Consider the following 72089-nt stretch of genomic DNA (forward strand, 5'->3'; position numbering starts at 1 on the left):
CATACTTTGGGTAAGTAATAGACTTGATAAGAACCAGCTTGCTGTTTGGAAGTGTAGTATCTCATTAGCTATAGACATGAATGTGACAGCTATTTGATGCCATTGTCACGTAGGTACTTTTGCTATCCTCATAGCGTTATCCTGTTCTTGCCATTTTTTTTTTTACTTTAGATCCATATATATGTACTAGTACTGTAATCATCAGTTCGTGGTTTGAGATTTCCAGGACTTAAACTATTGATGACGTTTATTTAGGATAGGTGATTAATATCAGAACTATCACCCCTGCCGATCAGATGATTCAAGGGGTCGCGGCCTCTCTATAGTTTACTAGTTACAGCTACATACTTTTCACATTGGCTGTGCCTGAAATTGCAGCTCATTGTCAAATTTAGAAAGGGACTGTGCTCCTCTGGGGATATTTTTTAACTTAAATGTATGCATTTGAGGTTAAAAATAATTTTTGGACTTTTGTTTCAATAAAGATCTGGCACAGTTTTGCTTTTACAGGCTCCTTGTATCCATGCACATTCAACTTTTATGTGATTTGTGCTCATAAAGAGGAGTTAAAAAAGACATAAAAAAGTAGCAACATTTAAAAAAGTAAATAATTTTTAGTCAAAAATACATGCAGTATGAATAGTGATGAGCGCAAGTGCTCATTACTGGAGTTTGCCGCGGGTGCTGGGGTATGCACTGAGTGTCGCGGGTGCTGGGGTATGCACTGAGTGTCGCGGGTGCTGGGGTATGCACTGAGTGTCGCGGGTGCTGGGGTATGCACTGAGTGTCGCGGGTGCTGGGGTATGCACTGAGTGTCGCGGGTGCTGGGGTATGCACTGAGTGTCGCGGGTGCTGGGGTATGCACTGAGTGTCGCGGGTGCTGGGGTATGCACTGAGTGTCGCGGGTGCTGGGGTATGCACTGAGTGTCGCGGGTGCTGGGGTATGCACTGAGTGTCGCGGGTGCTGGGGTATGCACTGAGTGTCGCGGGTGCTGGGGTATGCACTGAGTGTCGCGGGTGCTGGGGTATGCACTGAGTGTCGCGGGTGCTGGGGTATGCACTGAGTGTCGCGGGTGCTGGGGTATGCACTGAGTGTCGCGGGTGCTGGGGTATGCACTGAGTGTCGCGGGTGCTGGGGTATGCACTGAGTGTCGCGGGTGCTGGGGTATGCACTGAGTGTCGCGGGTGCTGGGGTATGCACTGAGTGTCGCGGGTGCTGGGGTATGCACTGAGTGTTGCGGGTTTCCGAGTAACATGTTCGAGTCTCTGCGGCCACATGTTTTGTGGCAAACTCCAGTAACGAGCACTTGTGCTCATCACTAATTATGAGCTAATAAAAGCAGACTTATTCTTTTAGGACCCTCATATCGAAACCAAGAATAAAGAAGCAAGTTTTTTACTCTCATGGAGGACTCGGCATGCCTGTACATTACATGAATAGCCTATTAATTTTAATAGCCTCTTTGCATGGCCTCATTCTTGTGAACAAGAAATACTTCATGGCGCACAAAATAGACAGGTTGGGTCCTCACATTGTGATTTTTTTTTTATACACGGTATTTTATGCTCCACTAATACTCCGTCCACTTTGTGAATGAGGCTGTGAACTGCTGACGTGAGACTCCCTTTCACTGGGTATACAGCACTATAGGCTTATCAATCATCTCACTTTTTGTGTTGCCCATTGTGACACCAGTACAGATGTATTTCCACTTATCATATAAGATCACTGTGTATGTCACTTATGATAATTGTACAGGCTTGTTTCTTACCCGTTACATAGCTACCGGTATGAACAAGCCTGTCAGGACTTGCAGACATGTGATAAGCCGTTTAATCTCTGGGGCCTTTTGGGCAGGCATGTCAATTTCTAGTGATGCTGAGGGTCACCGTTATTATATACAGGAAGCCACATAACACCTGTCTGTGTTACTTCCTATGACATATTTATTAATTTCTTGGTTCCAGCCCTTTAAACCATTGTGGATAGTTCCCTTTATACTAATGATTTCCAGGACCAACACAAACAGAGCCTCAGAGAAGGGAAGTAAAGGGAAAGTCACACAGAGCCGGACTTGTGAACTTTCTCCCCACAGACTTCCTGCTCATTCCGAGTAGACCTACTGTCAATAAACAGAATGAAAAGCATCTCTTTTTCCCCGGTATTCATTTCTGTGACTGTAGTCTATGTACATTACAGAGAGCTTGAGTGCAGTCACTGTATTAAAGGGGTTGCTTTGATATTGATGACCTATCCAAGGTTATCAATATCAGATCGATGAGGATCTGACACCTGGCACCCCCCACTGATCTTCTACTGCTGGAACAGAATAGCTCATTGACCCCCACAATCTGTTATTGATAAATTATCCCAACTTATTCCAAGAATATCAAAGCACCCTACCATGCCTTTAAAGAGGTTGTCCACTAATTTTACATTGATGGCCTATCCTTAGGAAAGGGCATCAATGTCTGATCGTCTGGGGTCCGACACCCGGCACCCACTGATCAGCTGTCATCGGTGGCGGCGGCCATCGGCTGGAAGTACGTACTTGCGGAGTTTGGCCGTCTACTTGTAGTGGCTAAGGCTTAGTACTTCACTATCACCTCCTATTCTAATCAATAGGAGGCTAATGTGTAGTACCCTGCAGCAGCCACTACAAGTAGACTGCCAAAGTCCGCAAGTATGTACTTCCACCAATAACAGCTCCTCAGCGGGGGTGCCGGATGTCGGACCCCAGACGATCAGACATTGATGCCCTTTCCTAAGGATAGGCCATCAATGTAAAATTAGTGGACAACCTCTTTAAGCCGTGAATAACTAGCAATTCCCCTGTTGCTGAAATTAAACCCTTTACAAGTGGCAAAGATGCAATAATAAACTGGAGAGGACTTTCACACGACAGCTTCTGTTTTTTCGTTCTAACAAAAATGGACCAATTTGGCGTCCATATTTTTTCTCCTTTTTGTTTTTGAAACCTGAAGGATATAAACTGTCTGAACTTTTTTTTTATTGTCACTTAGCAATTAATCCATTTTAAACAGATGAAAACAGAACATTCACTGATGTTTCATGGAACGGATGCATAGATCCGTTAGGAAAATAGGTTTGTTAACAGAGTGTCAGGCCACTTAATGAATTTGGTGCATCTTATCAGTGGTGTGCACCTTCCTCAGAAATGTTACTCCATTCGGAGACTGGAGTTACATTTTTGCCTTTAGAAACACTGCCACTTTTCATGAATTTGGCAAGCAGGTGTCGTCCCGCCATGCATATATCCCAGCTCCCCCCATTTTGGCAGAGCTGCACGAAACTGGCGTGAAAAGTTGCAAAAGTTGCTCAAAAAATTTTCGACTGTGTTTTACTCCTGTGGTTTTTTTTGATGAATTGAGCCCTATGGGTGTAAAAACTGACAGTGTACAGATGATAAAAACTGAAGTTGAACAGAACACTAACTTTGTATAAGGAGTTTTTTCCATCTTTATGTATCCTGCGTATTGGTACAGCACACAGACTGACTGTGAGATAACAATGAATTGTATTCCTGAAATAATACGTAATACAAACACTATAGTAACAAAGCTGAAAATAAGCCATGATAGACAGGTGTTTGTACCTTCTGTTTCACTCTTTAGAAGAACACACATAGGGACGTGGATACAACCGGAAAGGAATTGAGAGGATAGATAAAAGGGAGGGAGGGGAATGAGAGCATGTCATTTTGCTTCACAGCCACTTAGTATTCTACAGATTTTAGAAAGATGGATCAATGAAACCAGGTCTTGGACCACAAAATGTAAATATTGGATGACCGACTTCTTGTAAGATGAGATTGGACTAGTGTAGAGATTACCGAGTAACATGGCTTGTGATGCAAATAAATTTGTAGGATCCTGATCTAGAAGATAGGTCAGTGAAGAATATTGGTGTGGACTCAGCATTGTAGGGAGGTGCTGGTTGAACAGGGTGATGGTCCCAAACAGTAGTAGAAGAGGAAAACAACCGCACTCTCACGAAAACATTGAATATTTCAGTGAAGAAGGAAGGCCTGTAGAAAGCATAGAATATGTAGTGTCAGATATGGGAACATATGTGACAGATTAGAGGACGTTTCGACCTGTCCTGGGCCTTTATCACATAGTTGCTGTGCCCATCAGCGCACGCTGTACTTACCTCAAGAACTCTCCTATCTATCGATGGGCACACCGACTATGTGCTAAAGACCAGGGACTGGTCGACATGTCCTCTAATCTGTCACATATGTTCCCATATCTGACACTACATATTCTATGCTTTCTACAAGCATACAATTCTTCACTGAAATACTCAAAGTTTTCATGAGAGTGCAGTTGTATTTCTCTTCTACTAGAGTTCAGACAGGAGTCCTGCGACTCGCTTCCTACTTTCCGACATCCATGGCTCCACTTTTCATTAGCCGAACTTGAGCAACGTCGTGTGTGCCTCATGCTAATCTTATCAAAGCAGGTGTTTCTCAGGGCTCCTGTCCAGTGGCCACAGAATACTCACCTGACCTCCAGACCAGGGTCCTGTGAATTAATCCCATCACCTCTGGTAAGTAGGCCATGAATTTGTGGGTAAAGTGTCTGACTTTGATGTAGTATGGGACCAAGTTGAGACTTTCCTAGAAAATGTGAATCAATATACATGTTTAGTCTTCACATCTCAAGCTGAGAATTGAGATTGTGGGAATGATCAGAGGAAACCCGATGACATTGTGAAATGTGCTTATACCCTGTTTCCTGTGTCCTGCTACAGATAGATGATCTTTGGAAAATAGGAAACATTTTTTTCATTGGCATTGGTTTTAAGGGATATATGGAGATCTCTTTCCCAGTTAAGAATGTACAATGGATGGGAAGATGAGGATTTCATAAATTTAAGAGAGCGTGCCACACCACTCCTATAGAAACACAGGGAGATCTGGAGAGTTTCCCAGAGAGAGTAAAGAAAGTCTAAAAAGTTGTGCTTATTGGCATGTAGAAAGATGGCATGGCTGTGCACATCCTAATGGTGTAGAGACAGATTTCCAGGATGTACCCCAAGTCATGGTGAATTGGTAGAACAGTATCCATGGATGGAATGGACCTCCATCCATCCTCAAGAGGGAACATGTATACCTACTTTAGTATGCAGTGGTGATGGGTGTGTGGAAATGTCAGTTTCTGATTTATACAATAGGCAAAAGGCATATTTGTATGTGGGGGAGATAGTTGGATGTATCTGTAGTTGGTGTTGGGGTGCGGGCATAAACCATGGTAGTGGTCAAAGTGGGACTGAATTAATGCCAGTTCAGCCTGTATCCATAGGACTTTATTTTTGTATTAGAATTTCGCTAATTTTAACACCAATTACAAAGAAATATTATTATGAGGTTTGGCTCGAGTTAAGATGCTTCTCCCTAGAGTAGAAATACCACCAGCTGCGATGGCTCAGATCTGCAGTTACTTGGCTGGTGACTCACTTGCCCCTTCACTGATCCTACTGGGATGATCTTTGGGGGCAGAGTCACTATAGGAGGTGATCTACTTAAATGTGGGATTAAGTCCAAGCTCTCCATCTACTGATTGTTAATGATGTAATAACTTCTTCACATGTTGACAAAAGTAGTCCCTAATGTTATGAGTGTAACTGAATGTTTTTATTTTTAGAGATATATTAAATTTTTTACGCTGTGGTGAACTACCTCCCCGAACCCGTGTTAAAATGGTATACAAAGAGGCTCAGTACTATTCTATTGGGCCATTGCTTGACCTCTTGGACAAGATGCAACCTCTTACTGGAGAGAAAGTGAGGCAAGCATTCCTGGACTTAATGCCTTATTATAAAGGTAAGGAAATATTTATGTTCTTACTACTGCAGCGTAGCCTGCAACATTTATTGATTATTCTCTCCACATTATCATAAATGGAGAAAAATAAGTACACTAATAAATCCCTGTGAAATATTTCCTAGAATGCTTCTTTATAATAAACAAAAAATCTGTATTTATAATGAAAAAGCTTTGCCATCCCAGGCACTTGAGCACTGTGTTGCTTGAACTCCGCTTTAATTGTGTACCCACCAGAGGAGATTATTATAGACGGCCACCATAGCTCTACAGAACATATATTCATCTTCTTTAGAAACCGTCTTATCATTGCACACGCAGGACTTATCTTCTGGTAAGACTAGTGGCTAGTAATTTTAATCCAATTGGGGTTCTTTTCAGTTGAACTTTTAGGGCCTATTCTAATATCCTGAACCCATTGGAGTATTCGCAATGCCCTGCTGGGATTAAATTACCCCAGTAACCTGGCGCTGCGTAAGAATGTCATTTGTCCTACACCATGCCAGTATGTGTCGGAATAGCGCTTTTTATGCTCGTCTTTTTTGTATGGAATATGTGTTGTGAATACGCCATTTTCTGCAAAGATATACAGTAAAATCAAATCAATCAAAATATAATATTAATCAACCATATTGAAAAACACTGTAAAGAGAAAAAGAATTGAAACGCCAAAATTGTGTTTTTTCAGCTGCTGCAATCACTGCAAAAAATGCAGTAAGAATCAATCAAAATATTGTATCTACCTTTGAATGGTACGAATAAAAACTGCAACTCGCCATGCTAAAAAACAAGCCATTGACCGAAAAATACATAACGTGTCTTGGAAAATGGCGGAACAAACTAATTATTATTTTTATTTACAAATTTTCCAATTTTTTTTACCACCTAAATAAAAAAACCAAACCATATATATTTGCAATCTGCAGAATCATACTGACCTGGATTGTCATATATTTCCATGTCATTTTAACCGCTTATTGAATGCCGTAAAAGCAGAACCCAAAAAACTATTGTGGAATTGCGTTTTTTTCACAATTTCGCCACATTTGCTTTTTTTACCGGTTTTCTGCTAGATCACAAGGTAAAATGAATAGTTTCATTCAAAAGTACTACTTGTTCCACAAAAAAAAACAAGCCCCCCTACAACTATATGGACAGAATAAAAAATGTCAGAAGGGGTTAATGTGGTTTTCCACTGAGTCCTGTTGTTATCATAGCCCAATTGTGTACAACAGCAGGTGGCGGTCTACAGGAGCCAGTTACTGGGCCTGCAATGACAACAAGAGGTGGTGGCACCAGTAACTGGCAGCATGGGAAGAGCTTTGTGGCACATACATGTATAGAATATAGAGGTGCAGGAAAAACGGAAAATCCACATACTAATAATAACAATAATGATGATGATATTATTATTATTTATTTATATAGCACCATTGATTCCATGGTGCTGCTGTACATAAGAAGGGGTTACATACAAAATACAGATATCACTTACAGCAACAAATAAACAATGATAGACTGGTACGGAGGGAAGAGGACCCTGCTCTTGTGGGCTTACATTCTACAGGAATGGGGAAGGAGACTGTAGGTTGGGGGGTTGCAGTAGCTCTGTTGGTGTTGAGGAGATAGCGGGGGTCATGGCAGGCTGTAAGCTTTCTTGAAGAGATGGGTTTTCAGGTTCTGTCTGAAGGATCCGAGTGTAGTGGATAATCGGACGTGTTGAGGCACAGAATTCCAGAGGATGGGGGATATTCAGGAGAAATCTTGGAGGTGATTGGGTAAGGAACAAATAAGTGTGGAGGAGAGAAGGAGGTCTTGGGAGGACCGGAGATTAGGTGAGGGAAATTATCGGAAGATTAGTTCAGAGATGTACGGAGGAGAAAGGTTATGGATGGCTTTGTAGGTCAGTGTTAGTAGTTTGAATTGGATGCGCTGGGGAAATGGGAGCCAGTGAAGAAGGGATTTGCAGCGGGGGAATTAGAGATGAATTAGTCGGGCGGCAGAGTTAAGAACAAATTGGAGGGGTGTGAGAGTGTTAGCAGGTAGGCCACAGAGGAGAATGTGGCAGTTGTCTAGACAGGGGATGAGGGCATGCTTGTGCACATTACATTTTATTCTGACCTGATATGAGCAGTGTTTCAAAATTCTTGATTTTTAATGTTAAGAATCTTCCCAATAATAGAGCACATAATAAAATATATAGGGGAAGCTATGTCCATAGTTGCCTATTTATATAATGTTTCTTTTGAAGATCACTTGGAACGGATCATTGAGATCGGGAAACTTCGAGCTATACAGAGGAAGGCCAGGTTTGCCAAGCTGAAGGTCTGCGTCTTCAAGGAAGAGATGCCCATTACTCCTTACGAATGCCCACAGTTCAACGCGTTACGTTTTGAGAGGAGTGAGAGCGAATCCAAGCACTTTGAGCATCATTGTGATGTGGATGTTTCTTTTGGGCCCTGGGAAGCAGTGGCTGATGTGTATGACCTCCTCCATTGTATAGTCAGTGATCTCTGCGAGAGAGGCATTACTGTGGAGCACCAGTGCATTGGGGTTTGCGATAAGCACCTGGTTAACCACTATTATTGCAAACGTCCTATCTATGAATTCAAAATCACTTGGTGGTGAGAGGTTCACACTATCAGCCAAGGCGCAGGACCAAATATTATTAAACTGGTTGCACGACCAATTAGCTAGCAAGTAGCACTGCAGATGTGGCGCAGACTGTTACTGCCATCTGTGGCATGAGAACAAGGTATAATTATACATTTCTGTAGCTGCAGTATACAATAAGGAACAAACAATAAGCAGATTGCACTTATATCCCACAATTTGGGACATGACTTTGAAAGAACATTGACTGAGCCCCCCATTCTATGGGGTAAACGAGTGCCTGAGTGGTTGTCCCACGCAGCACAGAATAGCTCAGTGTATAGTGTTGTAGAGTAATACAGGGAAATATTAGCGTTAGAAAGTATACAATGTAGGAAAGCAAAATACCCGAATATATGCTTTTCTCCCAATTTCTGACTGTATTTATAGTTGTTTTTTGAGACCCTCCTTCCCATTAATAACTATATTTATAATTATTTTAAATAATGATTTTACATTTAATAGTGTTCTATTTATTTCTTGCATTATATTAATGTCATGACTAATTTTGTCCACAGTAATTGATTACTTATGTGACCGTATAAATATACTGTAATTTGGTAAGTGTCTTATTTTTTGTCTGATTACACTACACTAAATTACTTACTAGGAATACATCAAATGTGAGGCCGATTCTGTATTGATGTGAGCCATTCACATCAATGGGTGCATGAGAAAAAATGGACGGCATATAGTTGATATTCATGTGTTATCCAATTGCTCTCTATATTTTACTGTTTAATAGGAAGGAAATATTGCAATTTTTTTTGCATGCAATAAAGACAGAGGCCACACTGGTAGTAAAAATGGACACACAGACCAAAAATAGATGAAGGTTCGATCTAACACACTGATGAAAAATGGTCTGTTTTTTGTCACATAAAAAGCAAAACAAAAACACAATCTTCTAAAAGAGACCCTTGCAAGGCTGCTTTTCACACTACACTCAATTTTAGAAAGATAACTTTAGAGCCAAGATTCGCGGAACTGGCAGCTACTGCCATCTAGTGGCTGAATGTCATAGGACAGAACAGTTTGTTATATTTGTAATAAATACATATATAATATATACAGTACAGACCAAAAGTTTGGACACACCTCATTTAAAGATTTTTCTGTATTTTCATGACTATGAAAATTGTACATTCACACTGAAGGCATCAAAACTATGAATTAGCACATGTGGAATTATATACTTAACAAAAAAGTGTGAAACAACTGAAAATATGTCTTATATTCTAGGTTCTTCAAAGTAGCCACCTTTTGCTTTGATGACTACTTTGCACACTCTTGGCATTCTCTTGATGAGCTTCAAGAGGTAGTCACCGGAAATGGTTTTCACTTCACAGGTGTGCCCTGTCAGGTTTAATAAGTGGGATTTCTTGCCTTATAAATGGGGTTGGGACCATCAGTTGTGTTGTGCAGAAGTCTGGTGGATACACAGCTGATAGTCCTACTGAATAGACTGTTAGCTGCTTTTTTCTTTCCATAATACAAATTCTAAGTAAAGAAAAACAAGTGGCCATCATTACTTTAAGAAATGAAGGTCAGTCAGTCCGAACAATTGGGCAAACTTTGAAAGTGCCCCCAAGTGCAGTTTGAAAAACCATCAAGCTTTACAAAGAAAATGGCTCACATGAGGACCGCCTCAGTAAAGGAAGACCAAGAGTCACCTCTGCTTCTGAAGATGAGTTTATCTGAGTCACCATCCTCAGAAATCGCAGGTTAACAGCAGCTCAGATTAGAGACCAGGTCAATGCCACACAGAGTTCAAGCAGCAGACACATCTCTTCAACAACTGTTAAGATGAGACTTTGTGCAGCAGGCCTTCATGGTAAAATAGCTGCTAGGAAACCACTGCTAAGGAAAGGCAACAAGCAGAAGAGACTTGTTTGAGCTAAAGAACACAAGGAATGGACATTAGACCAGTGGAAATCTGAGCTTTGGTCTGATGAGTCCAAATTTGAGATCTTTGGTTCCAACCACCGTGTCTTTGTGCGACGCAGAAAAATTGAACGGATGGACTCTACATGCCTGGTTCCCACCATGAAGCATGGAGGAGGAGGTGTGATGTGTGGGGGTGCTTTGCTGGTGACACTGTTGGGGATTTATTCAAAATTGAAGGCATACTGAACCAGCATGGCTACCACAGCATCTTGCAGCGGCATGCTATTCCATCCGGTTTGCGTTTAGTTGGACCATCATTTATTTTTCAACAGGACAATGACCCCAAACACACCTCCAGGCTGTGTAAGGGCTATTTGACCATGAAGGAGAGTGATGGGGTGCTACGCCAGATGACCTGGCCTCCAAAGTCACCAGACCTGAACCCAATCGAGATGGTTTGGGGTGAGCTGGACCTCAGAGTGAAGGCAAAAGGGCCAACAAGTGCTAAGCATCTCTGGGAACTCCTTCAAGATTGTTGGAAGACCATTTCCGGTGACTACCTCTTGAAGCTCATCAAGAGAATGCCAAGAGTGTGCAAAGCAGTCATCAAAGCAAAAGGTGGCTACTTTGAAGAACCTACAATATAAGACATATTTTCAGTTGTTTCACACCTTTTTGTTAAGTATATAATTCCACATGTGTTAATTCATAGTTTTGATGCCTTCAGTGTGAATGTACAATTTTCATAGTCATGAAAATACAGAAAAATCTTTAAATGAGAAAGTGTGTCCAAACTTTTGTTCTGTACTGTATATGTATGTATGTGTGTATATATGTATGTATGTATATATGTATATACAGTACAGACCAAAAGTTTGGACACACCTTCTCATTTAAAGATTTTTCTGTATTTTCATGACTATGAAAATTGTACATTCACACTGAAGACATCAAAACTATGAATTAACACATGTGGAATTATATACTTAACAAAAAGGTGTGAAACAACTGAAAATATGTCTTATATTCTAGGTTCTTCAAAGTCGCCACCTTTTGCTTGGATGACTGCTTTGCACACTCTTGGCATTCTCTTGATGAGCTTCAAGAGGTAGTCTACGGAAATGGTTTTCACTTCACAGGTGTGCCCTGTCAGGTTTAATAAGTGGGATTTCTTGCCTTATAAATGGGGTTGGGACCATCAGTTGTGTTGTGCAGAAGTCTGGTGGATACACAGCTACTGAATAGACTGTTAGAATTTGTATTATGGCAAGAAGAAAGCAGCTAAGTTAAAGAAAAACGAGTGGCCATCATTACTTTAAGAAATGAAGGTCAGTCAGTCCGAAAAGTTGGGAAAACTCTGAAAGTGTCCCCAAGTGCAGTTGCAAAAACCATCAAGCGCTACAAAGAAACTGTCTCACATGAGGACCGCCCCAGGAAAGGGAGACCAAGAGTCACCTCTGCTTCTGAGGATAAGTTTATCCGAGTCACCAGCCTCAGAAATCGCAGGTTAACAGCAGCTCAGATTAGAGACCAGGTCAATGCCACACAGAGTTCTAGCAGCAGACACATCTCTTCAACAACTGTTAAGAGGAGACTTTGTGCAGCAGGCCTCCATGGTAAAATAGCTGCTAGGAAACCACTGCTAAGGAAAGGCAACAAGCAGAAGAGACTTGTTTGGGCTAAAGAACACAAGGAATGGACATTAGACCAGTGGAAATCTGTCCTTTGGTCTGATGAGTCCAAATTTGAGATCTTTGGTTCCAACCACCGTGTCTTTGTGCGACGCAGAAAAATTGAACGGATGGACTCTACATGCCTGGTTCCCACCGTGAAGCATGGAGGAGGAGGTGTGATGGTGTGGGGGTGCTTTGCTGGTGACACTGTTGGGGATTTATTCAAAATTGAAGGCATACTGAACCAGCATGGCTACCACAGCATCTTGCAGCGGCATGCTATTCCATCCGGTTTGCGTTTAGTTGGACCATCATTTATTTTTCAACAGGACAATGACCCCAAACACACCTCCAGGCTGTGTAAGGGCTATTTGACCGAGAAGGAGAGTGATGGGGTGCTACGCCAGATGACCTGGCCTCCACAGTGACCAGACCTGAACCCAATCGAGATGGTTTGGGGTGAGCTGGACTGCAGAGTGAAGGCAAAAGGGCCAACAAGTGCTAAGCATCTCTGGGAACTCCTTCAAGATTGTTGGAAGACCATTTCCAGTGACTACCTCTTGAAGCTAATCAAGAGAATGCCAAGAGTGTGCAAAGCAGTCATCAAAGCAAAAGGTGGCTACTTTGAAGAACCTAGAATATAAGACATATTTTCAGTTGTTTCACACTTTTTTGTTAAGTATATAATTCCACATGTGTTAATTCATAGTTTTGATGCCTTCAGTGTGAATGTACAATTTTCATAATCAGGAAAATGCAGAAAAATCTTTCAATGAGAAGGTGTGTCCAAACTTTTGGTCTGTACTGTATATTAGTTTTAAAAATGAAGAACAGGTACTTTTATTGGAATGTGTGTTCAGGGCTATATGATATTGACCATATGTAAATAATTATAAATGAGTTGGTTCCTAAACACAGGGGCCAATAGGCGTAGATTTCAGAACTTAAAAAATAATTTATTATTAATTCATTCAAAAATGAATTTGCTCTGAGCAACTGTAAAAGTTTGGGGTGTGTAGGAACACTGTTCTTTCCGCTGCCTCGTCCTACATGCGGCAGCTCATAGCAGAAACCACAGAACTCCTGGACTCCTGCACACTGAGATGGGGCAGAAGGCTGCACATCTAGTTCCTTCTGTGTCCCTGACATCTACATGCTGCTCACATAAGATACTAAAGTGTTCTCATACTTCATTCGTATGATACATTATAGACACTTAGAAATATAATGTGCCTAGGGTGGTATATTGATCCAGTGGTTCTCAACCTGCGGTACGCCATAGGGTACATGTCACAGGCTGAGAGATACACTCGGAGGCAGAGAAAAAAACCTAAGTGTGTCAAGGCTGATTAGCTATCTGTAACAAAAACAGCTTAAGACAGGTCTCATAGTGTGCACTGTGTTCAGTACTGAGACCTAAATGTGGGAAGCGTGCGTCTTGTATTCAGCCCGTTGCTATCACAGGCCGGTGGGGGAGAGGAGCATGCTGGCAGGAGATGTCCGCTGTCCTCTAATCAATAAGCAATCCTCTGTGAGCAGTTGGCTGGTAATGCCTGGAAGACATTGGATCACTATGCTGTTTGCTCGGCGTACAGAAGAATTCTGGAATTACACAGAAGATATCAGCTTCCTCCTGACACAAAATAAAAAGAAAATTATATATAGCAAAACAGCAGTGGCATCCTATTCCAGTACTGCAGTCAAAGAATAAAAAATAAAGTCAACTGCATAATAAAAAAAAATATTTACCACCTCTGTTTACCTGAGACGTCGGCTGGGTATACCATTATTATGGGATACTTCGGCATAGAAAGCCTTAGATCATTCTACTTTTGTGTGCAGTAAAAAAACAAAACAACATATATAGGACACAGTAACACCCTTTTTACCTCCATTGAGCGAATGGAGCTCTATGAATACTTTCCACATATCAATATGGAGATTTTTTGGTTTATACAGCAAACAGGGCTCAAATGCAATATGAACAGCACCTCATGTATCTTATTCATGTTCATTATATTTTGATTAAATAAAGGAAACTATCCAGTTGAATTTGCGTGTCAAAAAGAAATCTGAAAGAGTATAAATCACATTACTGCAAATCCAAATTTATTCTAACTTTTATGAATCGTTAAATATGGTAAAGGTTTGAGAATAAGCATGCATACATATTATCAGAACATTTTTTTTTGCTCATTTAGAATAGAAGTTTAAAAAGTTTTTTTTTTAAAATAGGGATTATCACAGTGATCAAAAGGAATCAATAGGAAAAATTCAGGCCAGCAGATCTCTGAGGGTGCACTGTGCATGCGTCCGCCATTTTATTTTCACAGGAAGATGACGGAGGGCCGGGGTATCAGGAGATCCGTGGGATGGCGGAGGTACCGGGTGGGCTTGGGAGGGAATCATTTCTCTCTCCGCTGATATGTATATCATGTCAGAGGAGAGAGAAATCATTGTAACCGCAGGCACACTTTTTTTTTTTTTGTGATCGCCGTTATTCACTGAATAACGGTGATCGGGGACCCAAAAAACTGGCCCTGATCATGTTCTCCAGGGTCTCAGCTACCCCTGGTAATTTCCAACTCTGGGGGGCGCTACAGCCTTATTCCCGATCGCCGTTTTAAAACAGTAATGAGGGAATAAGGCCCCTTAACGGCCCCTGTTTTAATGCATATTGGCGGTCGTTAAGGGGTTGTTCAGTACTTTTATACTCGTGATGGATTCTTAGGGTAGGTTATGAAAGGGTTTTGGTCTAAAAAGCGATACATTGGTTAGATAGTATTATGAAAGGGGCTTGGTCTAATAAAGCGATACATTGCACCAAAAATTGGTGAGTGTGTGACACCCGGTACCCCCACCAATCAGCACAGCTTCATCAACTGTATAGTGGCCGAGTAATACACCTTCTCCCCTATTCAAATGAATAGGGTGGATCTGCAGTAGTAGTACCCGACTGTGGCCACTATACAGTTGACAGACCTGTGATGCTCCGCAACTGATCACATCCAGTTGGCGGAGCACAGTAGATTAATGAAGGTCCAGGGTGCTACACCATCACCAATTTTTGGCACAATGTATGACTTTTTAGACCAAGCTCTTTTCATAACACCAAAGTGGTCATTTCACCTTAAAATGTGTCTAAAATAGGTGATAAATGTGATGGAAGTCATCTAAAACAGTTTTTGCCAGTAAATTAAGTACAAAATGTTCTAACCATATGTTAGTTTAAAGTGTATAGGAAATTTCAAAGCCTGCATTTACCTTGTTAATACCAGTAAAGGCTAAGTAGACAGCTGTGAGCTGATATTAATAGCCTGGGAAGCTCCATGTTTATTATCCCCTTCCCAGACTATAAACATCAGCCCCCAGCTGTTGGCTTTCCCTCAGCTGATTAACAATAATATCGGGGACCCCACGCCATTTTTTTCATTTATATCTATTCTTTTCTGTATATTCACTCTGTGAATTTACTGTTCTCGGCTGATGAAATGTTGGGTTTCCTATGAGATGGGTTCATTAAAATCACAGATTTTTTTCTAGCACCCATTGACGTTCATTGGTGAGTCTCTGCCGACTTTACGTGGCCATACGCAGCATGCTGCAAATTTTTCCTCACCCCAATTCCAGGTGAGGAAAAACTCACAGATGAGCACTGACTCATTGACTAACATTGTAGTGAGTGCAATGCAAGGTTTTCTCACTTTGCACTTGTCAAGTTTAAACGCAGATGTGAACAAACCCTATATCTGGCTTTTTTTTCCTCTGAGCTTGTCTATATGATTTCTAAAATACTCAAAACCTGGAATCACACGTGTTAGTTTTTTTGGTGCAGTTTATGATTTTTCAGGGAGTGGGGGGGAGGTGGTTTGTGCCAAAATTAGAATTTGATTCAAAAGAAATACAAAACATAAAAGGAAAAATCATAGTTGTTCTTCTGTTGAATTCTAAACTAACTTTAGCTCCAAAAAATCCTCTTTTTATATGCAATTCCAGACAAAAAACACATGCACAAAATGTGAAAGAACAAAAGAACAATTAAAACACCATTATAACTCTTGCAATACTTGGCAGTTTTTCATGGTTTTTAAAAAGTACTTCTCACACAGGCGCTCTGGGTGAACACATATGAGATCCTTAAAGGATATTTCCTGATGGTTACTTTGTATCCAGCCGCACTGTAGAAAGGGCCATTCTTACAAATGTACTACAGTTTAATTGTATCCACAGGTAATTGTTTTTTTGGTTTTTTTTTAAAAAGCACCATTATGATATACCAGATTTGCATTACTAAATATTTTAATATGAAGTTAGCAATAGTAAAAATGGAGTGATAAAAATCTAGAATATTTTCTTCTGTACGTTTACTGGAGTTTTCACTGTTCGGTAGCTAAACTATGTTCCTTGAGCTCCCTCTACTGTTCTGCAGGTAACATTTCAGCCTATGACAACCGTGATGAAGTTACCAGATTAAAGGGACTCTGTCAACAGGTTTTTGCTATGTAATCTGAGAACAGCATGAGGTAGGGGTTAAAACACTGATTTAAACGATGTGTATCTTATCAAGCTAAGTGCTGTTGCTTACTTACAATGAAGATTTTCTCCCCTTAGGGCATTATCATTGCCTGGACTACAGCAGTATGTGAGCCCTGGTCTGACCACGCCCCCTCCTGTGATCAACCGCTCGCTGTCAATAGACAATGTACCTAGAAAGCCTGATGTGGGCGGGGTTAACTTTCTCAGCTCTGCTTCTAAAAACCTTGATTGTGTCACAACTGCTGCACCCAGTAAATTAAGTGACACATCATTGGATTCATCATGCTGCTCTCAGATGAGGTAGCAAAAACCTGGTGACTGTTTCCTTTTAAAGTGATGTACCCATCTTGTGTCTTCATGAGGTCACAGCTTCCTGATTGGTTGGTTTGTGGCCAGGCGATCCTACTTGAGTTATAGTTCAAGCCGTTAACTTTGATGCTTCTCTGGCATTAAAGTACATGCTTGCAGATAGCAGGGGTCTGTAAAGGGTGGGGATGAGCAGTAGGGATGGGCAGACCCTTGGAAATTTGGGTTCGTTGAGTTTGACCGAACTTTAGTCCAAAGTTTGGTTTGGGTACCATAACTGTACCTGAAGTTGAACCTGAACCTGAACCCCATAGAAATCAATGGGGACCCAAAGTTTGGTGCTGGAAAATCTCTCTCTCCTCCCCGAACTTCCGAACTGTAAAATGGACTTTCAGGAGAAGTCCGTGTTTGGAGTTCAGCACCGGACACTAGGTTTCATAGACCCTCATGTTGCTCCAGGTTGGCAGTATATGCCAAAAGGAGAAAAATAAATAAAATAAAATAAAAAACATGCTGAGATTTGTCTCGTACAGTATCCATAGATATCTAAGGCCTAATATACACCTGACGTGTGGCAGGCACATTAATCAATGTACACCTTTTTTTGACCATTTAAAAAAAAATATGGGCCACAGAATTTTTTAAAACAACATGACACCATAAAAATCTATTCAAAGGTATGTGCACACGACGTCTTTTAAACTCAGTCGAACTCGCAAAGTTTTTCACGCAGAAGACGATTCATGAAACTCTGGCTTTTTTTTTTTTGAAGCGCCTTTTATGTTATTTTTTTGATAATTTCCTGAGCGTTTTTCCTTGGGTTTTGGCCATTCGCAGCTTGTTGGAGGGCTTTTACCATGGTTTTTGTGACATCTTTTTGTACTATTTTCTGTTTTTTTTTCACTCAAAAAACCCCAAACCAAACATTTTTTTAAGCAGAAATGATAGCAAAACACCCCAAAAGTGGGCGTCTTCCAGATGTCTTTTAACGCTTTCACAACCTGTGACGTATAGATATGTCATAGGTCATGTCCCGGCGCTGAACCCACATCTTTTCTGGCACATGATAGCTGATTTGATAGGGGTAACAGCTGCAGATCATGATCATGACCATGAATCGCGATCATGGTTTTTGCTTACAAATACTAAGGTAAAAACTCGCCAAACACTCAACGTGTGCATGTGGCCTTAGGGTGGTTTAACAAACTGAGCGTAAACTTAAGCCACGTGCAGACGTTGAGTATTTTGTGAGTTTTTTTACCTCAGTATTTGTAAGCCAAAACCAGGAGTGGGTGATAAATACAGAAGTGGTGACGTGTTTCCATTATACTTTTCCTCTGATTGTTCCACTCCTGGTTATGGCTTACAAATACTGAGGTAAAAAAATAACTAATACTGAATGTGTGACCGTGGCCTTAGGCACATTCATTAGTATTTTCAGTATTGGAGCGCAGATTAGTATTTTGCTGTAAGTACAATAAAAATTACTCCCCCTCCCTCAAAAAAAATCCAAATGAAAATCTTAGAATCAAACAGTAGATATATATACTTTATTTTGAGTACAATCAAACAGAAGCATGGACAGGTAAAATAAGTTAAAATCAATCTACAAACAATAAATACCAGTAGAGAAACTGGGCACATTAAACGTGTCAGTTACAAAAAGTGTTATTCTGGGTTTGTCTAGGTTTTTGATCATTTTTTATTATCTACAATCTTTTTTAGCTTACTATACTGTTCTGGAAAGTGTTGCATTTAGTTTTTAGCTTAATTTTTCCTAAATGGAAAATAAGAACAAAATATGCAGTTACACAGGAAGAGGTGCAGCGTAAAATGCTATCCGTCCAGTTGACGTCTTGCTATGGAGACCTCATTCGCATGCCGCTAATTTTTTTCAGTTTTTTGAGGTTTTTTGCTGTCAAATTTCTTAATTGCTGAATAAACATTTTTGGATGCTGCGTTAAAACACCATTTTTCACCCGTCTTCATTTCTACACTAAAAGAAAGTGAAAATGAGGGAGAATATTTAGAAACAAGATCATTATATTAAAAAAACATGCATAGCATTAAAAAGAACCTGTCATTATGACAAAGCTTTTGAAGGCGTTGTGTGATTTAAAAAAAAAAAAAGCTGCAAATGAAATTACAGAAACATTTCTCACCTCTTTAATCCCTAGCACAGACGCGCTGGAGATGCCTGTCGGTCTTTATTGACAACCTGACAGCACTGCAGTCATTCAGTGGCACTGAGTCATGACTTAGTAATCATGCCAGAGATTGGCTGCAGAGGTCATCTGCCGTTCTTACTGGTATCATGGCTTAGTGCTAAGTAGTTATGCCACTAGTATAGTATGTGATCGTTCAGGCGAGTGTTTGGCTGCAGTAATCACATGCCGACAGCTTGTCCACAAGGACTGTCAGGATCAGCTGTAGTGTAAGTGCTGCAATGGTCGGGATTGGCACTGCAAAGTACCAAACAGCTCTGGTAAGGATCATTTAATGTGGACTGTGTCTCTGTCACATAGGGGGGCATCAGATATAGGGGGGGGGGGCTTGTTATAGATTTTGTATTGATCTCCATGAGCTTAACATTACGCCTCTAGATGTAATTTTAGTTCAAGTTACTGGAAATGGTTTTATTCCCAAATTTTGTGGCAATTCTGCAAATATCCTGCAGCAAAATCCACCTGTTGTACTAGAATTCAAAATGGAGTTTCCCTCTAAACACATTTATCGTTTTTCCAGTAGCATAGGGAGTGACTGTAAAATCGCTATGGGTCTAGCTATATGGACCCTCATTCATTTCAAGAAATGGGGTCGCGATGTCAGTGTGTATATGGAGCATTGTACGTATGCTCAACAAACGCTTCATTCACTTCATTTATTGACAGAACCGCTATATCATTCAGGTGATAAATGTATTTAGTAGGAAAAATGCTTTAAAAGAACCCTACTCACAGTTATATTCTGTAAGAAATTAGCAACATTATCAACAGACCAAAACACTTACTAATTTCCATCTCCTGCATTACAGTAATGCTTTATAGGGAACTTGTTAGGTGTTTTTGTCCCCAAACCATCACCACTATCATCCACTGCTGAGCTAGTACTCTCTATATTAATGTTTCCTAGCTCCAGCAGAGGCCTAATTTTCCTAAAACAGACATTTGTATACAGTAAGTTGGTCTCCATGTACAAATTTCTGGTTTGAAGTGAAGGAGTTGGAGACGTGTGCCCCAAGTCAAGTATAGCTTGATTGACATTCCTAAGAACATCATGCACATGCCTAGCGAATCCAGTACTTTCCATCTTTGGGCTAACCTAGTTAGCGCAAGTTAATCATGCTTTAGTGCAAGGCGTGGGATGATGCGCTTGCTGATGGTAGCCGTGGTGGTTTGACAGCCAAAAAAATAGGTTTTCTTTAAAGAAGTTTTTTTGTAATATCCAGGTATAAAATTCTATTTCAATTGATCAAAAGTACAATATGGCCTATTACACATGAGATCTATAACCTCTATCCATCTCTCATTATTTCCCCTCTTTCCGTAATGATGAATGAATTGAACTATTTTGACCAAACCATTTATAATGAATGAAAAACGATTAGCATGAAAAGCTTTTATAGCTATAAGCCATATGAAGATGTATCCTTCTCAATGTACAGAATAGTTATGTGGCACCCCAGGGGTCTGGTTTCCACAGTAACAGCTATGTTATGTCTGAGAGCAGGTGGGAGGTCTCTTGGTCAGGGATCCTATGCATGCCACACCTCCTGCCCAGTCCTGGGAGGGGAAGGACTTCCCCTATATAAACCTAGGGCTGAGGCAGGGTTAGTGAGTAGAGAAGAAGTAGAGACAGAGAAGAGCAGCAGATATAGGAGAAGAACATCAGGAGCTCTGTGGGAGCAGTGCTATAAGGAGTCAGGGGCTGGCAGCTGCAGAGCTCGCCCTGACTGAGAAGCTATCACCGGACCCGGAGTCCGAAGCTGTGGGGACTAATCTTTACCCAGCAGCAGAAACCGCCCGGCAGGGGATTTCAGGTCCTCTGGCCAAGAAACCCGAAGGCACGGTCACACGCGTGGGACCAGCACCGCCGTCGTGGAGCGGACGCCACTAGAAGGCCCCGAGTCACCGGCCATACGGGTGAGCACCACACGGTACACTCAGGGACGTGGGCTACTTATACCCGCCTCTAGCAAGGTAGCCAGAAGAGTACAGTCAGTTTGGGAGGCCTACAACTCCGCCTGGCCAGGGGAGATCCCATCTGCTCAAGGACTGACCAGGCCCCGATCGCTAGCCAGTACTCCGGGAGGGTCTATCTTTATCACCAGTAAAGACCCTGAACTACACCGCATCGTCTCTGAGTGATTCCTGCTACCCCCATCATCCACGTCGGCTGCCCTGAGGCCATACCCCTCCCGTTGGGGGTGATACTACCACGCTGCACAATCCTACCACCGGCCTCAGCGGTCTGCCCTGCAGCGGCAGCTCCTTCGCTGCATTCAACGGGTGGCGTAGTCGTCCAACATCTACCGCTAATACAACGCCACTTAGTCTGACACCCTGGGCACGGACCGGGTCACCGCCACGAGACTACAACCCTCAACAGATCCGGCTCCGGGTAAGCTCCTGCATGCGCAACGCTGTGCGACACAGGCCCAGGGGTGCGTCAACTTTTGGCGTAGTCGGCAGGATCTCGTGCCCGCAACCACCGGGTACTGCGTGCCTGAAAAAGACTGTTCAAACTTACCAGTGGTGAAGATTCCCGCCATCCGTGGAGGTTTCCCGCCATCCGGCGCCATCTTCTACCTTCTTCCTGCCATCCGCGAAGTTTTCCCGCCATCCGGCGCCATCTTCTGCCTTCTTCCCGCCATCCGTGGAGTTTTCCCGCCGTTGGACGCCATCTTGAGGACGCCGCGCGGGAAGAAGAGGGGCGTGGACTCCGAAAGCGCGCGAGAACTGAAGCCCCGCCTCACGTCCGTAAGGTCCTGGAAGGAGCCCAGCAGACGCCGACGTCACAGGAGCGCGACGGAAGGTCCTCAACCCTGACGATCCACTGCGGAGCCGCGGCCTACGGAAGAGGATCATCGCAAGGTAGGCCACGGTCCACTAGGGGGGGAGAAAGATGTCGGATACGGAGGAGAGCTTCACTGCCTCAACCCCCGCCAGCGCCACCGCTGCTGCAGTCATGCCTTTCACCATGCCCTATATCCCGGGAGCAGCCTGGCTACCCCAGTACTCAGGGGAGTCACATACCCTGAATGACTTTAAAGAAAAGCTGGATAGCCTCTTCCAGGTGTACCCCCTCACAGAAGAGCAAAAAGTGAGCATCCTGGTGGCCCAACTAACCGGGGCAGCCCAAAGGGAGGTAAAGTCCTGGCCACCTGGGAGGAGGACTGTCGCAAGGATACTAACCCGGCTGAGGGACACCTTTGATACCCGCACCTCAGCCGAGATTAAGCTTACATTCTATGGGTGCAAGCAGCGAGCACATGAGAGTATAAGGGACTATGCACTAAACCTACAAGAGGCCCTGAGAGCCATTAAGCAGACCGACCCTGACAGCGTGGGAAACGAGGACAGGCTGTTGACCGAGCAATTTATAGAGGGACTATATTGCAATGTCCACCGAACCCAGTTGCGGGCCATAGCCTTACAGGATCCTCATCTGGACTTTGCACAGTTCAAGGACAGAGCCATCCGGGTGCTCCGAGAACCGGCACCGGGTGGCGTTGTGACCCACAGGCGCCCAGCTATCACTTACCACCAGGAGGCGGCGCCCTTGTCGGCAGGGCCTGTGGGGGCAGATGCGCAGGCTTTGAACAATGACCCGGCTCCAGACCTGCACCATCACGTCCAAGAGCTAGCTAAAAGCGTTGCTGCGCTAACCCGAACTGTGCAGTCTTTACAGGTTTCCACTCCAGGGAAGATCCAGCTGGCATCCGGACCGGAGGACATCCCGTGGCGTCGACCAAGGAGGACCCCACCGGCCAGAGGAAGACCCAGCGACCGGTACAACGAGGACGGACAACCTATCTGCCGCCGCTGCAATCAACCCGGACATATGGCAAGGTACTGTCCTTTAAACTGGCACAACCTGGGGTAGAGGGCCAAACCCCAGGAAAAAGATCATCAGGCCCATCGAACTGGCGCGACAAATATGTGGGAGGACGTCCAGTCTTGCCTGTGGTACTGGATGGCATTTCTATGAGTGCCCTACTGGACACCGGGTCACAGGTTACCACTATCCCGTACGTGCTCTTCAAGCAGTACTGGAATGACTCGGATATCACCCGCTACCCTGACGACGATTTGAGTATCATCGCCAGCAATGGTCAGCCCGTGCCACAGATTGGATTTAAAGAGGTGACCATTAAAATCGGTAGAGTTGAACTGGCGGCACAGGGACTGATCATTGTAGACATTGACAAGCACGAGAGTCACCCAAAGATAACTCTAGGGACTAATGTAATTGAAAATTGTCTTGCAGAGGTGATTTTCCTTTTACAGCAGGTTGCCAAGAACGCCAGCTCCGGCCAGCAGCGAGTGCTCCAGAAAGAGATCCGGGCACTGATGCGACGGCAACAGATAGAACTCTCCGGTGGTGAGATTGGTAGTGTAAGAATGTGTGACCCTTTCCCTATTGCCATGCCCCCAAAAAGTGAAATGATGATTTGGTGCCGGGCAGCTATTGGTCTGAGAGGTAGAGATTACCAGGCAGTGGTAGAACCAGTTTACTCAGACAGTAGGCCCACCATTTTGACAGCACGGGGGGTGGTCAATGTACGCCATGGGAGGGTGCCCGTTCGCATAATAAATATCGGGAAGAGGGAAGTGTACCTGCCCTGGTATGCCACGCTAGCCAAATTGTATACCATCAATCAAAATTCCATACAGTCCGTAGAACCCTTGCCTCCATCTTCCCCGGAGGAAAGTAACGGCTCTAAGGAAACAATGGAGGACTGGTGTCAGCAACTACATTTGGGTACTGACTCCACTCCCTCACACCAGAGACAGGGAGTCTATCGGGTGGTTCAAGAGTACGAGAGAGTGTTTAGTAAACACCCGTTAGACTTCGGGCGAGTCAAGGGGGTAGAACACCGCATCCCCACGGGAGACCATCTTCCCATAAAAGAGAGGTATCGACCCGTACCCCCTGCACACTACCAACACGCCAAGGGGATGCTTAGGGACATGAAGGAGGCTGGGGTGATCAGGGATAGCTGTAGCCCCTGGGCTGCTCCACTAGTCTTAGTCAAAAAGAAAGACAACACCATGAGGATGTGTGTAGATTACCGGAAAATCAACCGTATCACACACAAGGATGCGTACCCCTTACCAAGGATAGAGGAGTCTTTGGCTGCTTTAAGATCTGCTAACTTCTTCTCTACCTTGGATCTCACTAGTGGGTACTGGCAGGTTCCTGTAGCAGAGGCGGACCGGGAGAAGACCGCTTTCACCACCCCGATGGGACTTAGCGAGTTTACCTGCATGCCGTTCGGACTCTGTAACGCACCAGGAACCTTTCAACGATTAATGGAGTGCTGTCTGGGCCACAAAAACTTCAAGACGGTCCTGTTGTACCTGGACGATGTCATCGTATATTCCAAGACTTATGAGGACCACCTGAAACACTTGGCGGAAGTGTTCGAAGCTCTGGCAAACTACGGCCTAAAGGTAAAACCCTCCAAGTGTCACCTCCTAAAACCAAAGGTGCAGTACCTGGGACACGTGGTGAGCGCTGACGGAGTGGCTCCCGACCCTGATAAGATCACCGCAATTAAGGAATGGCCAAGTGTCTGGGAGGCTGTGGTTGGTGCTGTCCAAAAACTTGATTGTTAACAGATTAAGAAACTGACATGCTCCATGGATGGAACGTGGACTTCGGGGATAGGTTCTTCTTCGGACACACAGATCTCGGGAAACGGTTTAGATACCGACGTGGCTACAGAGTTCAGGTATCGCCGAAGGCCAGTACAGGATAGGGATATAACTAATTTTTGAAAATTACTGGAGGCCAGGTGGCTTTTGGCATAGTACTCCCACAGGAGAGGTTGCAGAGTACACACAGTGGCTTTTGGCACAGTACTCCCGCAGGCGGGGTTGCAGAGTACACACAGTGGCTTTTGGCAAAGTACTCCCACAGGAGAGGTTGCAGAGTACACAGAGTGGCTTTTAGCTCAGTACTTCCGCAGGCGGGGTTGCAGAGTACACACAGTGGCTTTTAGCACAGTACTCCCACAGGCAAGGTTGCAGAGTACACACAGCGGCTTTTGGCATGGCACAGTACTCCCACAGATATTCGTTTACTAGTACACACAGCTGCTTTTGGCATGGCACAGTACTCCCACAGATATTCGTTTCCTAGTACACACAGTGGCTTTTTGGCACAGTTCTCCCACTGAGTTAAGTGCAGAGTACACACAGCGGATTTGTGGCAGAGTGCGCTACCTAACACTGTCCCTCATTCCAGCTGTGTCCTGTCCCTACACTAAGCAGAGCAGAATGGCAGCTTCACCCATGATCCGGCATTTATATAGTCCAGGTCACATGGTGCGCCGGCCAGTCACAGCCATGCCAATACTTGGCATGGCTGTGATGGCTCCATAAGTGCCCACAGCCTAAAAGCTTGTTGATTGACTGCGCTGCAGCCTTTTAACAAGCTTTATTAGGCATTCGAACCTGAACAGTAAACCGGACAAAGTCCGTATTTGAAGTTTGAACTTTGCAATTCGGTTTCGCTCATCCCTAACACAGACCAAAAATGGATGAAAATTCGATCTAGCACCCTGGTGGAAAAAAAATAGTCTGTTTTTTTGTCACATAAAAAAACCCCCACAATCTTCTAAAAGAGGCCTTTGGCTCGTTTATGAAATTTGAAAATCAGTGCAAGGCTGCTTTTCACACTATACTCAATTTTAGAAAGATAATTTTAGAAAGATAACTTTAGAGCCAAGATTCGCAGAACTGGCAACTACTGCCATCTAATGGCTGCATGACATAAGACGGAACAGATTGTTTTTTCTTTTTTTTTTAACTAGATTGTTTTCAAAACTAAAGAAGACACTTCAGGTACTTTTTTGGAATTTTTGTTCAGGGTTGTACGATATTAACCCTATGTAAGTAATTATAAATGGGTTGGTTGGAGTCTAAATATAGGGGCCAATAGGCTTAGATTTCAGAACGTAAAAAATAATTTATTATTAATTCACTCAAAAATGAATTTGCTCTGAGCAACTGTAAAAGTTTGGGGTGTGTAGGAACACTGTTCTTTCCGCTGCCTCGTCCTACATGCGGCAGCTCATAGCAGAAAGCACAGAACTCCTGGACTCCTGCACACTGAGATGGGGCAGAAGGCTGCACATCTAGTTCCTTCTGTGTCCCTGACATCTACATGCTGCTCACATAAGATACTAAAGTGTTCTCATACTTCATTCGTATGATACATTATAGACACTTAGAAATATAATGTGCCTAGGGTGGTACATTGATCCAGTGGTCCTCAACCTGCGGTACGCCATAGGGTACATGTCACAGGCTGAGAGATACACTCGGAGGCAGAGAAAAAAACCTAAGTGTGTCAAGGCTGATTAGCTATCTGTAACAAAAACAGCTTAAGACAGGTCTCATAGTGTGCACTGTGTTCAGTACTGAGACCTAAATGTGGGAAGCGTGCGTCTTGTATTCAGCCCGTTGCTATCACAGGCCGGTGGGGGAGAGGAGCATGCTGGCAGGAGATGTCCGCTGTCCTCTAATCAATAAGCAATCCTCTGTGAGCAGTTGGCTGGTAATGCCTGGAAGACATTGGATCACTATGCTGTTTGCTCGGCGTACAGAAGAATTCTGGAATTACACAGAAGATATCTGCTTCCAGACACAAAATAAAAAGTAAAAAAAAGTATATATAACAATATAGAAGTGACACAGTGACATCCTATTACAGTACTGCGGTCAAATTATATATGTGTATATCTACAGAACAAAAACAAAGCCAACTGTATAATCAAGATAAATATTTAACACCTCTGTTTACATCACACCTGAGACATCTGCTGGGTATACCGTTTTTGTGGGATGTTTCAGCATATAAAGGCTTCGTTCATTCTACTTTTCTATGCAGAAAAAATAAAAACAAAACAAATATATATATATATATATATATATATGTATATATATATATATACAGTGGTGGCCAAAAGTATTGGCACCCGTGCAATTCTGTCAGATAATACTCAGTTTCTTCCAGAAAATGATTGCAATCACAAATTCTTTGGATTATCTTCATTTAATTTGTCTTCAATGAAAAAACAAAAAAAGAATTGTCCTAAAGCCAAATTGGATATAATTCCACTCCAAACCTAAAAAAGGGGGTGGACAAAAGTATTGGCACTGTTTGAAAAATCATGTGATGCTTCTCTAATTCGTGTAATTAACAGCACCTGTAACTTACCTGTGGCACCTAACAGGTGTTGGCAATAACTAAATCACACTTGCAGCCAGTTAACATGGATTAAAGTTGACTCAACCTCTGTCCTGTGTCCTTGTGTGTACCACATTGAGAAAGAAAGAAGACCAAAGAACTGTCTGAGGACTTGAGAAACCAAATTGTGAGGAAGCATGAGCAATCTCAAGGCTACAAGTCCATCTCCAAAGACCTGAATGTTCCTGTGTCTTCCGTGCGCCATGTCATCAAGAAGTTTAAAGCCCATGGCACTGTGGCTAACCTCCCTAGATGTGGACGGAAAAGAAAAATTGAGAGATTTCAACGCAAGATTGTGCGGATGGTGGATAAAGAACCTCTACTAACATCCAAACAAGTTCAAGCTGCCCTGCAGTCCGAGGGTACAACAGTGTCAACCCGTACTATCCGTCGGCGTCTGAATGAAAAGGGACTGTATGGTAGGATACCCAGGAAGACACCACTTCTTACCCCGAGACATAAAAAAGCCAGGCTGGAGTTTGCCAAAACTTACCTGAGAAAGCCTAAAATGTTTTGGAAGAATGTTCTCTGGTCAGATGAGACAAAAGTAGAGCTTTTTGTGAAAAAACATCAACATAGAGTGTACAGGAAAAAAAAAGAGGCATTCAAAGAAAAGAACACGGTCCCTACAGTCAAACATGGCGGAGGTTCCCTGATGTTTTGGGGTTGCTTTGCTGCCTCTGGCACTGGACTGCTTGACCGTGTGCATGGCATTATGAAGTCTGAAGACTACCAACAAATTTTGCAGCATAATGTAGGGCCCAGTGTGAGAAAGCTGGGTCTCCCTCAGAGGTCATGGGTCTTCCAGCAGGACAATGACCCAAAACACACTTCCAAAAGCACTATAAAATGGTTTGAGAGAAAGCACTGGAGTCTTCTAAGGTGGCCAGCAATGAGTTCAGACCTGAATCCCATAGAACACCTGTGGAGAGATCTCAAAATGGCAGTTTGGAGAAAGCACCCTTCAAATATCAGGGACCTGGAGCAGTTTGCCAAAGAAGAATGGTCTACAATTCCAGCAGAGCATTGTAAGAAACTCATTGATGGTTACCGGAAGCGGTTGTTCGCAGTTATTTTGGCTAAAGGTTGTGCAACCAAGTGTTAGGCTGAGGGTGCCAATACTTTTGTCTGGCCCATTTTTGGAGTTTTGTGTGAAATGATCAATGATTTGATTTTTGCTTCATTCTCTTTTGTGTTTTTTCCTTGCAAGCAAATTAAGTGAAGATAATAATACCAAAGAATTTGTGATTGCAATCATTTTCAGGAAGAAACTGAGTATTATCTGACAGAATTGCAGGGTGCCAATACTTTTGGCCACCACTGTATATATATATACAAGTGCTTTCTCACTCAATTAGAATATCATCAAAAAGTTAATTTATTTCAGTTCTTCAATACAAAAATGAAACTCATATATTATATAGAGTCATTACAAACAGAGTGATCTATTTCAAGTGTTTACTTCTGTTAATGTTGATGATTATGGCTTACAGCCATTGAAAACACAAAGTCAATATATCAGTAAATTAGAATACTTTATAACAACAGCTTGAAAAATGTTTTTAAAATCCGAAATGTTGGCCTACTGAAATGTATGTTCAGTAAATGCACTCAATACTTGGTCGGGGCTCCTTTTGCATCAATTACTGTATCAATGTGGCGTGGCATGGAGGCGATCAGCCTGTGGCACTGCTGAGTTGTTATGGAAGCCCAGGTAGCTTTGATAGCAGCCTTCAGGTCGTCTGCATTGTTGGGTCTGGTGTCTCTCATCTTCCTCTTGACAATACCCCATAGATTCTCTATGTGGTTAAGGTTAGGCAGGTTTGCTGGCCAATCAAGCACAGTGATGCTGTTGTTTGTAAACCAGGTATTGGTACTTTTGGCAGTGTGGACAGGTGCCAAGTCCTGCTGGAGAATGAAGTTTCCATCTCCATAAAGCTTTTCGGCAAAGGGAAGCATGAAGGGCTCTAAAATTTCCTGGTAGACGGCTGCGCTGACTTTGGTCTTGATAAAACACAGTGGACCTACACCAGCAGATGACATGGCTCCCCAAACCATCACTGATTGTGGAAACGTCACACTAGACCTCAAGCAGCTTGGATTGTGGCCTCTCCACTCTTCCTCCAGACTCTGGGACCTTGATCTCCAAATGAAATGCAAAATTTACTTTCATCTGAAAACAACACCTTGGACTACTGAGCAACAGTCCAGGTCTTTTTCTCCTTGGTCCTGGTAAGACGCTTCTGACGTTGTCTATTGGTCATGAGTGGCTTGACACAAGGAATGCGACACTTGAAGCCCATGTCCTGGATATTTCTGTGTGTGATGGCTCTTGAAGCAAAGACTCCAGCAGCAGTTCATTCCTTGTGAATCTCACCTAAATTTTTGAATGGCCTTTTCTTAACAATCCTTTCAAGGCTGCAGTTATCCCGATTGCTTGTGCACCTTTTTCTACCACACTTTTTCCTTCCACTCAACTTTCCATTAATATGCTTGGATACAGCACTCTGTGAACAGCCAGCTTCTTTAGCAATGACCTTTTGTGGCTTTTTCTCATTCTGGAGTGTGTCAATGACAGCCTTCTGGACATATGTCCAGTCAGAAGTCTTCACCATGATTGTGGAGCCTACTGAAACAGACTAAGGGACCTTTTTAAATGTATCGGAAGCCTTTGCAGGTGTTTTTTGTTAATTATTCTAATTTTCTGAGATAATGACTTGTGTTTTCATTGGCTGTAAGTCATAATCATCAACATTAACAGAAATAAACATTGAAATAGATCACTCTGTTTGTAATGACTCTATATAATATATGAGTTTCATTTTTTGTATTGAAGAACTAAAATAAATTAACTTTTTGATGGTATTCTAATTTAGTGAGAAACACTTGTATACACTATTTTTACCTCCATTGAGCGAATGGAGCTCTATGGATACTTTCCATATATCAATATCAATGTATTGCTTTTTAGACCAAGCCCCTTTCATAACACTAAAGTGGTCACTTCACCTAAAAATGTGTGTCTAAAATAGGGGATAAATGTGGTGGAAGCCATCTAAAACAGTTTATGGGAGTAAATTAAGTATAAAATGCTCTATCCATATGTTAGTTTAAAGTCTATAGAAAAAAATTCAAAGCCTACATTTATAACTTTTTTTGCAGTTTTCTGACTGTGTTTCTTTTTGGGTATTGCATTTTTTTTTCTATTTGGGCTCGCTCACACTAGCATATAACCCGGACGACTGCTATGCGAAGTTTTATCAGATAGCACTCAGCCCAATGTTATACTATGGGGCAGTGCAGATCAGCGATTTTTTTATCGTGCTGATTCGACATGAGAAAACAATCACAGCGTGCTGTGAATGTATCTGATATTCAGCTCACACACACCCATACAAGTCTATGGGTGGGTGTAAAACATTGGACTGCACAAAGACAATGGAGAAGATGGAGAAATTGGGCTGCGATTCTCTCATGCAATAGTCAAATCACAGTAAGATGACACTCGGATCACTCTCTGACAGAGTTTGTGCTGAGTGTCATTAGCATAATCGGCCCGAATCTCTCGCATGAGAGAATATATGGCCTTAGGGCTCATACCTATCACCATGAAAAAAAAACAGTCCGATGTTCCTGAAAAGTTGGATGAGTGTCATGCAAGTGGCATGTGATTTTCATGCAATGCGATTTTTCTCACCTAGCATCCGAATGACATGCGAATGCAATCCGTATGCAATGTGATTTTAACATTAGCTTTTACATAGAGTAATTCTCTATGTCATTTAAAGATAGTTTTCAAAGGAAATATTCTTCTAAACATAGATAGATATGAGTGAGATATATAATCAGTGATTTGCGAGTGTAGCTTACTGTACATGGATTTTATTATTAAATAAATATATTTCCTGAGAAAAATGGCGTGGGATCCCCCCGAAATTTTATTAACCAGTAGAGGGAAAGCAGACAGCTGGGGGCTGATGTTTATAGTCTGGGAAGGGGGTAATACCCATGGAGCTTCCCAGGCTATTAATATCAGCTCACAGCTATATAGTTAGCCTTTACTGGTTATTAAAATGGGGGACCCACCAAAAAAATAACATGGGTCCCCCCTATTTTAACAACCAGCAAAGGCTAGGCAGACAGCCGTGGGCTGATATTAATGGGCTAGAAAGGGGCCCCCAGACTAAAAACATCAGCTCTCAGTCGCCCCAGAAAAGGCGCATCTATAAGATGCACCAATTCTGGTGCTTAGCCTCTGCTCTTTTCACTTGCCCTGGTGGGGTGGCAAGCGGGGTAATAGGATTTGGGTTGATGTCAGCTTTGTATTAGCAGTTTACATCAAGCCCATGGGGTTAGTAATGGGGAGGTGTCTATAAGATGCCCCCATTGCTAACTCCATAGTCAAATTGTAAATAAAAAAACACCCAGAATAAAGTCCTTTACTTGAAATAATGACTTTTGCTCTCTTTGTGTGTTTTTTTACTTAAACTGATGGGGTTAGTAATGGGGGTGTCTTATAGATGCATCTCCAATATTAACCTCTGGGCTTGATGTCAGCTGACAATACAAAGCTGACATCAACCCCAATACTATTGCCTCACTTGCCACCACACCAGGGCAAGTGGAAAGAGCCGAGGCTAAGCGCCAGAATTGGTGCATCTAATGGATGTGCCATTTCTGGGGGGGCGGCTGAGGGCTGATGTTCTTAGTCTGGGAGGGGGCCAATATCCATGGCCCCTTACTAGGCTTTTAATATCAACCTGCAGCTGTCTGCTTTTTTGGAGGGCCATCCCTTGTTAATACCAGTAAAGTCTAAGTAGACAGCTGTGAGCTGATATTAATAGCCTGGAAAGCTCCATGTTTATTATCCCCTTCCCAGACTATAAACATCAGCCCCCAGCTGTCAGCTTTGCCTCAGCTGGTTAAGAATAATATGGGGGACCCCACGCCATTTTTTTCTTTTATTCCATCTGTTTCCATATCTATTCTATTCACATGGTTCCCACTGTGAATTAACTGTTCTCGGCTGATGAAATGTCGGGTTTCCTATGAGATGGGGTTGTAAAAATCGCTGATTTTTTTCTCACATTGACTTTCACTGGTGAGTCTCGGCCGTCTTTACGCGGCCATATGTAGCATGCTGCAAATTTTTCCTCACCTCAATTTTCAGGTGAGGAAAAACTCAGGGATGAGCACTGACTCATTGACTAACGTTGTAGCAAGTGCAATGTGGGGTTTTCTCACTTTGCACTCACTGAGTTTAAACGCAGATGTGAGCGAACCCTAAGCCTGGCTTTTCTCCTCTCAGCTTGTCTATATGATTTCTAAAATACTCAAAACCTGGAATCACACATGTCAGTTTTTTTTGCTGCAGTTTTTGGTGCAGTTTGATTTTGGTGGGGGGGGGGGGGGATTTGTGGGAAAATCAGAATTTTATTCAAAAGAAATACAAAACATAAAGGAAGAAATAATACTTTTTATTCTGTTGAATTCTAAATTAGCTCCAGAAAAAATACGCTTTTTATATGTAATTCCAGACAAAAAACACATGCACAAAATGTAAAAGAACAATTAAAATGCCATTATAACTCTTGCAATGCTTAGCAGTTTTTGCAAGGTTTTTAAAAAGTACTTCTCACACAGGCGCTCTGGGTGAACACATATGAGATCCTTAAAGGATATTTCCTGATGGTTACTTTGTATCCAGCCGCACTGTAGAAAGGGCCATTCTTACAAATGTACTACAGTTTAATTGTATCCACAGGTAATTCTTTAAAAAAAAAGCACCATTATGATATACCAGATTTGCATTATTAAATAATTTAATATGAAGTTAGCAATAGTAGAAATGAAGTGCTAAAAATCTAGAATATTTTCTTCTGTAAGTTTACTGGAGTTTTCACTGTTTGGTAGCTAAACTATGTTCCTTGAGCTCCCTCTACTGTTCTACAGGTAACATTTCAGCCTATGACAACCGTGATGAAGTTATCAGTTTAAAGGGAATCTGTCAGCAGGTTTTTGCTATGTAATCTGAGAACAGCATGAGGTAGGGGTTAAAACACTGATTTAAACACTGATGTGTATCTTATCAAGCTAAGTGCTGTTTACTTACAATGAAGATTTTATCACTAGGGCATTATCATTGCCTGGACTACAGCAGTATGTGAGCCCTGGTCCTACCACGCCCTCTCCTGTGATACACAGCTCACTGTCAATAGACAATGTACCTAGAGAGCCTGGTGTGGACGGGGTTAGCTTTCTGAGTTTTACTTCTAAAAACTTTGATTGTGTCACAACTACTGCACCCAGTAAATTAAGTGACACATCGTTGGATCTATCATGCTGCTCTCAGATGAGGTAGCAAAAACCTGGTGACAGATTCCTTTTAAAGTGATGTACCCATCTTGGGTCTTCGTGAGGTTACAGCTTCCTGATTGGTTGGTTTGTGGCCATGCGATCCTACTTGAGTTATATTTCAAGCCGTTAACATTGATGCTTCACTGGCCTTAAGGTACATTCTTGCAGCTAGCAGGGGTCTGTAAAGGGTGGGGATGAGCAGTAGGGATGAGTGGACCCTTGGAAATTTGAGTTCGTTGAGTTTGACCGAACTTTAATCCAAAGTTCGGTTCGGGTACCAGAACTGTACCCGAAGTTGAACCTGAACCCGAACCCCATAGAAATCAATGGGGACCCAAAGTTCGGAGCTGGAAAATCTCAGCACCGGACACTAGGTTTACAGTTTGGGTTCGCTCATCTCTAATGAGCAGTACTGTAGAACTGCTCTTGGGTTACTTTGCATATCCTCAAGCAGTTCTATGCAAATCATTGTAGATATAGAGAGGTGGCCAGGATTCGTAGGAAATGCACATTCTTCTCACTGCGTCCCCAGGATCCCAGTCATTCTCAGTATAAAGAAGCTGATAGGAGCTGCACACGTTGCCTAGGCCAACGGCCACTGCTGTTGACATGGAGTGGTGGCTGTTGCCCTAGGTAACAAGGTGTAAATGATAAAACAGGAAAAGTGAAATACAGGGAAAGGGGGGAAATTTAAAAGGAAAGTGATTTTCAAAGCTTCATTTAAGAAGATGGGTATAACCCTTTAAGACAAGATAAGGTTCAATTCACATCACTTTTTTCCACGCAGTTGGTAGCAGAGGTGGCCATGCCATATATGAGTCCAGTAGGTTAGTGGGCCCGCTCACAATTGTAAAATAGGTTTCTATAGTCTATTAAATTGTTTCTCTATGGCCCATTAGCGTATGGCAAAAGATATAATATGCTAATGACACTCGGCTCCAGCTCTGCTGTGAGCGTGAGCCTAGTGTCAGTGCACCGATCTTCTCACATGAGAGAATCACAGCACAGCTGTGTATGAGACTGTAAGTCATTTCTCCATCTCCTCTGTTGCCAGCGTTGGCAGGAATCGCACTACACTTGGGTGATATCAGTGCGATGCTTCACACGCACCCATAGACTTATATGGGTGCGTGCAATCCGATTCTCACAGTCATTCGTAGCATACTATGATTGTTTTTGCATGCCGAATCAGCACGAGAAAATAATCGCAGATGTTAGCTGCACCATAGGGTAACATTGGGGCGAGTGCAATCTGATTTTTTATTTGCATTGCAAGTGTGAGCTAGCCCTATAATGGAATATTGTAGAGCAATGGACATATATTTTGTCCTTGCATAGTCCCTCATGTTGCTCCAGGTTGACAGTATATGCTAAAAGGAAAAAAATAAATAAAACAAAACAAAAAGATATTTGTCTTGTACAGTATCCATAGATACAAGGCCGGCTCCAGGTTTTTCTGGGCCCCGGGTGAAAGAGTCTCAGTGGGCCCCGGGCGAAAGAGCCTCAGTGGGCCCCTTTAACACATACCACGATTCATGATGCACAGATACCGCAGAGAAATATATATATATAGTACAGTGTCAAAGATTTCACTTCTTAGGCTGTGTGCCCACGTAGCGTTTTTCAAGCGTTTATGCTGCGGAATTTCCGCAGCGGAAACGCTTGTGAAATGCTAGGTAATCCGCACCCCATGGTCCCCAAGGGGATTCCGCATGTTCTATGCACATGCTGCGGATTTTTCCGCAGCGTTTATGCTGTGTACAAAAATCCGCAGCATGTCATTTAATTTTGCGGAAGCGCAGCGGAACTCCCGCCATTGACTTGCATTGAGACGCATAGAAACCGCGACTACATTTTTACAAGCGGCTTCTATGCGTCTCTATGTGCGGATGGTACCCAGTTCTGGAGGAGAGGAGACTCTCATCCAGACCTGTGTACCATTGTACCTGTAAAAAAAAGAATAAAATAACAAATAAAGTTTATATTCACCTGTCCGGCGGCTTCTCTCTGAATGCCGGCATCGTTTGAGGACCTGCGGTGACGTCACAGTCATGTGACCGCAGGCCCTTCACCGCTCTGTCTCGCGAGATGCCGGCAGCCGAGAACCGGACAGGAACGAGCGCTGCAGCCACGCCGGGGCCTCGGGGGTGAGTATAGCTTTATTTGTTTTAATTTTTACGGTTCACACTGTATAAATCCATGCCGTTTGCATGGATTTATACAGTGTAACCTAGTTGTCAAGCACTTTCCAAGTGATGCTATCGCCTGGAAAGCGCTTGTCAATCTGCATGCAGAAACGCATGTGAATCTGCATGTGGATCCGCATGTATTCTGCAGGAAAAACGCATGCACAATCTGCATGTGTTTTTTCTGCCAGGGAGATGCAGAAATGCTGCAGAAATTTTCTGCTTCATTTCTGCATCGTGGGCACATAGCCTTACATTACATGAGTGATATCTATTGTAAATTCCACAATAGCTCAGAAACCGGCGAATCGTTCCACACAGTATACTGGCCCCCATAAAATGCTCCATACAGAGTACTGGCCCCCATAAAATGCTCCATACAGAATACTGACCCCCATATAACACTCCATACAGAATACTGACCCCCATATAACGCTCCATACAGAATACTAGCCCCCATAAAACGCTCCGTACAGGATACTGGCCCCCATATAATGCTCCTTACAGGTTACTGGTCCCCTTATAACGCTCCATACAGGATACTAGCCCCCATATAATGCTCCATGCAGGCTGTTCTCCCCACATAATGCCCCATGAAGGATGTCACCCCCCCATAGAATGCCCCATGCAGGATGTCACCCCTCATATAATGCTCCATGCAGGATGTCCCTCCCCCCCATATACTGCCCCATGCAGGATGTCACCCCTCATATAATGCCCCATGCAGGATGTCCCCCCCATATAATGCCCCATGCAGGATATCACTTCTCCCCCCATATAATACCCCATGCAGGATGTCACCCCCCCCATATAATGCCCCATGCAGGATGTCCCTTTCCCCCCCATATAATGCCCCATGCAGGATGTCCCTTTCCCCCACCATATAATGCCCCATGCAGGATGTCACCCCCTCTTTATAATGCCCCATGCAGGATATCACCCCCCTCTCTTTAAAATGCCCCATGCTGGATGTCACCCCCCCCTCTTTATAATGCCCCATGCAGGATGTCACCCCCCATATAATTCCCCATGCTGGATCTCACCCTCCTCCCATATAATGCCCCATGCAGGATGTCACTTCCCCCCCATATAATGCCCCATGCAGGATGTCACCCCCCCATAGAATGCCCCATGCAGGATGTCACCCCTCATATAATGCCCCATGCAGGATGTCAACCCCCCCATATAATGTCCCATGCAGGATATCACTTTCCCCCCCCCCATATAATGCCCTATGCAGGATGTCCCTCCCCCTCATATAATGTCCCATGCAGGATATCACTTCTCCCCCCATATAATGCCCCATGCAGGATGTCACTTCCTCCCATATAATGCCCCATGCAGGATGTCCCTTCCCCCCCATATAATGCCCCATGCAGGATGTCCCTTTCCCCCACCATATAATGCCCCATGCAGGATGTCACCCCCTCTTTATAAAGCCCCATGCAGGATCTCACACCCTTCTCTTTAAAATGCCCAATGCAGGATGTCACCCCCCCTCTTTATAATGCCCCATGCAGGATGTCACCCCTCATATAATGCCCCATGCTGGATCTCACCCTCCTCCCATATAATGCCCCATGCAGGATTTCACTCTCCCCCCCATATAATGCCCCATGCAGGATGTCACCCCCCCCATATAATGCCCCATGCCTCCATACATTAAAAAAAAAAATCAAATACTCACCTCACTCCTCACCTGCTGCCGCTGCTCAGGTCCGGGCTCCAGCGTCGCCAGCGTCTTCCCGCTCTGCGCTGCCTGTGACTGCTCAGAGGGAGGGCATGGTGGAAAGACGTCACCGCACCCTCTGACCTGAGGCTTCACAGGGAGCGCACAGCAGGAAGACAGCGGATCTGCGGAGGCACGGGGAGAGGTAAGTATCCAGCTGCCGGGGTCCTGAGCAAGCGTGGCAGAAGGGCGGGTGCTGGCACCGCTCTCCTCCGCCCATAGCCCAGCGGGGTGCCCAACCGCAAGTGGGCCCCCCCGCCTGCTCAGGACCCCGGCACTTGCCCGGGTGCGCCGGGTGCTGACGCCGGCCCTGCATAGATATCTAAGACCTAATATATGTTAGAACCCTCCTGTTTGTTTTTTCTATCTTGTGTTTTGCGGTCACGTTACCATCTGCCTTTATATTCCAGCTCCGCCCTTTTGGCTATGCTGGACTTCAGTGTTGTTTGACTGTTTTGCTAGCCAGGTGCTTCTGTGCCTATCTCTGTCAGTTCTCTTGGTCCTTCTGGGACCTCTAGTACCTTTTTGTCAGTTTATCTTTTTGTGTTTTGCAACAACTTTCTCTGTTCAGGTGGTGTCCCATTTTTGTTCCAGTCCTTAGTTCTTTTAGGGACCCCTTCCCTTTATGCTATAGGTCTTCGTTCAGACTAGCCGAGGACTAAGGCGGGCCTGTTCGCAAGGAACAGGCAGCCCACTACATCGTAGAGATTCAGCTTAGTCTTACTGTCCCCTTTCTTTCCTTAGTACTTGTTGCAGATCATAACAATATCCACCTGACGTATGGCAGGCACATTAATCAATGTACACCTTTTTTTGACCATTTGAAAAAAAATATGGGCCACAGAATTTTTTAAAACAACATGACACCACAAAAATCTATTCAAAGGTATGTGCACACGAAATCTTTTAAACTCAGTCGAACTTGCAAAGTTTTTCAAGCAGAAGACGCTTCATGAAACTCTGGCTTTTTTTTTCTGAAGCGTCTTTTATGTTATTTTTTTGATTGTTTCATGGGGTTTTGTCCATTGGTGGCTTGTTGGAGGGTTTTTACCATGGTTTTTGTGACATCTTTTTTTACTGCTATTTTCCGTTTTTTTTTTCACATAAAAAAACCCATCCCAAGCATTTTTTAAAGAAAAAATCATAGCAAAACACCCCAAAAGTCATGTAGGTGTCTTCCAGATGTCTTTTAACGTTATCACGACCTGTGACGTATAGATATGTCAAAGGTCATGTCCCAGCATTTGATGCGGGCTCCGGCGCTGAGCCCACATCTTTTCAGGCACATGACAGTTGATTTGATAGGCGTAACAGCCGCGGGTGAAATCGCGATCCTGGTTTTGGCTTACAAATACTGAGGTAAAAAACTCACCAAATTCTCAACGTGTGCATGTGGCCTTAGGGTGGTTTCACAAACTGAGCATAACCTTCGGCCACGTGCACACGTTGAGTATTTGGTGAGTTTTTTACCTCAGTATTTGTAAGCCAAAACCAGGAGTGGGTGATAAATACAGAAGTGGTGACGTGTTTCTATTATACTTTTCCTCTGATTGTTCCACTCCTGGTTTTGGCTGACAAATGCTGAGGTAAAATACTGACCAAATACTCAACGTGTGAATGTGGTCTTAGGCATATTACCGTATTTTTAGGACTATAAGACGCACTTTTTTCCTCCAAAATTTTGGAGGAAAGTGGGGGGTGCGTCTTAAAGTCCGAATACTATATACATACATGGCTGTGCGTGGTGGTGGGTGTGGGGGAGTGGCAGCGGGGGATCAGCGTGGCACAAGAGGCAGCAGCTGCCTGCTGCAGCCTGCGCTGTGCCCGCTACTAAAGAAAATGAATATTCCCTGCTCCCCACGCCCATGGGCGTGGAGAGCAATGAATATTCATTTTTCTTAATAGACGGCACACTGGAGCCGTAGCACCGCTCCTGCTCCCGCTCTGTGGTCAGTGGTCCTGCTATTAAAGTTCATGAATATTCCCTACAACCCACTCCCATGGGTTGTAGTGAATATCCATGGTCTTTAATAGCAGGCACACAGACCGCAGAGCGGCAGCATGATCCGCGCTGCGGCTACAGTGTGCCGGCTATTGAACAGACTGAATGGTCACTGCTCCCCACGCACACAGTCCCGGCGTGGGGCGCAGTGACTATTCCTGCAGATCATCTCACACTGTGTGAGGGCGCATGGCAGGGACACCATGCGCACCCTGCCATGCGCAGTTCACACAGTGAGAGTGTCGGCAGCAGAGCTGAACAGCGCTGGAGGAGAGAGGAGGTGAGTATGATTGTTTATTTTTTTTTTGTAGGCAGCGTGATGGGGGCTCAGAGGGTGCCATGCATACCAGGATGCGGGCTCAGAGGGTGCCATGCATACCAGGATGGGGGCTCAAGGGGTGCCATGCATACCAGTATGGGGGCTCAGAGGGTGCCATGCATACCAGGATGGGGGGTCAAGGGGTGCCATGCATACCAGGATGGGGACTCAAGGGGTGCCATGCATACCAGGATGGGGGCTCAAGGGGTGCCATGCATACCAGGATGCGGGCTCAAGGGGTGCCATGCATACCAGGATGGGGGCTCAGAGGGTGCCATGCATACCAGGATGGGTGCTCAGAGGGTGCCATGCATACCAGGATGGGTGCTCAAGGGGTGCCATGCATACCAGGATGCGGGCTCAGAGGGTGCCATGCATACCAGGATGGGGGCTCAAGGGGTGCCATGCATACCAGGATGCGGGCTCAAGGGGTGCCATGCATACCAGTATGGGGGCTCAGAGGGTGCCATGCATACCAGGATGTGGGCTCAAGGGGTGCCATGCATACCAGGATGGGGGCTCAGAGGGTGCCATGCATACCAGGATGGGTGCTCAAGGGGTGCCATGCATACCAGGATGGGGGCTCAGAGGGTGCCATGCATACCAGGATGGGGGCTCAAGGGGTGCCATGCATACCAGGATGGGGGATAAAGGGATTCCATGCATGCCAGGATGGGGAATCAAGGGGTGTCATGAATACCAAGATGGGGTATAAAGGGGTGCCATGCATACCAGGATGGGGGATAAAGGGGTGCCATGCATACCAGGATGGGGATGACGGCCAGGTATACCAGGATGGGATGGGGGCCACTTATACCAGGAAGGAGGGGTCATACATACCAGGATGGAGGATATTAACAGAATTGGGGGACATTACCCCAATACCAGTGTCAGCAGCAGATCCCCTCCCCCATAACAGGGCATCATGACCACATTTTTTGCTAACATTTTTTTTTCCTATTTTCCTCCTTTAAGACCTAGGTGCGTCTTATGGTCCGGTGCGTCTTATAGTCCGAAAAATACGGTAATTAGTATTTTCAGTATTGGAGCGCAGATTAATATAAGTAAGTAAGTACACTAAAAATTACTCCCCCTCCCTCAAAAAAATCCATATGAAAATCTTAGAATCAAACAGTAGATATATATACTTTATTTTGAGTACAATCAAACAGAAGCATGGACAGGTAAAATAAGTTAAAATCAATCTACAAACAATAAATACCAGTAGAGAAACTGGGCACATTAAACGTGTCAGTTACAAAAAAAGTTTGTCTAGGTTTTTGATTATTTTTTATTATCTACAATCTTTTTTAGCTTACTATACTGTTCTGGAAAGTGTTGCATTTAGTTTTTAGCTTAATTTTTCCTAAATGGAAAATAAGAACAAAATATGCAGTTACACAGGAAGAGGTGCAGCGTAAAATGCTATCCGTCCAGTTGACGTCTTGCTATGGAGACCTCATTCGCATGCCGCTAATTTTTTTCAGTTTTTTGAGTTTTTTTGCTGTCAAATTTCTTAATTGCTGAATAAACATTTTTGGATGCTGCGTTAAAACACCATTTTTCACCCGTCTTCATTTCTACACTAAAAGAAAGTGAAAATGAGGGAGAATATTTAGAAACAAGATCATTATATTAAAAAAACATGCATAGCATTAAAAAGAACCTGTCATTATGACAAAGCTTTTGAAGGTGTTGTGTGATTTAAAAAAAAAAAAAGCTGCAAATGAAATTACAGAAACATTTCTCACCTCTTTAATCCCTAGCACAGACGCGCTGGAGATGCTTGTCGGTCTTTATTGACAACCTGACAGCACTGCAGTCATTCAGTGGCACTCTTGACTTAGTAATCATGCAAGTGATTGGCTGCAGAGGTCATCTGCTGTTCTTACTGGTATCATGGCTTAGTGCTAAGTAGTTATGCCACTAGTATAGTATGTGATCGTTCAGGCGAGTGTTTGGCTGCAGTAATCACATGCCGACAGCTTGTCCACAAAGACTGTCAGGATCAGCTGTAGTGTAAGTGCTGCAATGGTCGGGGTTGGCACTGCAAAGTACCAAACAGCTCTGGTAAGGATCATTTAATGTGGACTGGGCCTTTGCCACATAAGGGGGCATCAGATATAGGGGGGGCTTGTTATAGACTTTGCATTGATCTCCATGAGCTTAACATTACATCTCTGGATGTAATTTTAATTCAAGTTACCGGAAATGTTTTTATTCCCGAATTTTGTGGCAATTCTGCAAATAACCTGCAGCAAAATCCACGTTGTACTAGAATTCAAAATGGAGTTTCCCTCTAAACACATTTATCATTTTTCCAGTAGGATAGGGAGTGACTGTAAAATCACTATGGGTCTAGCTATATGGACCCTCATTCATTTCAAGAAATGGGGTCGCGATGTCAATGTGTATATGGAGCATTGTACGTATGCTCAACAAACGCTTCATTCACTTCATTTATTGACAGAACCGCTATATCATTCAGGTGATAAATGTATTTAGTAGGAAAAATGCTTTAAAAGAACCCTACTCACAGTTATATTCTGTAAGAAATTAGCAACATTATCAACAGACCAAAACACTTACTAATTTCCCTCTCCTGCATTACAGTAATGCTTTATAGGGAACTTGTTAGGTGTTTTTGTCCCCAAACCATCACCACTATCATCCACTGCTGAGCTAGTACTCTCTATATTAATGTTTCCTAGCTCCAGCAGAGGCCTAAATTTTCCTAAAACAGACATTTGTATACAGTAAATTGGTCTCCGTGTACAAATTTCTGGTTTGAAGTGAAGGAGTTGGAGACGTGTTGGAGACGTGTGCCCCAAATCAAGCTTGCTGTATCCTTATCCTGCCAAGTATAGCTTGATTGACATTCCTAAGAACATCATGCACATGCCTAGCGAATCCAGTACTTTCCATCTTTGGGCTAACCTAGTTAGCGCAAGTTAATCATGCTTTAGTGCAAGGCGTGGGATGATGCGCTTGCTGATGGTAGCCGTGGTGGTTTGACAGCCAAAAAAATAGGTTTTCTTTAAAGAAGTTTTTTTGTAATATCCAGGTATAAAATTCTATTTCAATTGATCAAAAGTACAATATGGCCTATTACACATGAGATCTATAACCTCTATCCATCTCTCATTATTTCCCCTCTTTCCGTAATGATGAATGAATTGAACTATTTTGACCAAACCATTTATAATGAATGAAAAACGATTAGCATGAAAAGCTTTTATAGCTATAAGCCATATGAAGATGTATCCTTCTCAATGTACAGAATAGTTATATATATACTTTTATGTATTATACTTACATAAATGCCTTGTTTGTACAAGCCTTATCATCAGTCCTGTTATAGCTTTTTATGTTTTCAGAATTAAGGCGATTGATGGCACTTTTACAGCATGTTAAGATGTTGCTGCCTGTATCTAAAATAGAAATGCCAAGTACAAATGAAAAGAAAGATTAAAAAGGGTAAAAGTAACCAATAAAAGTGTGACAAGATAGAGGTAGTCCAAACAAATAATACTGGTTTAAAGGGTTATTCCCAAAAACATAACGTTGTCTTAGTTTTCTATATACAGTACAGACCTAAAGTTTGGACACACCTTCTCATTTAAAGATTTTTCTGTATTTTCATGACTTTGAAAATTGTACATTCACACTGAAGGCATCAAAACTATGAATTAACACATGTGGAATTATATACTTAACAAAAAAGTGTGAAACAACTGAAAATATGTCTTATATTCTAGGTTCTTCAAAGTAGCCACCTTTTGCTTTGATGACTGCTTTGCACACTCTTGTACTGTATACAGAATGAATTATTTTCACCAATACAGCATATTTTGAAATCTGCACTTATTTGCAGCTATCACCCCCTAATGATGCCCCACCAGGGCTCTCATTACTCTGCATTGCCACTGTATCCATCATCTAGTAATTCTAATACTTTCAGTATAGCATGCTCAGATGCACCTTTTGACCTTGTTTAATAAAGCATGTCGTGGTATAGCTCAGTTATGCTATGCTGAAAATCCCACTGAAACCAGCTGTGTTTGCACTTAATGACCCTAATTCATAAAAAAACACCTGCACCTAAGACCCTGTGTAATAAAACATTTCCCAGAGTACCTCACAGAATCTTGATTGCCCTGAAAGCTGTGTTGTAGTACAGGTTAGCTATTCTATGCTCAGTTCTGCTATGCAGAGGAAAGCATGAGCATGCCATGAAGATCCCTAAGAACCATCAATAAAATATGGACTTTGTAAATGATAATGAATTTTGGTCAAATAGTGCATAACAGTCATTACATTGAAAACCATCAATGGTAACGTCATTCATCTATTTCTATTAGGAAGCACACAGGAAAGCAGAGGATGGGGCCTGCAGCACTCAGAAGAAGCAGTGTGCTGCTGGGAATTGTAGCTTTACAAAGGGGCAGGAGGAGATGAAAAAAGACACAAAGGTACAAAAGATAAACTTTATGTTGGGCTTGTATTGTATCTTAAGAATAGTCATGCATATATTGTACTTTGTATATCGCCATTGTGGAAATAGTCCTTTAACTATGTCTGCTAATTTCACTAAGCGTTAATATATTAGTCGGCGATAGATAATGCATTACTTTAATGTGTGATAATTTGTGAAGATAAAAATACTGCTATAACAAAACTGAAAAGACAGTCATTTCACTGACAAAGTCTTGTTGCTTTTCAATTTGAGAAATACATCTCCAAACAGGAAACATTTTTTTTCTACATAGAAATATTTTTAGTTTGACACCAGTTAAGTTGAATGCATCTAACATTTACAACTATTCGCTTAGTCTCAGGCAATTTAGCTCAACTACTGTGTGTCAAATGGGTGAATTATATTATCGATTAATATATAGATATTTGTCCAATCTTTTTGTGACCGTGGCTACAATTGAACACTCAGCATGCAGCAGTATTATTGCCAAGAGAATTTGTGATGGACCCTATTATTAGTCAGTGGTTTCCATTGAGCACAGTTTGGATGTGCTGTACAATGAAGCATCTATGAACAGAGCCTTAAAGGGGTATTGTAGTTTACATAAACAATGACCTGGATAGGTGTTAAATGATAGATAGGCTTGAATATCACTGCTAGGGTCTCCACTGACCAATAGGCAGGGGACTTGAACCCTATGAATTGGAGTTGAACAGAGTAAGAAACAAATATAGCTACCCAATACATGTGAAACAAGCAACTTTGCAATTTGCCTCTCACTAAAATCCTCTCTGTTCACAAGTACATAGGTATTTTCAATCCTATATTTTACTGCTCATTGCCTAGGGTTACCGTCCAACTCTGCAGTGTATCGAAGGGGGCCGGTTTAGAAAATACATTCTTAATCATACAATCTGTGAATTAATTAGTACTTAGTAATTACTGCTCCAAAATCAATGTATTGCAGACAGAAAAGGACAATTTATATAAGTGTTTTGCATCATTGGTTTGTAGAAATACTTACAGATTGAGAAACCGGAGACTTGCAGTGCTAGAGCCACAAGCACAATCAGACAGGCTGCTCTCATGATGACTTCTCTTATGTCTTTGCCTTTGTGGATACATTCTGTGATCTTCTCCTTGCATTATATACTATTCCTTAAGGTGTGGGATGTTTGTAATGGAAGTTTTTGTTAAGGTGTTGTTATATCCTAATTCCATTGTTGAGACTATATTTTGCTTTCATTGTAGGTGGATCCTATATTTAAATGTGAAAGTCCCCTCATACGTAGGTGAAACTGATAAGTAAAATGTAATATTTATGAGAGGAAGTAACTGGACCCACAGGAAGTTGGGAACTTTTTTCTACATTACAACTCTTTCCTGCCACAGGAGATGTAATGACACAATAAGTTACTTGTACGAGCCTGTAAAATTATGTTTACATTAAAAAAAATAATTAGTTTACGGACTGCAAAAAATCTGGTCCATACATAAACGGGGGACTTAACTTAGACTATGTTATCATCTTGCTTTACTCCGGCCATTCATCGCAAATCAGTTTTTTCTAGATATTAATAGTTAATTGTTTACTAGATACAGATTATTTTGACCACTTTTATGTGACTTCAGGTTACCCAAACTGAATAAGTGTCCAATTCCTTATAGAATTGTAAAATATTACACTGGTTTCACGCAAAGTGTTTTTGCCAAAAACACCACTGCTGATTTTGATGCAGTTTTTTGGACCCATTTTGGATTTTGCTCAACAATTGCATCAAAATCTATAGTGTCGTTTTCACCAAATCACTGTGAGGGAATAACTGAGGGTTAGGCTCCAGGAAGAGAAGGAGACACTTGGCCAATTTTCCTGCAATAACTTTTATCACTCAGGAGACACCACAGTAGTGTTGAGCCACCCCCGTAGTGTTCGAGTTCGGTTCGGTTCGTCGAACACCCATGTGTTCGCCGAACTGTTCGTCGAACTGTTCGTCGAACACCTTCGAACACCGTTAAAACCAATGGCAGGCAAACAAAAACACATAGAAACACATAGAAAACACCTTCAAAGGTGTCCAAAAGCTGACAAACTGCTCAGAAGACATAACTAACACATGGAAAAGTGACAAGTACATATAGTCATGCGAAAATAAAAGAGGTGGAGGAGTAAAAGGAGGGGGAGACACAGATATAGGCATGTCATGCCCTTCTAAAATCCAAAAAGTGAGAAGCCGACACGGCCAGTCCGCTCCTGCCCGTGCCACCTCCGTGTCGCTGGGTTTGTGCCAGAGCCGCAGTGAACCCTGATGGCCAGCCCCCCTCTCCCAATACTGGTGCCTGTCCGCTGGTGGGTCGAGCGAGCCCCCCTGTGGTGGAGGCAGCTCTAAGCTTTTTAATTTAAATTGTCTCTCTAATTTGAATGAATACACTTTAAATCCATTTACAAGGATCTATTGGAGGGCAAGTCTCATGCCAGCAGCCGCGTAATTCCAGCTCCAGTAGCGTCCACTAAAGCTGCTGCAGTTAAAAAGCTTTTATAAGGATCGAGCTCGGCTGTCCACCGCAAGGCATCCTACTGCCAGTCCCACCCCCTATGACTTGGGGTGCCTCCTGATGCTCTTCACTGAGTATCCCATGGTCCCGAAGCATTTCCTTTGAAAAAATTAAGTGTCTAAACTACAGGTGGTGTAGCTTGCTTAACAGCCGGGATAATCCGCTGACTAGCAGACACTGCTACTAGGCACAAAGTATTTCCTGGGCTAGATGCAGTTAAAAATTTGTAATTAGATACTCTCGTTGGATGCTGAGAAAGCATTCCATAGAGTCTCCTGACACGCCATATATGATTCTCTTAAAAAGCTTGGGGTAGGGGTCTAGGGGACCCTTTTATAGCCAAAATCACGGCCCTGTATCGCAATACGTCACCTAGGCTGAAGATAAATGGAACTGTAGCACCCTGAGGGCTCGGTTGCTACAGACGTATTGCACCTCACCCAGAGGTGTGATATCTCACTCTCAGGTAAGGATGGAGTGTGGATCAGGACCCGACACCTGCATCCATTACACCACATTGCCGTGGGGCAGGGCGACCAATATGCCCCTGAGATTGGCACGACAGTCCCTGTCCCTGGCTGGAGTGGGGGGAGGGAACACTGAGGAAGGGGAACCCTGTAGTGCAGGAGCAGGGAGGAAGCAGTTCCTGGGTGCATTGAGAAGGGAGTATAAAAGGTGGGCACCATCTTAGTTCAGTGCAGAGAAGTCTGAGCAGAAGTGGCAGGGAGCAGGGGCTCTGCATGAGCTCTGCTCCGGAGGCGGGCCTAGTAACAGAGGCCCAGGCCTGGAAGAGGGAGAAGGAAGGAAGAGGAGCGGAGAAGGCTCCAGGAACGAGGAATGAAGGGATCCCAGGGGTGCGGACGGGCGAGTCGCCACCGCACGCCCGAATCCACCTGCGTGGAGGGGTCAGGCCAAAGGGGGAGACCGGTCCCCGAACTAGTGGAGGCAGGAAACGACCCTCAGCTAGAAACCGGAGGCTCTGACATTTTATGTGGCGCAGCCCCTCGCTACACCCGCTAGGAAGGCACCACATAGGGTCAGGGAAACTGGCGCCAAGTTTATCAAGAGGAGGCCCGAGGCAGCCGGACAGAAGTGTTGGTAAGAAAGGCCAGACAAAGGACACACAAAGGGGGTCCTGTGAAGTGCTCCAAAGTTATCTGGGAGTTGTCTGAGCCCCTCACCTGGTGAGCACAGTACGACGTGGGCAGCCGTTACCTGCAGACGTGGTCTGGATAATAAGAACTGTGAGTAAAGGCCCTGGACTGCATCACTGACTCCGTGTCGTTACTGCTGCTGCCCTGCACCATCACCCCCATCCTCCGCATACACTGCCCTGAGGCTATACTCCTCCCGTGGGGAGTTATGCTACGCTCTGCTGCACCCACAACACCAGCCTCAGCGGTCTGCCCTGTAGCGGCGGTTCACTCTGACCGCAATCCACGGGTGGCATAGTCGGACATTTAAACATCAAAACCACATAAATAGTTCCGCCACTGGTTTGACCGCCCTGAGCCACGGAACCGGGTCGCTGCCACGAAGACTACAACCACCAGCATCCACCAAAAAGGGTCCGGCTCCGGGTGTCCCAAGGCCCAGGGGGTGCGTCAGAACATTTTCATCACCTTTCACAATCACCAATGGGACAAGGCAGGGATGTCCTCTGTCCCCTCTCTTATACATCCTAGTGACGGAGCACCTGCTCTCATCAATTCGCCATAACCCCAATATTAGGTGGATTGAGGTGGGAGGCACCGAGTACAAGTGCTCTCTATTTGCTGATGATGTCCTAGTATATATCACTCAATCACATATATCCATCCCTGCTGTTATGGCTGAAATAGATCACTTTGTCACATGGTAAAATTTTAAAATCAATGCAGCGAAGTCTGAGGCCCTCGATGTCTCCCTCCCCAAATCCATATAGGATTCCATCCAGTCCAACTTTCCCTTTGCCTGGCCCTCACAGGGTATCAAATACTTAGGAATTCCTATTCATAGAGACCTCTCCCATCTATGTTATCTTAATTTTGGGCCCTTTATTGAACAATTCCATACAGACCACGGTTGGCAAGTTAGAACTGTAAGATTCACTACGTGAACCACTGGTGTTTTGTGGAAAAGCACATGTACACTGCGTTCCAAATTATTATGCAAAAAGTGTTTAGGAGTGATAAGGGAAGAATTTGTTTGTTTGTCAGTTAAACTCATTGATGGTGATGTGTGTCAGGGCTCTTTATATCACTGTAAGCAATTGCAGACACCTGTGCTAATTAGTTTGGCAGGTGTGTCCAATGAAAGGCAAGACTACTTAAGAAGGCTCTCTCACATTATTAAGCAGCCTACATTTTCTGCCAAAATGGGAAAGAAAAAGGATGTGTCGGCTGCTGAGAAGCAACAAATTGTGGAGTGTTTAGGTCAAGGCATGACTACAATCAACATTGTGCGATGATCAGGATGAAGTGTCTTGGCAATCAAGAAGTATGTAGCTGATTCACAGTACACACGTGTGCGTGCTGATAAGGGCAAATTGAGGACTCTTTCCTACAGGCAATTACGTCAGGTTGAAAGAGCAGCGGCAAAAAAGCCTTGTCATAGCAGCAGACAAGTTTTTGAAGCTGCTTGTGCCTCCAACGTCCCCCGAACAACAAGATGCAGGGTCCTTCAGAGGTTTGCAGCTGTGCATACGCCATCCTGTCGACCTCCTCTATCCACTTCACAGAAGCAGAAACGGCTCCAGTGGGCCAAACATTACATGAAGACTGATTTCAAAACTGTTTTGTTCACGGATGAGTGCCGTGCAGCGCTCGATGGTCCAGATGGATGGAGTGGAGGATGGCTGGTTGATGGACACCCCACGCAAACACGGCTACAGCGCCAACAAGGAGGAGGTGGAGTAATGTTTTGGGCTGGAATCATGGGGAGAGAGATTGTCGGCCCCTTTAGGATCCCTGAAGGCGCTAAAGATGAACTCCATAATGTATGTGGATTTTCTCAAACAGCACTTCCTGCCATGGTTCAAGAAGAAGAACCGTGTATTTCACAGCAAGATCATTTTTCTGCATGATAATGCACCATCTCATGCTGCACATAAAACATCTGCATCTCTGGCTGATATGGGCATAAAAGGGGACAAACTTATGGTGTGACCCCCATGCTCCCCTGACCTCTACCCCATTCAGAACCTTTGGAGCATCATTAAAAGGAGTGTCTATGATGGCGGGAGGCAGTTCACATCTAAGCAACAGCTCTGGGAGGGTATTCTGTCCTCATGCAAAACAATTGAAGCAGAAACCATCCAAAACCTGACAAATTCAATGGACGAGAGAGTTCAGAAGCTCCTTTCGAACAAGGGGTCCTATGTGAAAATGTAACATCACCTAGAATAAAGTTTTGAGTTGAAAACTGTTTGATTTCAGTTTCTAACAACCTGCTAATGCTTATAATTTCAAAAATGACCATTTTTTTGGTCTTTATTAAAATGAAAACGTTGATCGAAAAGTTTGGGGGATCTAAGAGTGTGGCAACCCAGTAGTCATGATTACTTCGAATTCTGACAATATGAGGGTCATGCTGCAGGTAGTGCAGCAAGAAGGCACTTATGTGTCTTGCGCATCTCGGAGCCCCAAAATTATTTTCCGGGCTAGATGCAGCTAAAAATTATTTTTAATTTTAAATCTGGTGGAGCTTATTATAGATGGCCTAATAGGATCAGTGCTGCACACTGCTACAAAGCCCAAATTATTTTCCAGTCAAGATACAGATAAACATGATTAGTAATTTGAAAGCTTAAAACGGTTGGTAGGGTGATTTTAACCAATCATCAAGCTTTTACTCTCCCCAGGATGACACAGGGGTAGAAAAGTCGTTTCGGATCCATGATTTGTTCATCTTTATGAACGTGAGTCTGTCTACATTATCAGTGGAGAGCCGCGTGCGCTTATCTGTCAGCACACCACCAGCAGCGCTGAACACACGTTCAGACAGAACGCTGGCTGCGGGGCATGACAAGATCTCCAAGGCGTAAGTGGCTAGCTCCGGCCATTTATCCAGATTGGAAGCCCAAAAAGAGCAAGGGTCCAGTGACACAGTCGTGGCTTCAATGTTTACTTGGAGATACTCCTGTACCATCGTCTCTAGGCGTTGACTATGTGTCAGACTTCTTGTCTCCTGTGGCCTTGCAAAGGATGGGCTAAAAAAGTGGTGAAATGATTCCGCAAAATTGATGTTACCAGCAGATACTGTGGTTCTGTTACGGTTTGAGTGCTGAACACTTGACGGTCCCACGGTTGGCAAGTTGGAACTGTGAGATTCACTACGTGCACCACTGGTGTTTTGTGGAAAAGCACATGTAAGATTCTGCAACAGTCTCTGCTGATACTCCTGCATGCGTGCATCCCTTTCTTCGGCAAATTTACTTTTGTACCGGGGATCTAACAGTGTGGCAACCCAGTAGTCAGGATTATTTCTAATTCTCACAATTCGAGGGTCATGTTGCAGGTAGTGCAGCAAGAAGGCACTCATGTGTGTTGCGCATCCAGGAGCACCAAGTCCCTGTTGTGTTGGTGGCGAGGTAACAATCATGCTTCCTTCCTCTGTCCTCTCCCCCCAACCTCGCACAACAGAAATGTGATCAAGGTCTCCCTCATCTGATGAGTCTTCCATCAGTTCGTCCTCCACTTCTTCCTGGGCTCCTGCACCTTCCTCACTAGTTTGGCTGCTACCATGCGCCCTGGTAAAACCATCTCCCCCACCCTCACATGCCTGCCGCCTTGGTGCTGCCGACCGTCTGGACCTTGCAGATGTTAGCCCTTCCGCATACAACTCCTCCTCCTCTACTTCCTCCACCTCCTCTTGTGCCACCACCTGACTCCGAATTCTGTTTAACATGTGCTCCAGCATGTAAATCACCGGAATAGTCATGCTGATAATGGCATCATCAGCACTAAACATCTTCGTCGCCATTTCAAAACTGTGCAGAAGGGTGCATAGGTCCCTGATCTGAGACCACTCCTCCAGCGTGATTTGCCCCACCTCTGGATCTCGTTGGCCCAGGCTATACGTCAGAACGTATTGCACCAGGGCTTGTCGGTGCTGCCACAGTCGCTGCAACATGTGCAGAGTTGAATTCCACCGGGTAGGCACATCGCATTTTAGCCGGTGAAGTGGCAGGCCCAACGACTTCTGTAGAGATGTAAGTCGCTGAGCTGCGGGATGCGAACGGCGGAAGTGAGCACACAGCGACCGTGCCCTCTGCAGAAGGCCATCTAGTCTGGGATAGTGGGCTAAAAATTGCTGGACAACCAGGTTCAACACGTGAGCCATACAAGGCACGTGTGTGACATTGCCCCGGCGAAGGGCCGCACCCAGGTTTGCAGCATTGTCGCACACGGCCTTCCCTGGTTTCAGGTCCAGTGGAGACAGCCATTCATGAAATTGGTTCTCCAGAGCTGACCACAACTCCTCAGCTGTGTGACTCACATTTCCCAGACATTTCAAAGTAAAAACCGCCTGATGACGTTGAGCCCTACTGCCAGCATAGTAAGGAGGTGTGCAGGATCCCTTCTGCGCAGTTAGAAAGCTTGTGGCATGACCAGACAGGCTTTGGGTGCAGGTGGAAGACCGAGAGGAGGTTGAGGAGGCAGAAGCAGTGGAGGAACTTTGACATAAAGAGGATTGACGCACAACTCGTGGGGACGGCAAGACTTGGACAGCAGCCCCTTGTCCTGCTGTCACCATAGTTACCCAGTGCCCAGTCAGCGACATGTAACGCCCCTGTCCATGCCTACTCGTCCAAGTGTCTGTGGTGAAATGCACCCTGTCACACACAGAGTTTCTCAAAGAAGCGGTGATGTTGTGTGCGACATGCTGGTGGAGCGCAGGCACACCTTTCTTTGAGAAGTAGTGCCGACTGGGCATCTGGTACTGGGGCACTGCGACGGACATAAGGTCTCGAAAATCCTCTGTGTCCACCAGGCGGAAAGGCAGCATTTCTGTAGCCAAGAGCTTGCAGATGGTGAAATTCAACCTCTTAGCTTTCTCATGGCTAGGAGGAAATGGTCTTTTACTTGTCCACATCTGAGGGACCGAGGGCTGGCTATTGTGCTTAGACGGGGTTGATAAGGGTATCCCCGGCAAACTGCCGGTCTGTGAGGAAGATGCAGGCGGACATGTTAGGTTGCCTTGATCCAAAGGTGGTGCTATCGATGTCGGACAGCGCTCAACACCAGCTGGTGTTACCACCTCCAAAGAAAATGATGACCTGCCAATCACGCTGGCTGTTGCGGGTAAAGAGGTGGCAGGTCTGCGCCCCAAAACAGGTGTGACTGCTGTCCCCCCAGTCACAGAGGATGAAGAGGCCGCGGATGCACAAGATATGGCAGACGGTGGTTGGCCCGGCCGGCTAGGCCGCATTGTAGCACACTGAGCTTCCCACTGCAACTTATGCTTCATGTCCATGTGCCGGTTCATGCATGAAGTACTCAAACTATGTATTTTTTGGCCCCTACTTAGCTTTTGCTGACAAATGTTACAGATAACACGAGTTGGGTCATCTTTATCGATCTGAAAAAATGCCCAGGCTATGCAAGGCTTAGCACCCATGCGACCTGAAGAGCCACCACGACTTGTGGTGAGAGGCAGAGTTGTGTTTGAGGATGCAGTTGTTGACGTGCTTCCAGTACTACGTCTCTGTCCAGGAAGGCGCAACCTGACCTCGTCGTCACTAGCATCTTCCTCCACCTCCTCTGCTGACCTCATCTCTTGGCTGACTGTGGGTTGACAGTAAGTGGGATCTCCAACCTCATCATCATCACCCTGTGTGTTATCACACCTGTCGTCCTCAGAGCCAACCTGTTCCTGCCCTGACAAAAAACTAAAGTTGTCGCTCCAATCAGGTATTTGAGTCTTATCATCGTCTTCCTCATTGTCTCCACCAACAGGAGTTACAGTTTGGGAATGAGGGTCTACATTATGGTCAGAACCTTCTGCGTCTGGTCCTGGATCCGACTCATAAAGATTCTGGGCATCAGTGCAGATCATTTCCTCGTCTGGATTCACAGAAGCGCTGGAGTCGACCTCTGATTCCCAGGCTATAGTATGAGTAAACAGCTCTGCAGACTCAACCATCTGTTCTACCTCATACTCAGACGGGCAGCTGGAGATTTGGGAGCTGTGAGGAAGCAAGTGCGATTTGGGTGACACCTTTGAGGACTGGAGTATTTGTGATGTTGAAGTTGATGTGGAGGAGAGCCCACTTAAAGGAGCACTTGATATCCGTTGAAGCACCTGCTGTTTTTGTGCCTCATCTGGAATTTGTAGCGATTGGCGTGGCCGTAAGAAAGGGATCTTATCACATTGTCCGCTAAAAGAAGTAGACATTTTAGTTTGGCTGGAAGATGGTCTTTCTTCTGCAGATGTTACTGTTGCTTTAACACCTACCCCACGGACACAACCTTTTTTCCCCTTCCCAACACGCCTATTCCCCTTTCCACCAGCAGCAGGCCTTTTTCCACTCATTTTGGTGGTTAACTAATTCACAACTCTGGAGTTGTTTGCACAAAAAAACAATGGATGGTAACCGAGCAGAGCTGAGTGGCCAAACTGTGGTATTAGGCCAAAACTATTGGCTGGGTTAGATGCAGAAAAAAATTATATTCAATTTGCAACCTGATGGAGGTCAGTATAGATGGACTAATACAACAAGTCCCACACACAGCTAGAAGCCCAATATTTTTTCAGAGGTAGATGCAGAAAAAAATATATTCAGTTTGCAACCTGATGGAGGTCAGTATAGATGGACTAATACAACAAGTCCCACACACAGCTAGAAGCCCAATATTTTTTCAGAGGTAGATGCAGAAAAAAATATATTCAGTTTGCAACCTGATGGAGGTCTGTATAGATGGATTAATAGAACAAGTCCCACACACAGCTAGAAGCCCAATATTTTTTCAGAGGTAGATGCAGAAAAAAATATATTCAGTTTGCAACCTGATGGAGGTCAGTATAGATGGACTAATACAACAAGTCCCACACACAGCTAGAAGCCCAATATTTTTTCAGAGGTAGATGCAGAAAAAAATTATATTCAGTTTGCAACCTGATGGAGGTCTGTATAGATGGATTAATAGAACAAGACCCACACACAGCTAGAAGCCCAATATTTTTTCAGAGGTAGATGCAGAAAAAAATATATTCAGTTTGCAACCTGATGGAGGTCAGTATAGATGGACTAATACAACAAGTCCCACACACAGCTAGAAGCCCAAATATTTTTTCAGAGGTACTGTAGATGCAGATAAAAATTATTTTTAATTTGCAACCTGATGGAGGTCAGTATAGATGGACTAACAGAGAAAGTCCCACACACTGCTAGAAGGCCAAATATTTTTTCAGAGCTAGATGCATACAAAAAATTATTTTGAATTTGCAACCTGATGGAGGTCAGTATAGGTGGACTAATAGAACAAGTCCCACACACTGCTAGAAGGCCAAATATTTTTTCAGAGCTAGATGCAGAAAAAAATTATATTCAGTTTGCAACCTGATGGAGGTCTGTATAGATGGATTAATAGAACAAGACCCACACACAGCTAGAAGCCCAATATTTTTTCAGAGGTAGATGCAGAAAAAAATATATTCAGTTTGCAACCTGATGGAGGTCAGTATAGATGGACTAATACAACAAGTCCCACACACAGCTAGAAGCCCAATATTTTTTCAGAGGTAGATGCAGAAAAAAATATATTCAGTTTGCAACCTGATGGAGGTCAGTATAGATGGACTAACAGAGAAAGTCCCACACACTACTAGAAGGCCAAATATTTTTTCAGAGCTAGATGCAGAAAAAAATTATATTCAGTTTGCAACCTGATGGAGGTCTGTATAGATGGATTAATAGAACAAGACCCACAGACAGTTAGAAGCCCAATATTTTTTCAGAGGTAGATGCAGAACAAAATATATTCAGTTTGCAACCTGATGGAGGTCAGTATAGATGGACTAATACAACGAGTCCCACACACAGCTAGAAGCCCAAATATTTTTTCAGAGGTACTGTAGATGCAGATAAAAATTATTTTTAATTTGCAACCTGATGGAGGTCAGTATAGATGGACTAATAGAGAAAGTCCGACACACTACTAGAAGGCCAAATATTTTTTCAGAGCTAGATGCAGAAAAAAATTATATTCAGTTTGCAACCTGATGGAGGTCAGTATAGATGGATTAATAGAACAAGACCCACACACAGCTAGAAGCCCAATATTTTTTCAGAGGTAGATGCAGAAAAAAATATATTCAGTTTGCAACCTGATGGAGGTCAGTATAGATGGACTAACAGAGAAAGTCCCACACACTACTAGAAGGCCAAATATTTTTTCAGAGCTAGATGCAGAAAAAAATTATATTCAGTTTGCAACCTGATGGAGGTCTGTATAGATGGATTAATAGAACAAGACCCACACACAGCTAGAAGCCCAATATTTTTTCAGAGGTAGATGCAGAAAAAAATATATTCAGTTTGCAACCTGATGGAGGTCAGTATAGATGGACTAATACAACAAGTCCCACACACAGCTAGAAGTCCAATATTTTTTCAGAGGTAGATGCAGAAAAAAATATATTCAGTTTGCAACCTGATGGAGGTCAGTATAGGTGGACTAATAGAACAAGTCCCACACACTGCTAGAAGGCCAAATATTTTTTCAGAGCTAGATGCAGAAAAAAATTAGATTCAGTTTGCAACCTGATGGAGGTCAGTATAGATGGACTAATAGAATGATGCTATGCCCAAAAGATTTTACTTCACTAGGTGCAGTAAAAAAATTGGTATTCTATACACAGGTGGTATATCTTGCAACACAGATAGGCTACTCCACTGACTAACACACTCTGCAATAGGCCAAAAAGGATTAGCTTTGCTAGATTCAGCCAAATGCTGTGAAAAAAACTTGCACAGCACTGGCACAGACCTGCCTGGCAAAAACTGATAGGAACTGATGTAACCTAGTCCTGAAAAGACTGCAATTACAATTAGTCTTTACTCCCACAACCTATCTATTTAAGAGCACAGACCTGCCTGATAAAAGTCGTAGGAAATGCTGTAACCTAGTCCTTAAAAGGACTGCAATCACAACTATTCCCTACTCCCAAGCTATCTGTATATTTGTGCGAAAATTGGCTTGAAATTAACAAGGTATAGCGCACACAGCAACAGCGGTGCCGTCTAACACGCAGCTGCAGCAGTGAGAAAATGGTGGCGACGGGGAAAATGGCTTGGTCTTATAGGGCAAGGACATGTGACATACACTGCCAATGACACATGCCCTTGCTTGTGTGAAAAAAAGCACTTCGCTCCGTGTGTGCGCTGCTGATAGGCTGACAGATTGCACCTCCCCACTGTAAATGCGGGAAAGAGAAAAAAAAATGGAGATCTTCATTGTTCCTGCAGAGATCCATCCCCTGCCCCTCCCCCCACCCCGCTGTACACTCAAACTGCGTATTAACATTAATTTTCATCATTACTGAGAAAAAATCCAGTTATGATTTTGGTGCACGAACAGTTATCGAACATAACCTCGAACAGCCGAATTTTTCTCAAATTGTTCGTGTTCGCCGAACGGCTCGAACACCGCCCAAAACAGCTCGAATTTGAGATTGGCGAACAGTTCGAGTAGAACAACGCTCATCTCTACACCACAGTTTATTGGTACTCCGAAGAGATGGCGTTCTGATAGCACAGTTCACTAACTTGTAAGACATTTATACGGTAAGACCTTGGAGGCAACTACAACACTCCTGCACAATGTTGCAGCAAAGTTCCTCCTTGGAGAGACCTGGAAATGACTACCCCTTACAACATGTCAACCCGGGCTACTTCTCTCCACCGCCATGTTGCTGCATGAAAACAGGGGGCCAAAATCTGACACAGCCAAGGGGAAACTATTATCCATTCCTCACATAATTGCAACACAATGAAAATGAGGGTACGCTCGCACTGCCCTATAACATGGCCGAGTGCTGTCCGATGTTTTATCGAATAGAACTCGGCCCAATGATATACTATGGGGCAGTGTTGATCTGCAATTATTTTCTCATGCCGATTCAGCTCCGATATTCGCATCACCCACACCCATACAAGTCTGTGGATGTGTGTGAAACATCAGACTGCATTCGGGCGACATCCGAGTGCAATCTCTGATGTATGCTCACAGAGGCAATGGAAAAGATGAAGAAATTACGTTTTCCATCTTCTCCGCACCTCATGCGAGAGAATCAGATCACACTGAGATAACACTCGGATCAAACTCTGACAGAGTCATTAACATAATCAGCCCTGTTCTCTTGCATAAGAGAATATATAGTAGTGTCAGTGTACCCTAATAATGCAAGTTCTGGTCTGTAAAGAAAGAATCAGTTAAAGGAACAGTTCCCTTAACCTTATAAAAAAAACTTGCCCTGAGTGATGAACAATTTTGCTCCCTGATAGGTGTTTAAAAGCTGTATAACACACAGCATTTTTTGCAGTAGAAAACACTGCAGCCCGATGTTGACTTGAAGTCGATAGAAAGATATGAAAAGCACTACTAATGGTGCACTTAGTGACTTTTTTCACCCTTCTGGTACATTTTTGGGTATTTGATTTCAAACACAGCTTGGTCTAGGCATGGCATTTTTTTTCATATGCTTTCCCATAGACTTTGCTATAGAAAATTTAAGACATAAAAATATACATGCATAAAAAAAAACAATGAAAAATGCTCGTACGAAGTGCATGAAAGCCGTAGAATTTTTACCAGTAGTAACCCCCCCCCCCCAAAGAAAAACAAAAACTAGTAGGACTAATTTTTTTGTTTGTCGCACACATTGGTTTGACTGGTGACTGTTTATGGCTATCTATATTAACACTGTACAAGGTTGCGGCTGCTACTGTGTGAACACTGCTATGTAATTAGAACTAGTTTTAGTTTACGCTTACACTGGTGTGTGCCGATTATGCTAATGACACTCGGATCAAACTCTGGCAGAGTTTGATCGGGATGTCATCTGAGTGTGATCCAATTCTCACCCATTAGAGAATCGCACACAGATGTGGAGAAGACTGAGAACTTAATTTCTCTATCTTCTACATTGACTCTGTGCGAGTACATTGGACTGCGTTCAGATGACATCCGAGTGCAGTCCAATGTTTCACATGCACCCATAGACTTGTATGGGTGTGTGTGAGTCGAGTCTCACTGCCAATCGCAGCATGCTGTCATTGTTTTCTCATGCCGAATCGGCATGAGAAAGTAATGGCAGATCTGCACTGCCCCATTGTATGACACTGGATTGAGTGCTATCCAATAAAACATCAGATAGCACTCGGCCGTGTTATATGGCAGTGTGAGCGAGCCATTGCTTTCTGGATAAAACTGGGTCCACATATAACCAGCACTGCATCGTCGTTTCTTTCCAGCATGTAACAAAAGTCCTGAATAGAAACTGATGGAGGAACTAACCCACTGTATGCAATGAGTGTTCCCACCTGCCCAACACATTTTTTTTCTCACGGACAGTTGGGCTGAGACAAAAATCATTCATCTGAACAGCTCTATTAGGCTGGGGTCCCACTAGTGTATCACATCGGATGCGATATCCTAATGACCCTCAGCTCCAGCTCTGCTGCGAGTGTGAGCACAGTGTCAGTGGTCTGTGTGCATGGTAGCACACTTCTCAATGCTAAAAAAAGAGCTGATGTCCAGTATGTTAAATGTTGCATAGTTATATAATTTTGTACAAATTGCAACTTTATATGCATGTAAAAATGGTTTTAATATGAATGCATTTGTTCCGTGCCTTTTTTAAGACAGCCAGTGCCGGGCTAAGGGCGCTCCTCTCCCCAGGCACATACATAAAATCAATTTGAAATATATTAATCCCTTGGCACAGATGAACATACAGTACCAGTATGTCCACAGCAGGGTCCGCATGTGTGGAGTTGGCTCAGGAGTGGAGCACCCTTCACACGCAACATACAGCGGGCATGTGCCTGTATGGTGACCATTCAGCTGTGCGCTTCCATCTTGATACTCCTGTGAAATCCAGCATTAGGCTGGATTCATATGGGATCATTAGTTCTTCTATTTACTGCAATACTGTAACTGTTATAGTAAAACATACAAAATAAGCAGGGGCGTAATGATCGCGGTCATAGAGGGTACAACCGGGACCATACCCATGTTTGTGCGTGGCCCGCCGACACCAATTTCACCTGGATGTGCATTCTCTGACGCACATTCTGCTGAAGTGTCCAGTGACGCAGAGACCCACCGGCTCCCTGCACTGCAATACACGCTGCCGGCCAATCAGAGGCTGGCAGCAGATGTCGGCTTGCCAATGATGGGTTGCACATGGCAGTGACGTCGTGCACTGCCCTTGGCGGCCCGCAGAAGTCAGCTACCGGCTGGGGGAACATTATACCAGGATGGCGGACCTTATACCAGAATGGTGGACATTATACTAGGATGGTGGACATTATATCAGGATGGTGGACATTATCATCAGGATGGTGGACATTATAATCAGGATGGCGGACATTACATCAGAATGGAGGACATTGTATCAGGATGGGGGATAACATAGCAGGTTGGGAACATTATATTAGGATGGGGACAATATACCAAAATTGGGATAATATACCAGGATGGGTGACATTACACCAGGATGGTGGACATTATACCAGAAGGGGGACATGGTTATAGCATGGGACCCAGGATGGGGGACATTATATCAGTCAGGGGTGGTACAGGGTGGGCATCAGTCAGGGGTGATACAGGGACACTCAGGGGTGATACAGGGGAGGCTCAGATAGGGTCGATACCGGGGAGGCTCAGACAGGGGTGATACAGGGGATGCCCAGTCAGGGGTGATACAGGGGAGGCTCAGTCAGTGGTGATACAGGGGAGGCTCAGTCAGGGGAGGTACAGGGGGGGTTTAGTCAGGGGTGATACAGGGGAGGCTCAGTCAGGGGTGATACAGGAGAGGCTCAGTCAGGGGTGATACAGGGGAGGCTCAGTCAGGGGTGATACAGGGGAGGCTCAGTCAGGTGGGGTACAGGGGGGGCTCAGTGAGGGGTGATACAAGGGAGGCTCAGTCAGGGGTGATACAGGGGAGGCTCAGTCAGGGGGGTACAGGGGAGGCTCAGACAGGGGTGATACAGGGGAGACTCAGACAGGGGTGATACAGGGGAGGCTCAGTCAGGAGGGGTACATGGGGGGGCTCAGTCAGGGGTGATACAGGGGGGACTCAGTCAGGGGTGATACAGGGGAGGCTCAGTCAGGGGTGATACAGGGGAGGCTCAGACAGGGGTGATACACGGGAGGCTCAGACAGGGGTGATACACGGGAGGCTCAGTCAGTCAGGGGTGAAACAGAAAAATATGGAAATCCTCCCTTAGTGACTGAGTCCTCTCACCCTCTATCGCCAATGAGTAAAGCCCCTCACTGTTGGTGTTGATGGGGGCTCACTTAGTTATGAGTGATAATCCTGCTCAGCTACATATATCTAACCTTTGGTGAGTGATGTAGCAAGCAGCCGTCCATCTCCCTGTGCTTCTTACTGTCAGCCTGTGACACAGTTAGGGAGGAGCATTGTTACTCAGGACATCATGGCTCATTACCTCAGCTCTACTGTTAGCGCGGGGGAGAGGCCACAAACAAAACTAACACTGATTAGCTGCGCTGCTGCCAATCACTGTTAGACTTACCAACAGCAGCACCGCTCTCCTTGGTTGTTCCAGGTGCACAGTGACAAGGATCCAGCATTTTTGATCAGCGATCAGTCAGTCTCTGAAGTGAGCTGCTGTCTGCACTGCAGCAGAACAGATTCAGTGACTCACGTACTCGGCTGGGATGTCTAATGCTGGGAGGAGCGGTGAATAGTAATCAGTAGCACTAACACGTGTGAGCTGCCGTGCTTGCAGCATGTCATGTGCTAGTGCACTGAGTACTGCTGACTGCTCCTCCCAGCATTAGACATCCCGGGAGACCAGTGCACGGGTCACTGAATCTCTTCAGCTGCAGACAGCAGCTCACTTCTCATACTGACCAGAAGACTTAGCAATCCTGCTGGACCCTGAACTCTGTGATATCGCACCTTTAACAACCAGGGAGAGCGGTGCTGCCATCCCAGGAATCTCTCTCCTCTGCAGCTTATGCTTACTGAATGGAACACTGGCATTTTATCACCGATTTTATATATATATATATATATATATATATATACACATATGTATGTGTATATATATATATATATATATATATGTTATATATACACACACACACACATATGTACACAGTTGAAACCTGAAATTTACATACACTATGTAAAATCACTTTCAAACACATGACATCATCATCATAGTAATCTTAGTGTGTGTAAACTTTAGACTTTGCAAGTAAGTAATAAAAATGCTTTAAAACATTATCTATCTCTCATTACTCTGGCATTTGACAAATATTAAAAATGATGGTAATCCTAATTGACCTAAAATGGGAAAGGTTTATTCTGATTTCATGTCAGATATTGAGAAAAATATGCGTATGTGCATTTTTATATAGTATATGTAAGCTTCTGGTTTCAACTGTATGTGTGTGTTTCCCTATAGTTATAGTTTTGGATGATTACTATTGTCCCTTCATTGTCTGCGCTGTTGCAGCCAAATAACCTGTTCACAAAATCAAAGTATGTCATTGGGTTGTAAGGGGTTAAACAGGCAGTTCTGATGACATCACAAAGCACATAAACATCATAGACATCATATGACATCACAATTGGTATAGAATGTACAAAGTGTAACACCTGAGCCATCTTGTTTCATTCGAGGCTGACTGCTTGACGGTGACAAGTCCAGGTAGGGAACTCTTCACTTATGACCTCACTCATACATTGTATAGATGGGGGGTTAGTAGTGGGATTCAGAACTGCATCATTAACCTGAAAATCTCAGCAAATGGCGCTGGATCATGTGTCCCGTGCTGTGATTGTTATAATGAGTCTATGATTTTAAAAAAAATGTTATTGACCAGATTCCAAGGAAAATCATTTGGGTGCTTTAGTAAGCCAGTATGAGCTCGGCCTAACAGGGGTTACCAATCTGGACAAACCCTTCCCTAAATGAGGACTTGCTGGTGATCAACTGATCATGTGTCACTGGTCTTGAAGACCCTCAGTAATCGGCTGGCTTTGCCCTCTATGACACCCATGTGCTCTAATAAAAGCATATAGAAAGGGGAGGGCCAGCTGACACCACCCCATTTGGTTCCATTTTTGGGTAGCTTTGCCATTAATGTTGTCAAAACAAAGCGTTTTCAGAACATACATTTAATTGCAGACTGGTACAGTTCTCCATTGTCAGCTTTCATGGTCCTGCTGGATCAGGAGTGACCAGGAACTGACGGTTTATCGTGATCAGGAATTGCAGTATGGCGTCCTGTGTTTTCCTTTAGTTCATAGAACTGTAGGTGATGCAGATTAGAATAAGAGTGGAAATGTTTAGGTTATTATGTGCGTCATGACTCAATTAAAAATGAGGCTGGTGGTTATTTGCAGCCTGTGATTTCGTTTTATTAATTCAACTCTTCCTTGATGTTGGAAACTTGATACATAACACAGCAGTGGCAGTTATTATGACATCATAGGGCACATGACATCTCAGGGCACATGACATCATAGATATCACATGACATCACAGTTGGTACAGAATGTGTAAAGTTCTAATCCTGAACCATCTTGTGTCCCAGAGGCAGCAGCTTGAGGAAGACAAGTCTATGTAGGTAGCTCTTCACTTAACACTAAGGCCCTATTCACACATTGTGTAGCTGTGGGGAGTTTGTGGTGAAGTGTATAACTGCACCATTTACCCCTAATAATCTCAGCAAACATCTCTGAGTGATGTGTTCTCTCTTGTGTATGATGATTCCTTAAATAGGATCTATCATTTAATCCTCTTTTTTGTAATGATAGGTGTTATGTCTCATCTAGTTCAGATGAGCAGCTGTAATGAAGCACGGACAGATGACGGTGGTGCAGCAGGATGGCCGAGCAGAAACAATGGAGAACAGGAAATCATGAGCAGAAATGAAGCAACGGCAACTGGTGTAATAGAGTTACATAGTCTGATCAGACTTTGATCAGAGTGGTATCAGTTTTTCTCAGATGTGGAGAGGAGAAACAAAAGGTTTCTCACCTTCTCCCTTCTGTCAGTCAGTGAAAATCAGACCACACTGAGATATCAAAGTGCGGTCCAACTTTTTCACAGACTCATAGACTTGCATTGCAATTACCATATTTTGCGAACTATAAGACGCACTGGACCATAAGACGCACCCCAAATTTTGGGGTGGAAAATCTTTTTTTTTAAATAAAATGGTGATGCCTCTTATAGTCTGTTTAACAGTAGGTTACCAGGGGGCGGCGGTGGTGGAGCGGGGTAACAGGAGGCAGGGCCGCTGCTTCAGGGGGCCAGCGGTGGCAGGAGTGGGGCGATGCTGCCGCCCCTAGGCTCTCATAAGATGTCGGCGGCGGTGAGCAGAGTTCCCTTTCCTATAGATTGCCCTGCAGTAGGCTTTGAGAAAATGTCTGCTGGAGGTGACGCATGCGCAGATTGAGATCTCGGGAGATGCATGCGCCGCCTCCAGCGTCTATTTTCCCAAAGCCCACTGCAGGGCAATCAATGGGAAAAAGCTACTCTGCTCACCGGCGCCGACATCTTATGAGAGAACAGGGCCCGTTGACACTGGCCTCCTGTGACCCTGCTCCACCGTAGCCACCCCTTTGTTAGCTACATTCAGATATTGCATATTAGATTGTAGGCTCCTAGGACAGGGTGTACATTATTCTGCATGCCCTCAGGAGCAGCCTGTATATTATATATTAGATTGTAAGCTCCTAGGACTGGGTGTGCATTATTCTGCATGCCCTCAGGAGCAGTTTGTATATTGTATATTAGATTGTAAACTCCTAGGACAGGGTGTGCATTATTCTGCATGCCCTCAGGAGCAGTCTGTATATTATATATTAGATTGTAAGCACCTAGGACAGGGTGTGCATTATTCTGCATGCCCTCAGGAGCAGTCTGTATATTGTATATTAGATTGTAAGCTCCTAGGACAGGGTGTGCATTATTCTGCATGCCCTCAGGAGCAGCCTATATATTGTATATTAGATTGTAAGCTCCTAGGACAGGGTGTGCATTATTCTGCATGCCCTCAGGAGCAGTCTGTATATTATATATTAGATTGTAAGCTCCTAGGACAGGGTGTACATTATTCTGCATGCCCTCAGGAGCAGTCTGTATATTATATATTAGGCTGTAAGCTCCTAGGACAGGGTGTACATTATTGTGCATGCCCTCAGGAGCAGTCAGTATATTGTATATTAGATTGTAAGCTCCTAGGACAGGGTGTACATTATTCTGCATGCCCTCAGGAGCAGCCTGTATATTATATATTAGATTGTAAGCTCCTAGGACAGGGTGTGCATTATTCTGCATGTCCTCAGGAGCAGCCTGTATATTATATATTAGATTGTAAGCTCCTAGGACAGGGTGTGCATTATTCTGCATGCCCTCAGGAGCAGCCTGTATATTGTATATTAGATTGTAAGCTCCTAGGACAGGGTGTACATTATTCTGCATGCCCTCAGGAGCAGCCTGTATATTGTATATTAGATTGTAAGCTCCTAGGACAGGGTGTACATTATTCTGCATGCCCTCAGGAGCAGTCTGTATATTGTATATTAGATTATAAGCTCCTAGGACAGGGGTGCATTATTCTGCATGCCCTCAGGAGCAGTCTGTATATTATATATTAGATTGTACGCTCCTAGGACAGGGTGTGCATTATTCTGCATGCCCTGATGAGTAGTCTGTATATTGTATATTATATTGTAAGCTCCTAGGACAGGGTGTGCATTATTCTGCATGCCCTCAGGAGCAGCCTGTGTATTATATATATTAGATTGTAAGGTCCTAGGACAGGGTGTGCACTATTCTGCATGCCCTCAGGATCAGTCTGTATATTGTATATTAGATTGTAAGCTCCTAGGGCAGGGTGTACATTATTCTGCATGCCCTCAGGAGCAGTCTGTATATTGTATATTAGATTAAAAGCTCATAGGACAGGGGTGCATTATTATGCATGCCCTCAGGAGCAGCCTGTATATTATATATTAGATTGTAAGCTCCTAGGACAGGGTGTACATTATTATGCATGCCCTCAGGAGCAGTCTGTATATTGTATATTAGATTATAAGCTCCTAGGACAGGGGTGCATTATTCTGCATGCCCTCAGGAGCAGTGTGTATATTGTATATTAGATTGTAAGCTCCTAGGACAGGGTGTACATTATTCTGCATGCCCTCAGGAGCAGTCTGTATATTATATATTAGGCTGTAAGCTCCTAGGACAGGGTGTACATTATTCTGCATGCCCTCAGGAGCAGTCTGTATATTATATATTAGGCTGTAAGCTCCTAGGACAGGGTGTACATTATTCTGCATGCCCTCAGGAGCAGTCTGTATATTATATATTAGATTGTACGCTCCTAGGACAGGGTGTGCATTATTCTGCATGCCCTCAGGAGCAGTCTGTATATTATATATTAGATTGTACGCTCCTAGGACAGGGTGTGCATTATTCTGCATGCCCTGAGGAGCAGTCTGTATATTGTATATTAGATTGTAAGCTCCTAGGACAGGGTGTGCATTATTCTGCATGCCCTCAGGAGCAGCCTGTGTATTATATATTAGATTGCAAGGTCCTAGGACAGGGTGTGCATTATTCTGCATGCCCTCAGGATCAGTCTGTATATTGTATATTAGATTGTAAGCTCCTAGGGCAGGCTGTAAATTATTCTGCATGCCCTCAGGAGCAGTCTGTATATTATATATCAGGCTGTAAGCTCCTAGGACAGGGTGTACATTATTGTGCATGCCCTCAGGAGCAGCCTGTATATTATATATTAGATTGTAAGCTCCTAGGACAGGGTGTACATTATTCTGCATGCCCTCAGGAGCAGTCTGTATACTGTATATTAGATTGTAAGCTCCTAGGACAGGGTGTGCATTATTCTGCATGCCCTCAGGAGCAGCCTATATATTGTATATTAGGCTGTAAGCTCCTAGGACAGGGTGTACATTATTCTGCATGCCCTCCGGAGCAGCCTGTATATTATATATTAGATTGTAAGCTCCTAGGACTGGCTGTGCATTATTCAGCATGCTCTCAGGAGCAGTCTGTATATTATGTTTTAGAGTGTAAACTCTTAGGACAGGGTGTACATTATTCTGCATGCCCTCAGGAGCAGTCTGTATATTGTATATTAGATTGTAAGCTCCTAGAAGCAGGGTGTAGATTATTCTGCATGCCATCAGGAGCAGTCTGTATATTGTATATTAGATTGTAAGCTCCTAGGACAGGGTGTGCATTATTCTGCATGCCCTCAGGAGCAGCCTGTATATTATATATTAGATTGTAAGCTCCTAGGACTGGGTGTGCATTATTCTGCATGCCCTCAGGAGCAGCCTGTACATTGTATATTAGATTGTAAGCTCCTAGAAGCAGGGTGTAGATTATTCTGCATGCCCTCAGGAGCAGTCTGTATACTGTATATTAGATTGTAAGCTCCTAGGACAGGGTGTACATTATTGTGCATGCCCTCAGGAGCAGTCAGTATATTGTATATTAGATTGTAAGCTCCTAGGACAGGGTGTACATTATTCTGCATGCCCTCAGGAGCAGCCTGTATATTATATATTAGATTGTAAGCTCCTAGGACAGGGTGTGCATTATTCTGCATGTCCTCAGGAGCAGCCTGTATATTATATATTAGATTGTAAGCTCCTAGGACAGGGTGTGCATTATTCTGCATGCCCTCAGGAGCAGCCTGTATATTGTATATTAGATTGTAAGCTCCTAGGACAGGGTGTACATTATTCTGCATGCCCTCAGGAGCAGCCTGTATATTGTATATTAGATTGTAAGCTCCTAGGACAGGGTGTACATTATTCTGCATGCCCTCAGGAGCAGTCTGTATATTGTATATTAGATTATAAGCTCCTAGGACAGGGGTGCATTATTCTGCATGCCCTCAGGAGCAGTCTGTATATTATATATTAGATTGTACGCTCCTAGGAAAGGGTGTGCATTATTCTGCATGCCCTGAGGAGTAGTCTGTATATTGTATATTAGATTGTAAGCTCCTAGGACAGGGTGTGCATTATTCTGCATGCCCTCAGGAGCAGCCTGTGTATTATATATATTAGATTGTAAGGTCCTAGGACAGGGTGTGCACTATTCTGCATGCCCTCAGGATCAGTCTGTATATTGTATATTAGATTGTAAGCTCCTAGGGCAGGGTGTACATTATTCTGCATGCCCTCAGGAGCAGTCTGTATATTGTATATTAGATTATAAGCTCCTAGGACAGGGGTGCATTATTATGCATGCCCTCAGGAGCAGCCTGTATATTATATATTAGATTGTAAGCTCCTAGGACAGGGTGTACATTATTCTGCATGCCCTCAGGAGCAGTCTGTATAGTGTATATTAGATTGTAAGCTCCTAGGACAGGGTGTACATTATTCTGCATGCCCTCAGGAGCAGTCTGTATATTATATATTAGGCTGTAAGCTCCTAGGACAGGGTGTGCATTATTCTGCATGCCCTCAGGAGCAGTCTGTATATTATATATTAGGCTGTAAGCTCCTAGGACATGGTGTACATTATTCTGCATGCCCTCAGGAGCAGTCTGTATATTATATATTAGATTGTACGCTCCTAGGACAGGGTGTGCATTATTCTGCATGCCCTCAGGAGCAGTCTGTATATTGTATATTAGATTATAAGCTCCTAGGACAGGGGTGCATTATTCTGCATGCCCTCAGGAGCAGTCTGTATATTATATATTAGATTGTACGCTCCTAGGACAGGGTGTGCATTATTCTGCATGCCCTGAGGAGCAGTCTGTATATTGTATATTAGATTGTAAGCTCCTAGGACAGGGTGTGCATTATTCTGCATGCCCTCAGGAGCAGCCTGTGTATTATATATTAGATTGCAAGGTCCTAGGACAGGGTGTGCATTATTCTGCATGCCCTCAGGATCAGTCTGTATATTGTATATTAGATTGTAAGCTCCTAGGGCAGGCTGTAAATTATTCTGCATGCCCTCAGGAGCAGTCTGTATATTATATATCAGGCTGTAAGCTCCTAGGACAGGGTGTACATTATTGTGCATGCCCTCAGGAGCAGCCTGTATATTATATATTAGATTGTAAGCTCCTAGGACAGGGTGTACATTATTCTGCATGCCCTCAGGAGCAGTCTGTATACTGTATATTAGATTGTAAGCTCCTAGGACAGGGTGTGCATTATTCTGCATGCCCTGAGGAGCAGCCTGTGTATTATATATATTAGATTGTAAGGTCCTAGGACAGGGTGTGCACTATTCTGCATGCCCTCAGGATCAGTCTGTATATTGTATATTAGATTGTAAGCTCCTAGGGCAGGGTGTACATTATTCTGCATGCCCTCAGGAGCAGTCTGTATATTGTATATTAGATTAAAAGCTCCTAGGACAGGGGTGCATTATTATGCATGCCCTCAGGAGCAGCCTGTATATTATATATTAGATTGTAAGCTCCTAGGACAGGTTGTACATTATTATGCATGCCCTCAGGAGCAGTCTGTATATTGTATATTAGATTATAAGCTCCTAGGACAGGGGTGCATTATTCTGCATGCCCTCCGGAGCAGCCTGTATATTATATATTAGATTGTAAGCTCCTAGGACTGGCTGTGCATTATTCTGCATGCTCTCAGGAGCAGTCTGTATATTATGTTTTAGAGTGTAAACTCTTAGGACAGGGTGTACATTATTCTGCATGCCCTCAGGAGCAGTCTGTATATTGTATATTAGATTGTAAGCTCCTAGAAGCAGGGTGTAGATTATTCTGCATGCCATCAGGAGCAGTCTGTATATTGTATATTAGATTGTAAGCTCCTAGGACAGGGTGTGCATTATTCTGCATGCCCTCAGGAGCAGCCTGTATATTATATATTAGATTGTAAGCTCCTAGGACTGGGTGTGCATTATTCTGCATGCCCTCAGGAGCAGCCTGTATATTGTATATTAGATTGTAAGCTCCTAGGACAGGGTGTACATTATTCTGCATGCCCTCAGGAGCAGCCTGTATATTGTATATTAGATTGTAAGCTCCTAGGACAGGGTGTACATTATTCTGCATGCCCTCAGGAGCAGTCTGTATATTGTATATTAGATTATAAGCTCCTAGGACAGGGGTGCATTATTCTGCATGCCCTCAGGAGCAGTCTGTATATTATATATTAGATTGTACGCTCCTAGGAAAGGGTGTGCATTATTCTGCATGCCCTGAGGAGTAGTCTGTATATTGTATATTAGATTGTAAGCTCCTAGGACAGGGTGTGCATTATTCTGCATGCCCTCAGGAGCAGCCTGTGTATTATATATATTAGATTGTAAGGTCCTAGGACAGGGTGTGCACTATTCTGCATGCCCTCAGGATCAGTCTGTATATTGTATATTAGATTGTAAGCTCCTAGGGCAGGGTGTACATTATTCTGCATGCCCTCAGGAGCAGTCTGTATATTGTATATTAGATTATAAGCTCCTAGGACAGGGGTGCATTATTATGCATGCCCTCAGGAGCAGCCTGTATATTATATATTAGATTGTAAGCTCCTAGGACAGGGTGTACATTATTCTGCATGCCCTCAGGAGCAGTCTGTATAGTGTATATTAGATTGTAAGCTCCTAGGACAGGGTGTACATTATTCTGCATGCCCTCAGGAGCAGTCTGTATATTATATATTAGGCTGTAAGCTCCTAGGACAGGGTGTGCATTATTCTGCATGCCCTCAGGAGCAGTCTGTATATTATATATTAGGCTGTAAGCTCCTAGGACATGGTGTACATTATTCTGCATGCCCTCAGGAGCAGTCTGTATATTATATATTAGATTGTACGCTCCTAGGACAGGGTGTGCATTATTCTGCATGCCCTCAGGAGCAGTCTGTATATTGTATATTAGATTATAAGCTCCTAGGACAGGGGTGCATTATTCTGCATGCCCTCAGGAGCAGTCTGTATATTATATATTAGATTGTACGCTCCTAGGACAGGGTGTGCATTATTCTGCATGCCCTGAGGAGCAGTCTGTATATTGTATATTAGATTGTAAGCTCCTAGGACAGGGTGTGCATTATTCTGCATGCCCTCAGGAGCAGCCTGTGTATTATATATTAGATTGCAAGGTCCTAGGACAGGGTGTGCATTATTCTGCATGCCCTCAGGATCAGTCTGTATATTGTATATTAGATTGTAAGCTCCTAGGGCAGGCTGTAAATTATTCTGCATGCCCTCAGGAGCAGTCTGTATATTATATATCAGGCTGTAAGCTCCTAGGACAGGGTGTACATTATTGTGCATGCCCTCAGGAGCAGCCTGTATATTATATATTAGATTGTAAGCTCCTAGGACAGGGTGTACATTATTCTGCATGCCCTCAGGAGCAGTCTGTATACTGTATATTAGATTGTAAGCTCCTAGGACAGGGTGTGCATTATTCTGCATGCCCTGAGGAGCAGCCTGTGTATTATATATATTAGATTGTAAGGTCCTAGGACAGGGTGTGCACTATTCTGCATGCCCTCAGGATCAGTCTGTATATTGTATATTAGATTGTAAGCTCCTAGGGCAGGGTGTACATTATTCTGCATGCCCTCAGGAGCAGTCTGTATATTGTATATTAGATTAAAAGCTCCTAGGACAGGGGTGCATTATTATGCATGCCCTCAGGAGCAGCCTGTATATTATATATTAGATTGTAAGCTCCTAGGACAGGGTGTACATTATTATGCATGCCCTCAGGAGCAGTCTGTATATTGTATATTAGATTATAAGCTCCTAGGACAGGGGTGCATTATTCTGCATGCCCTCAGGAGCAGTGTGTATATTGTGTATTAGATTGTAAGCTCCTAGGACAGGGTGTATATTATTCTGCAT

The 72089-nt window shown here is 43.7% G+C and overlaps 1 protein-coding gene and 1 long non-coding RNA gene across 2 annotated transcripts in view; one reads left to right on the forward strand and one right to left on the reverse strand.

The window, feature by feature from the left end:
- KCTD7 (potassium channel tetramerization domain containing 7) overlaps nt 1-9065 on the forward strand; it is a 19598-nt gene extending 10533 nt beyond the window's left edge. The window contains exons 2-4 of the mRNA XM_073670536.1: nt 1-10; nt 5671-5849; nt 8101-9065. The exon at nt 1-10 is cut by the window's left edge and continues 160 nt beyond it. Coding sequence (XP_073526637.1) covers nt 1-10; nt 5671-5849; nt 8101-8477 — 566 coding nt within the window. The 3' untranslated portion in view covers nt 8478-9065. The remainder of the gene's footprint in view (nt 11-5670; nt 5850-8100) is intronic.
- A 32121-nt stretch (nt 9066-41186) lies between these two features.
- Nucleotides 41187-45778, reverse strand: LOC141252583 (uncharacterized). The gene is made up of 3 exons (XR_012313972.1): nt 45477-45778; nt 43292-43406; nt 41187-41560 (listed from the first exon to the last, which is right to left on the reverse strand). It is a non-coding gene; the product is annotated as an uncharacterized lncRNA (long non-coding RNA).
- Between the last annotated feature and the right edge of the window lie 26311 nt (nt 45779-72089).

This window comes from Phyllobates terribilis, unplaced genomic scaffold (genome assembly GCF_046119375.1).
Source record: "Phyllobates terribilis strain yellow unplaced genomic scaffold, ASM4611937v1 Scaffold_2__4_contigs__length_985480577, whole genome shotgun sequence".
Lineage (NCBI taxonomy): Eukaryota > Metazoa > Chordata > Amphibia > Anura > Dendrobatidae > Phyllobates > Phyllobates terribilis.